Consider the following 72,089-nt stretch of genomic DNA (forward strand, 5'->3'; position numbering starts at 1 on the left):
GTGCCAAGGGATGGTGGATCTTGGTGTGATTGTTAACCACTCCATGACCACGGATTTCATCCGGGAAAACAAGGTAGACACCAAGAACATGGGGGGATTCTCTCTAAGCTTCAAGATTGGATTGATGGCCTCCAAGATCAAGTCTATGAACTCCAAGGTCAAAACTGTGAATTTGAATCAGGACTCCGGAGACAAAATTTTCTTTCTATGATGGGGAGTCTACACCCTGGAGTAATGAGGACACCCCTGCTACACCACCACCATCGTCTGAGAAGGACACTTGAGTACTTGGGTATGGGCACCACCCTTGGCTTGTTCCAAGCCTGGGGAGATTCCCCGGTATTGGATCACCATCACTTTCATCATCATTACTATCTATTTTAGTTTGATCCTAGTTGTTTCGTGATTTAGAGAAACAAATTTCAGATTTGCTTTGCTTAGGATTCTTCCTTTGAGTTCCACCTATCCTTGTAATCGAGTATGCGAGATATATAATAAAGATTAGTTGAGTTTTTATGGTTTACCAATGGGCACCCATCATCATGGCATGCCAATAAAAGGAAATATAGAGATCATATGCTCATCCCATGAGAAGTAATGACATCACACAAAAAGGGTATAAGTGATAAAATTCGTTGATAGTAAAAAAACATAGTATTATTCATTTTTGCAGTGTAAGCAAGATTATGATAGAGGAGAGTAGACTCACATATAAATACACTATCCTGGACATCTTCTATGATTGTGGGCCTTCATCAAATATTATATAATAATCAAATGTTGACGTTGGACATGGAAGACAACGTAATGATCATGGTAGTTTATAATAACATAGAAGTTATATGGTCTTGGATCCTTCAACATGTGGTACTCGCCTTAGATCCTTAGCTAGACCAAAAAAATGCGAACCAAGTACAGATACTACTTGTGCATCCATAACCCTAAAACTCAGTTTCTTGCTAAGAGAGTCCACAGTACCTAACTATGGATTCAGTAAGATCCTTCAAGTAAGTTTTCATCGATGCATCAAGCAATAAAAATTCCTCCTAAACATGTGTGATCTTTCATTGCAAGGGAAAATAAGCGTTGTACAATCTTGTGACGGCAAAGACATAAAAGCGATGGAGTGCATAATAAAAATTTCATAAGGGGAAATATAAAGTAACGTTCCCTTGCATTACGAGTTCACACATCCAATAATTTAAAACCGCATGATAACCTCTGATTCCCTCTGCGAAGGGCCTATCCTTTACTTTCAGGAGTTTAACTCTGTGCATGAGTCATTAAAGTTTTTCCTCTACCAACTCAATAATTCTATAGTGGCAAACATCATGTGTTGAGGAAAGATTCAGATTTATATATGCTAGTGGATGTAGATGATCATGAATTATTATTATTGACATTATCCTTGAGATAAATAAGTTGGGTGGAAAATCAGTTAAGCCCCTATCTTCCTATGTTTCCTATGGAAACATGAGCTCCAAAAATATGCCTTGAGTGTGAGCAATATAGAAGATTAAATGATAGTTGAGTATGTGAATTTGCCAAAAATAAAGCTCTTACATAGACTCCCCCTTGATCATGATGAATTATGATTACCCTAATGACTGAGGACATAGTTTGTTGATTTTTAATAAAGTTTATGCTTCATACTACAAGAGTTTTGAAAAGAATGTTACTTGATTTTTCTGGAATATTTAAAAACTTATGGGCCAAAATATACCGGAGAGGGGCAACCGGTTGGGCACAAGCTAATAGGGTGCCCCTGGCCGCACCCTGATAGCTTCTGGGGCCCCAACTGGCCTTCTGGCGACCATCTTATCCTATATGGTGTGTTTTACCCTAGAAAAATAATAAGTTATCTTTCTCGAAGAAGCATCGTTGTCTCGAGGCCGAAACCTGGGCAGAGGCCCTTTTGCTCTCCGGCGAAGAGATTCTACCGGGGGAATTCCTCTTCGGGAGGGGGAAGTCGAAGCCATCGTCATCACCAACACGTTCTCCTTCGTGGGAGGACCAATCTTCATAAACATTTTCTCCAGCACCATCTCACCTCCAACCCTAGTTCGTCACGTGTTTTCAATTTTTGTCTCAAAACCTCACATTTGTACCTCTGGGTTGCTAGTAGTGTTGATTACATCTTGTAGTTGGTGCTTGTTGGATTACTTGGTGGAAGATATTATGTTCAGATACTTAATTCTTATTATTACACCACTGATCTTGAATATGTTGATGATGTATGAGCATTAATTATTGTTCCAAAGGACATGGGTGAAGACTTATTATAAGTAATCTTGTAAAGTTGGTATTCGTTTGATATTTTGATGATGTGGATGTTGTTACTTCTCATAGCGGTGTCATGTGAACATAGACTACATGACACTTCACCATGGTATGGGCCTAAGGGAAGTCATCGTGGAATAACAGATAGATGATGGGTAGCGAGAGTGACAGAAGATTAAACCCTAGTTTATATCTTGCTTCATAAGGGGCTGATTTGGATCCACATGTTTCATTATATGATTAGATCCACATGTTTCATTATATGATTAGATTATTCTTAATTCTTCTTTCGTAGTTGTGGATTCTTGTGATAGGGGGTAATCATAAGTAGGTTGTTAGTTCAAGTAAGAACAACACCTTAGCACCGGTCCACCCACATATCAACTTAATACGATGAACATGACTAGAGATAAATTCCCATGTGTCCTCGGGAGCGCTTGCTTTATATAAGAGAACTTTCAGGCCTATCCTTTGCTATGAAAGGATCAGGCTACCTTGCTGCACCTTTTCTACTACTGTTACTTGTCACTTGTTATGAATTATCTTGCTACAAAACTATCTGTCACTGTTACTTAGAGCACTTCCAGAGAATTCTTTGATGAAAACTACTTATCATTTCCTTCTGCTCCTCGTTGGGTTTGACACTCTTACTTATTGAAAGGACTACGATTGATCCCCTGTACTTGTGGGTCATCACATAGCTTGCACGTCCACGTGCTCGGGGCAGGAATTCGGGGCGGAATCCGTGGCGGTGCGGCCGTCTTGCTGTGCAGAGGGGCGGAAAGAGGAGTCTTGTTGTTTGTGGCCGACGGGGCCGTCGGCGGTGTGAGACGCCTCGTTGATAGAGTGGCGGCAACCGTCGCTTTTGTGGCCAACCGATGCGGTCTGGGCAACGCGGGCTTCCCGACGCTCGACACGAACACGACGGGTGACAACCATTGTATGGGCGGAGGCGGAGGCGAAGATGGGACGAAGCCGAAGAGTCATAGTGCACCCTTACATGGCGCGCCAAATGTCGGAATCAGGGCTCCGGGGACCCAAGAGGTTCGAACTATGGGTGGCGTAGGATCTCCTGCCCTAATGTACAGCGCAGTGCCACGGCAACACTCCGATGTGTTCAAGCTAAGGAAGAAGAACTGGGGACATGGCAGTTACCCAGGTTCAGGCACCTCATAGTGTGAAATCCTACTCCTTGTCTAGGTTGCTTGAGAGCGATAGAGAGTACAAACATGTGTTCTTGCTAATTCTTGGAATTATCCCCCTCTATGGTCGCTGCCTGCCCTATCTTATACTGGCCCTGATCATCTACCCCGAAAACACACGGCGGTAAGGGTTGCCACAATGGCCGGTTTGAAGGGGGGCAGGATCGCTGTCTACCCTGGCAAAAGCAGTCGACACGTGCAAAAGCTTACTTCGTGACGTGTTGGTGGGCTCGGGGATGACCTTTGGCCCTGGCAATCCTCCCATCCTGGTCTCCTTGCACCAAAAACAAAAACCTCTTGGGATTGCATTGGGAACTAGCGGTGGCCCTGCTCCCTTAGCACAAAAGGGGAAAACCTTCTCACCTACGCCCACCTGTGCGCCTCCTGGCACTGCCTCGCGCAGTACACGTCAGCCATGTGACAACGCAAGGTGGTACGACCCGCCGGGCCACCTTTTTCTGATCCGCCCCGCGCGAGTCGTGAGGGCAGCTTCGGGGGTCCCCTCGGAGGCAGGGCTTGACGTGGCGTCCGACATCGTCTGCGGGGGTTCTCCTCGCGAGGTGGTGGTTCTCTCGGGGGTCTTGGTCACGAAGTCCAAAAACGGGTCATGATGGTCCCTCATGAGTTGTGCCTAGGCTTGTGGGCAGACGGACGTGGATACCCCCGGTCCGACGGGCCTGAGAAAAGGGGCTCGCGGTCGAGCATGGGCATGCGTCTGCAAGTGAGTAATGGCGTTTAGAGCACCGACCAGATGTAGGAATACCCGGAGGTTCGCTCCGTGGAAGAGCTTGTCACGAAAAAAACATGGCCATAGCCAGAGCACGGCGGATGCAAACTAGACATGGCGCGATAGAGGCCTACATGACGAGATAGACGGTGGAACGAGGCAAGGATAGGCGCATTCTCACGTAGGTGTTGTAGTACATGAGGAAAGTCGGGAAGTCGACGGAGAGGGTGAGGTGAGGCGTAGAACTACGGTGAAGTTCTGATCCGGATGTTGGGGAAGAAGATGGCACGATGATGAAGCTCTAGGGTCCGATGGGTTGCATGCGTGGATGAAGGAGACTGAAGGGACTCCTAAGCATAGATCCACGGTGTCAGGGAGATCATATACATCGCGGAGGGGTTACCCCAAGCACGAGATCGAGCTTGGCCGGAGCATGGCGGCCGCCGCGATGGCGAGAGCTTGGCGGGGACTTGTCGGCAGCGGCGAGGCAGGGAGAATGGAGGAATGGATGGAGTAGGGTTAGAGATAGTTGTTGGACGTTTTATTAGAGTTCTAGGGTTGCGTGCAACTAACAAATCGACAGGGGTGCCGACATGGCTCCCGTAGATGTTATGTCGTATAGGAGGTTGAGGACAAGCTTGTTGCTTGCTGCTATTGGGCTGTGTCGGGTGAGAAGAAGTGGGCTAGCATGGTCTCTCTCTCTCCCTGACCTTTCCTCTTATAATAAGTGGGCTAGCACGGGCTCTCTCTGTCCCGTGGGGCTCCCATGCTCCATCATGATCCCCTCCAAATCAATAAGTTTCCCCGTTGTTCTTCTATAGTTCTTCAGTAGTTCAACGGTGTTCATTGTCATTCCTTCATGGTAGCTTTGAATCCATTCAAACATTTTGAGTACACACGCCGGTCATTCGCAATGATGCCACTTTATAAAATCTAGGATCCTTGAAATGCTTGAATAGTCCCCCCCCCCTTAACAGAATAGCTCCTCCCTCTGCACCCTACTTATGGTTTTTATTTTCATTTTTAAGGCATTTTCTAGATCTATTAATGTAGTTTCTTTCCAAGATTTGTGTTTGTAACAAACTCTCTTTATCAGGACATTCAACACTTAGCAAAACTCTAGAATTTCCAGTAAACGTTGGCTCGATTTTGTCGGCTCATAGAATTACCTTAACACCACCGACAAGGTCCATTTTAGCCATGATAGTGAAGACTCACACACCTATGTCCAGCTTATTCTGTCTCTAGCTTATCAATCGCATGACCCAGACATCTTTCATGAGGATGCCGGCTTATCCCATATAAACATAGTTTGTCGGCTTATTTACTTTTATTTTCACCTTGCAGCCGACCCATGTAAGAACCTTGATGGGCCTAAAAACCAAGAAGGTCATTGGCTGAGTTAGATCCCAAGTAGAGATCTAGTGAGCCAAGGTCTTCTGTCAGCTCGAGCAGAGATCAACTAGCGAGCTCCTGAGGAAGAAGCTTCCCTCAAACCTGACCAGGGGGAAGTTGTTATACTTACGGATCATGTGCACATAGGTTTACGATCTCCCGGTTCAAAAAATTCAGAGATGTGCTCATTTTCTCTAATCTTAGGCCGCAAGATATCGGCCCCAACTGAATCACCATTCTTTGTCAATTCCAAGTTCTTTGTGAAGTATATCTCCACAAAGAACCAACTATCGGTCTCTTCTAGGAATTTTTCTATATCAACCATCAAACTGATTTCAAAGATGGACCCACCATAGAACTTGGTGGAATTTAAATCCCAAAACGGAAGAATAGTGCTTTTTTTGAAGCCAAACTGGCGAGTCATCCCAAAGGTTGGAACAACACCTGGTTTTACTGTTAGAACACTGCTCCACAAGATGAAAATCCCATGTCGATTTATAGATTGGAGAGGCTGGGCACTATTGTCGCCTTTTCGGTGGTGAGTCGGCTACTGGAGAAGAGTCAAAGGTAGAGCTCGACTAACTTGGTCGTCTTTTTATTGAACTTGCTAACGCTCCTTCTCAGGATAACACTAAGACGAGCCAAGCCGACAATGTTGAGGTAATTCCAATCTCATTCAACTCAGAAACATATCTCCCAAAAAGAACGAGGCTAGTCATCCGAAAGGTTCTGTTTTCAAATCCAGACGCTCATTTAGACCCAAAATTTCTTTTGAAGAAAACTCAACAAGCTGGTATGTCGAAGCATAAAACCTGGATCCTTTCTAGGGAGTTATGTATGGGCTTATCGCTTGAGTCAGCCGCCCGCAAGCAACGAGTTGAGGTGCCTTATAGTCCAACTCCATTTTGTCCGTGAGCTAGTATTTTTAGACAACCACTTAATCCTTCTGACTCAAATTATGAGGAAACGTCACCCTCTTCTGGAGAATCTACCGCAACTCAGCTCCCGGCTTCCATAATTAAGCGCAAGTAAGTATCTTTGAGCCACACTTTTACTTTATCATCATAGTTGCTTCTTTAATCTGATGTTACTTTCATGACTCCAGAGCCAAAGCCTTCACAAAGAAAAAGGTTGGAGGGTCATCTTCCGCCGCAGCAGACCCTAATGCTTAAGACCTGCCAGTGGTCAATCAAGAATCTCAAGTTGATCCTTCTAGCCAAGACAACCCGGACCTTGGGGTTGAGTCGGCTCATGAAAATGAGTCGGTTCAGGATGGAAAGTCGGTGAAGATGGAAGAAATGGTCGGTGTTGAAGAGAAAGTTAATATGGATGACTCGTCTCACCATGTTAACCCGCCAAGTCCTACTCACGCCTCTAGTCCGGTGGAGGAGTAGATAACATTGTCTCATCGCACGTCATGGGTGATGCAGAGGTGCACATTGTTGGAGAGACTCATAAGGCTCCAAGAACTTCGACTACCTTGGCCAAATTTATAGCCAAGGATGAGCCAGAAATGTTATCCAAAGGGAAAATATAGCTAGAGCTCCCTAAACTTGACAAACTTAGTGTCAACGATGTGCATCAAAATTCCTTGCCCGGCTGTCAATGAGCTAGGATGCGAAGAGAACAATGTAAACGTGCTCAAGCGCAAATATGAGGTATGAAAAACCTGTACTTTTACTTTTGTTGTGCATAATCCCGTAGCCCCCAAGGGCCAGCACAATAAAATAAGTACTGAGTTGGGTCTTAGAAATAATATGTAATTTTGAGAATGGATTGCAACCCCCATGGACTGGTTTGTTATGAAAATAATGAGCTGGTGCTTTGGCATCTCTAATCATCACAGATTTTAAAAAGAACATCTGTGGCCCCCAAGGGTTGGCTCATCTCCTTGAGATAGTCGAGTCTTCTTGGAAATCAAAAAAGTGACTTGCCCCAAATGACATATGGAGTGCGTGCAACATCATGGGACTTGGTCATATAGCAAATTTTGTCTATTGTAGCCCCAAGTTCCGGGTCATCTGCCAGCGGCGGCTTGGGCTTGTAATCTATCTCTAATGACTTATAATATGCAAGAAATGTTGGATGAGGCCGAATCGTCCATGGTCTGCTTACAAACGAAACCGAAGAAAGAAAAAGGGCTTAAGAAAAGAGTAGAAATCCTGGTGAGTGATCTGGAGAAATCCTAGCGCCAATCCACTGAGATCCTACACAAAATCAAGGCCAACTTTGAGGAAGAGGAACCTTTTTTGAAGAAGCATGCAGAAAAAGGAGAAAACCGATTTGGCCTCGTGAAGGAGTTGAAAACTCTAAAGCCCCATATCACCAACATGACTATGGCTATCTTGGGTATGTTCTAAAATCGCCATACTTCGAATCCAGGTCAAGTTATTAGTTGGCTTATTGATATGTATATCCTTTGCGCAGGTAGAAGAAGTGACAACGCTATTCAACTGCCCATGGTAAACCTGAGGTAGCATATAGATTCCTAGAGTAGTTGTACATAGGTTGTGTTTATGCAATAACGGTAGTGAAAAATAGCGCAACAAACCCTCCATGGATAAAAGATATGCTCGGTGATTTATCAATAGCTCCTCAACAGATCCATGAATTTAAGAAATTGGTGGCTGGTGCTGGGGCCAACTCGGCGCTTTCCCGTGTGAAGGCTTATTTGCCTGAGATGGAGGGCGGGTTTCCGGAATTTAATGTTGACGACTCAGATTTTTCCTAGGGAGACTTGCATGATGTGTAAAGGAGACCCTAAAGCTGGCATGACACACAATGTGTTTGTACTACTTTGCTATGACTATGAGTTCAAAAATTTGGACCAATTATAACTTTGTGTGCTTGTGATGTTTGAACTAATTGCTATTTGTTTTGAGTGCTTGTTGTCTTTTAATTCACAAAAACTCTCCCACTCTTAGAACTCATTCCCTTGATCCAAATTTTTGCCCAATGACCATACCATGTGCATAGCACCTAAAATTATTTTTACGAAATATTATTTTTGACCAAAAAGCATTTATTCAATTTAGGTTTTTAAAAATCCATTAATTGAGGTTTGTACTACAAGTCCTCAAATTAGGGAAAATGTTTTGCCTAAACGTGGATCCTATTATCAAAAAGACTTCCCAAACCCACAAAACTATTATTCTAAAAGTTATTTTTGTATTTTATTTAATACCTCTTTTCGATGCAATAAATGGAATTTAATGGGTGGAAATTATGTTTAACCTTCCAAAATATTTGAGAAAATTTAGATACACTCACTAGACATGTGTTTTCTATAAATAAGAGTTTCAACACATGGTTATATTCAAAATATTTGACAAAAACCTACAAAACCCTTTTTGCCTTGTTCCAAGTATTTGAAATGTTCCTTTTAGAAATATTCTCAAATAAATCTAGGAAAATTCTAGAAAGTCACACATGTTATATGTGATGATCTTGCCAAGTTTAATCTCAATTCAAATTATTATGGTTCACCAAAATATCCCAAAACCCTCTCTATTAATATAGAAATTGAGCCACTTTACATTTTCAAGTTTCTTCTTTTGATCCTAAACTTTATGGGCATGCTCTAATCCCTAAATAATGCCACCACACCAAGTGGTGCATTGAGGAGAATAGTTTTGCATAACTAGATCTAATGAAACCCATTTCTACCATTTTCTAGGGTTTAGAAAAATTGCATTATAATCTTTCCTCAAACGAGACCAAACTTGGTGATCAACCTCAACTCTATCTACCATTTGATCCTGATAAATCTCATGGCAAGGAGGGAATTCTATCTTGCCCAAACAATGATCAAACACTTTCTAGTGAAATGGTAAAACTGCTATTTTGAGCCCTTACACTCTTCTCCTTGACCCCATCTTTTTATCACAACTCCATCTAGTCACCTTCTACCTCAGTAACTCCCTTTCCTCAACAGGTCAATTATTTGTGGGGTAAAACCCCACATTTCTCCTCTGTTTACACCATGGCAACAACATTTCTACCTCTTCCCCATATTGCCTCTACTTCCCTTAGCCCCCAAGTATCCCGAGGGCATCTCCAGAACCCCCCCCCCCCAAATACTAGTGGACAATGTGGGACACGCCCAGAGCACGTGCAACATGCCATGGCATGCAAAACACGTGCTTTGGAGCGTGCTACTGTGCCAGCCCGCACTGTAGTCGCCCCCATCCTGAGCCACCCGACAACCTTGGGATAGGGGAGCATGTCCCCAGAGACCTCCTCGGCGTCCGGCACAAGCCTCCCTGTCGCCCCCTCGTCTCTCTCCCTATAATGGCCTCCTCCCACGTGCGCCATGGCCGCCCGGCTCGACAACCCATGGCCTCGCACGCGCAAGCGCCAGAGCACTCCCCACTCCTTCTCTTCCCTCCTCTGGTCATAGAACACCTCCACGAACGCCACTGAGCCAACCCAGCCTCCTCTCGCAACCTCTAGAGCACCTGCAGCGAACTCCAGCGGACTTCACTTATGATGGACTGCACCCCTCCTATAAAAGCCACCCGGAGCCTTCTCCTCCCCTCCGGTCCCTCTCTCGTGCACCCAATCACCCCTCGACAACCTCCATTTGAGAATAGGAGCTTCCCAGATCATGATCATTCTCGGGACTGCCGCATCGGGTCCGCCATCATCTGCCTGATGTAGGCTTCATCCGCCTCTTCTCTTGCTTGATCTGGAACCACAACAAGCCCTTGAACCATTCCCATCCTCCTACTTGTTTTGCAGCTTTGGACGGCCCCTGTGATCACCTCCCAAATTTTCACCGTCACAAAACCTCTTCGTCGGTGAACCAAAAGTCCCCTCCGACCATCTCCACCAACACCAGAAAGGCGACATCCTCTCGAGTCCATTTCCGCCTTCACCTCGATCGGCCGCCCCCTCTCTCACCGTTGGTGAGCCCCGACCTCTCTATGGTTGAGAGGTTAGGGATGACATGCGGGGCCTGCCTGTCATCCGCACCACTCTCTCCCACCCTCTCTTTCTAGCTCACGCTGGGACCCGCTTGTTGGGTTTAAAACGTGACCAACGCGTGCGCTTAGCTCAGCTAGACCAACTTGGTTTTGGGCCAGCCTAGCTGTGGTGAGATTTGGCCCAGGGCACAATGCCTTTTTCTTTTTCTTTTGTGTACAAGTCTCCAAAAATTCCTGTGACTTAAATATTTGTCCAAATCCAAATATTACAACTCCTAAAATCTTATAATAATCCAACATATTTGATTATGGTACTTGGGCACCCTTTTGAAAATATTGTTTGTAATATTTTTATTTAAAACCTTTTAAAAGCAATTTAAATCTCTCAGAAAAATGCTTTTCACTATTTTTGACACTTCAAAACGAGAAACTAATAATTTTGGTATTTTTTGTTTTCACCCTAGAATTTTACAAAATTAGTTTGACATTTTTAGGAGTGATTTAGTTTCCCTGTTTTTGTCCTGGTCTTATTTTGCCCGTTATTATTGAGATGATAGATTGCATTGTTGGCGAAGGAGTTGGGCGAGAAACTTTTGAAGACCTAGAAAGACTTTGTTGAGTCAGGCAAGCGGCCCTTTGACCATGTCTATGAAACCTTTTTGCATGGCATATAGCACTTACTTTGTTGCATCGAATCATGATGAAATGGTAACCACCCTTGTGGGTTGCCCCCGAAACTTTCCTTGTTGATACTTGCATTTACATGACTCTACTTTCTTCTTGGAGTTGTGTGGGTGGGAAGTAGATAGGGTACTAGTAGGTGCTACACAATGGGACGGGAATATGCATGGTGTTGGGAAGAAAATGATTTCAAAGGCTTTTTGAAAACCCCGTTGGGTGCCACTAATGCCAAGGGAGAAGATGTTGAGCTAGGTAACCACTTGAGAAAGAAATGATGTACCCAGGCAAGTGAGTGTGTTGTTTTCGAAAACGGATTGGTTTAAGTTGCGACCGTTACTCCAACCTTACATGTACAACCACGACTCCCCTTATGGGATGGGGATTTGTTAATTACTTTGGCCGATACTAGCAGAGATCCCGCATTACTAGTGATGGGAGTGTCGTGGTCACTCTTGATACACGGTCGTGCTAGAAAGGTCGACCATGGGTTGTTTGTACATACATCGGGCACACCATTGGTCCTCTCATGGATGGTACTCGTGATGTACATCATGTGGGTTGGGTACCAACGAGTGGACTCCTTATTAGTTTTGTCAGGGGAAAGGCATTGTTTGGGTACTTACCTCGGGTATAAAAATACCACAAGTCGTGGCTTGACACGAAAGTTTCCCGAGTCTTGTGGGTAAATTGTGCAACCTCTGCAGAGTGTAGAACTATCTGAATAGTCGTGTCCATAGTTAAGGACGGTTGGATGACCACTCTTGGGCTACGTACAGTGTTTACAAAACTTGGTGTTTGTGTCTGTGGGTGTGGGTGTGTGTGTGTGTGTGTGTGAAAGAAGATACTTGAGCTAAGTCACATGACTTGACCTGATGATTGAACATGAGATGTTCAACCCCGGCTTATATTGATATCTCTAACTTGTTCATATGGATATCTCCAACCTCATGATGCCTGCTTTTATAACTTGATTGAACATGTCACTGCACTCGAAATTAGCTTCCCATAACTTACCTACTTAGTGCTATATCATGCAACGTTATTGCCTTGTTCCAAACACGAGTTGCTTGCGAGTACATTCAAAGTACTCACTCGCTTGGCACTGGTTATATAATTGGGCATGCATGAAAGATCAGGAATATGGTGAATAATACTTGGTGATGAACATGCAAACTAGGATGTTTTCTAGTCAGAATGGTTGTAGGGTTAAGGTAGATGTCATGGGCTCACACTTCCATTCAAGATTTCCGCTCCTAGTTGTGTTTGGTGTTGGCCTTCATGTCCCTATCTATGTAAGACTTGACCATGATGGTCTTAAATTTGTGTAAGATAGTATGTAAGGATGTAAGACTCTTTTTATTCAGCTTGTGTGTGTTCAGTGAGCATTGATCATTGGGATCACTGTACACCTGCATTCCGTGATCATGACTTTTGAGTTGGGGTCCCCCACTTGGCGACTCAACTCTCTAAAGAACTTGACTTGTCAAAATACCAAGCTAGCAACACAAAAGAGAAAAAATGCATCAACCCGCCTAAGTACACGCCTTTGTATCGGCTCCTCCATGCAGTAAGCAAACATTTGCGCCTGACATAAATCGGTGTGTTATCATCCTTGAGGACTTAATTTTCCAAGCTTTGTCAACTACCCAGATGCCAAAGGACCTCTAGGCTGAGTAGTGACTCGGAAGCCTCTGGTGTAGAAGACCAGCAGGGGGACGTCAAACCGGAGGATTCGAGAATCGACGCGAATGAGCAGTCCACTTGCATAAAAATTGGATGATTTTGTGGCCCAAGTTGGGTTTGTAATAAGAGTAGCAAAACACTTTGTCATTGTTATGCCATCGTTCACTTAGTATGTTTGAACTGTCATCCTGTGAAGGCAATGGGCCAGCTCATTTTAAGTGACAAGTTGCTTGCTTATGCTTCTCTTCATTTGTTATTCATGAATGAGCTGGTTTTTGGAGCTTACCATAAGCCGGCGCAATAAGATGGTGTCGTTATTTCAGATATAGTGAATATTTACCAAGGATAACAACTGGACGTAGTGTGATCAGGTATGCCATCATCTTGAGAAGCTGAAAATAATAACCTAGATTTCTATGGTTGACTTGAAATGATGATATTAGAGTTATTCATGTAAAACAGAATATGAAGTGATCAAGGATGATAACTACCTGACTCATCCCAGTAGTAGCACTTGAACTTCCCCAGTAGTAGCACTTGAACTTCCCCGAGTGCTAGGTTGAACTTCCGCTAAAAGTGTCCAAATGGGGCTTGAGATATACCATTGGAAAGCTATGGACACCCTCGTAATAGCCTAGGTTGAATTTTTGTAAAAAATGTACACGGTTTAAGAGTAGTTTTGAAAACCATATTTCTTCATACAAAAAATTGTGAATCATATTATTTAGCCTATTTCTAAAAGTTTATCGGAATAAGGCAAGTGAGATGGCATTGGATATCTACTGCAAATCCGCTCATTTCATATGTTGAAAGCTTTTCCAATTTCCCTGTGGTTAAATAGGAATTTCAAAAATGGTGGAATTTCTGAAACCGAACAGCTGGGTGTGTATTTTGGGGTTAATTTGAAAACTGCTAGTCCGATCGACGCAAATTATTGGTGTTGAAAAGCTTATGAAAATGTGCATCTTTTAATATAAGAAGTTTCTTCGGACTATGAACGGTTTAAAAGTGATTTAGAAAAAGGCAGAAGTTGTACCAAGTTCGTATTTTTGCGTTAATTTCTCAATGGCTAGTCGGAATGGAGCAAATGATATGGCATTAAAAAGCTTGTATAAATGAAAAAAAATGTAGATTGTTTTTTCCAATTGTAAACGGTTTTAAGTCAATTTTAAAAATTGGTAAATATGTTTTTTGATCGTAATTTATACAAAGTTTATCGGAATAGGGCAAATAATATACCGTTGAAAAGCTACAAAAAATATGAAACTTTTTCATGTAGATAGTTTTCTCTGATCCATAGCCTTTTTCAAGGGATCTTGAAAACAGTGAGATCATGTGTTTTGCCTTTAGCACGAAACAGAGTGTTCGAAAATGCACCGCGTGAAGAACTTGAACTTCTCAGCTTGTCTACATGTACTTCACTCCATTTTCACGTGCTATTTTTTGCTCGTAACTCTCCATCCACTCACAGTAATTGAGCAAATGATGTACGGATGGAAAGCTGGTGTAAACAAGCAACTTTTCTGTGTTGATCTTTTTTATCATACTTGGGACGATTTACAAGATTTTCATCCGACATTCATGCACTATAGTAGTTGAACATCCTTGAGTGCTCGGCTGAACTTTGCTAACACTGTCCAAATAGGGCTTGTGATATATCGTTGGAAAGTTGTGGACACCATGGTCAGAACCTAGGTCCAATTTTTGGCCAAATCTACACGGTTTAAGAGCTGTTTTGAAAACTGTTTTTCTTCATACAAAAATCATGAATTGTATTTTCGAGGTTATTTCTAAGCCATTTGTCGGAATGGGGCAAATGATATGGCATTGGAAACCTGCTGTAAATCCGCTCATTTCACATGTTGTAAGTTTTCCAAAATTCCTTACGGGTAAAGAGGAATTTCACAAATGGCGGATTCATATTTCAGGGTTAATTTGAAACAGCTAGTCCGATTTATGCAAGTGATATTGCATTGGAAAGCTTATGAAAATGTGAATCTTTTCATATAAAACTTTTTCCCAATTTTGAACGGTTTAAAAGTCATTTAGAAAACGGCACAAGTTGTACCGAGTTTGTATTTTTGCGTTACTTTCACAATGGTTTGTCGGGATGGAGCAAACGATATGGCGTTGGAAAGCTTTAACAAATGTGAAACTTTTATATGTAGATTTTTTTCCAATTCTTTATGGTTTTAAGTCAATTTTGAAAATGGCTAAAAACATTTTTTGGCCATAATTTTTACAAACTTTACCAGAATGGGGCAAATAATATATCATTGAAAAGCTACAAAAAAATGCAAAAAATTTTCATAGTTTTCTCTAATTCCACGTCATTTTCGAGCAATTTGAAAAACATCAAGATCATGCGTTCTCCCTTTATCGCGAAACAAAACCTTCGAAAATGCACCGTGTGAAGAATTTGAATTTCTTGGCATGTCTACTTGAACTTCACACTGTTTTTCACGTGCTTCTTTTTGCTTGTAACTCTTCATCCACGTACCAGAATTGAGCAAATGATATACTGGTGGAAAGTTGTTGTAAACATGCAACTTTTTTGTGTTAATCCTTTTTCCATACTCGCGATGGTATAAAATATTTTCATCTGAAATTATTGTGTAGTAGTTGAATTTCCCGCTGTTTTCATGCTAAACTTCTATCGCGTATTTTCGTTTGTAATTTCTCACCCACCGGCCGTGTTACACAAATGATATTCCTTTTTAACAAACTTTCTCCAACCGTAGACTTGAACTTATAGCAACAAAAATTGGACCTTGCCTTTTTATTCATCTTTCTCATATTAAACACACACCATATAGTACGTGAACTTTCTCTGTTTTCATAATCTGCTTTTATAATTTACTTTTTAAAAATAAAATTGCTCCCAAATAATAATTGAACTTCTTTTTGGATTGAGAGAACTCTTTTAAAACCTTTTTGTACTTTTTGTACATGGAAAAAAACATCTTTTTGTACTTTTTGAACATGGAAATACAAGGTGAACCTCTCTCACAAGAATTATTAAACTTCCCTGGGCAGAGCACTTGAACTTCTTGAAAAAACATTTTTATTTTTTATTTTTCTATTCTTTTATTTTCACCTAAAACACATTCCTTCTAGTACTTAAACTTCTCGTTGTTTTCACTATGAACTTCTTCCATGTTTTTGTTTGAAGTTCTCACTTTTCATAATTTAGTAAATAAAAAAACTTAGTTGCTTTTACACGTCGAACAACTCCATTATTTTAATTTGACCTTCTGAGCTTTTTTATTTTGAACTTCTATGTACTTATTTGATAAACAGGGGAAATAAAACTCATTCGTTTTCCGTGTAATGAATTTCACGAGTTTAATTTGAACTTCTAAGCTTTTTTATTTGAACTTCTTCATTTTACTCATTAGTAACGAGAACAAATACGAGTTTTTCGTAAGCTTCTAACTTCTCAGCTATTTTAATTTGAACTTCTTAGTATTATTCTTAGGAAATAAATATCTTTCTAAATAAGCATCAAACTTTTTTTCAAATTGAACTCCATAGTTTTATTTTTCCTCGAAACAGAAATAATTTGAGTTTTTTATTTACATCAAACTACTCCTATATTTTAATTTGAAGTTCTTCATTATTATTCTATAGTAACAAGGAAAATCTAAGTTTTTTCATAAATATCGGACTTCTCCATTTTTGTAATGTGGACTTCTTGCTTTATTTCTTTTAGCATGAGAATATTCTAGTTTGGTACTAAATATTGGAATGTCTGTTATTTAAATTTGAAGTTATAGAGTTATTTGAATTTTAGAAACGATGACAACCCTTTTTAGGACTTTTAAACTTCTATTTTTAAATTTGAACTTCTTCTTTTTTTATTCTTGAACTTCCATATTTAACATTTTTGTGTGAGGCTTGTTTTCTTCTAGTTATATAAATGTCGAACTACTCTATTTTTTTAATTTGAACTTCATTTTTTTTATGAAAATGGTAAATTCACGAGAAATGACATCAATATTTTTTGTGCCCTTATTTTCTCACGGTTTCTCCACATAAAAACGGAAATAAAGGGGTTTTCTCCACCATAAAATGGCATGCGCCCATGCAACCTACAAGCTAGTATCATTTGAACTTCAAATTATATATTTATTTAGTACAATTTTTGTGGTGCCCATCTTTTTCTACGCTCTTTTATGTGAATCTAATGTTTTTGAACCTCTTGAAAAATGGTTCCAAACCATTTTTTAATGAATGATTTTTTTCTCTAAGCATTTTCACGAGTAAGATGCATTCTTCCTAAAATACAATGATTGAACTCTCTATACAATAATATTTGAACTTACAGATTAGTTTGAAAATACATACTTATTGAGTTGTATGTAAACTCAATGGTTTACAAAAACTTCCTTCCATCAAATCATGTGAAAGTGCATGCATGAACATAAAAGGGGGAAGGAGTTACAAGGTCCATAACACACTTTTTTGGTATCATTGTGAGGGTTCCACGGAATAAACTTAACAAGTTACAAAATCTAAGATACGAAATGACATATACAAATATGAGTGAGAGGCTATAGGAACATGGTGCACAGTAATTTTAGTAGAAGGGTGGCATAGCATATGGTTCATGTATACTTCTCAACAAGTAGAGAGGTGCTTGTGGAGGTGGACGATGACTAGCACTCCATCCATGTGTGCTTTGTTTTGTGGTGATAACAAGATTAGTAGGTGTCGCCGTTGGGGATGGCGACTAGCAGAATCGGTGCCATGAGCATCTTTGTGCGACCTACCATGAGATCTGTGTTTGACCTACTGATGAGTACAATCCGGATGACCCAAGAATATCAAGAGATGCAAATTTACAGCAAACTCATCAAATCCGCAAACACACATGCCTGCATTATTTTGGGTTTTTTTGTTGCTCCAATGCTCGCTCCACACGCCCCGTAGTCCAATTAGTAAAGACAGTTCAGTTCAGTTAACACAACTTTTTATACCAGCAACACTTGGATGCGGTGGCTGTGTGCAGGAGGAAATCGTAGGAGCAAATCGCGGGATGCATCTCTCGGACACGAGCGCCGTGAGGGAGGTCAGTAGAAATCAGTGGCACACAAACACAAACACTTTACGTACACAAAACTTCATGAACTACTTCTCATGCTACAATCACTGAACGTCACCAATAAAAATGAATGAGCTTAGAGATACATCAAGTAATTATAGCCAATTAAAAGAGTGTTTTTACCCAAACGGATGCGACTGCATGTGCACATGAGAGTAAAAATAGGTATACATATTCTTGTATAGTAATACATGAACCCACATGGCAATACTACATGCACTTCATACAGTTTGTTTCTTGTCAAGATGCACCAATTTTTCAAAACCAAATCCGAATGGTTTATAAAGAGAAATAGAGCATTAACAGAATTGGAAGGAAGGTGCTCTCCTAGTTGTAAACCTAAGCATGTTCAGACTTCAGACAGATAGTGTCATCCTTTCATGTCTGATCCTCGAGATAAGCTTTTGTTGTCCATCCCCAATGCAATACACTACAGAATTATGTTGATTATTCGGAGCTCCTGCAGCATGAAACCGACGGGAATGTCATGTTGCTGGTCCACGGCTAGGGAAATGCATGGTGCCAACGACCACCACAGCAGACCCGCCTGCCGCCGGCAAGCGGCTGAACCACCTACTCCAGTAGGGCCCGGTTGGGCTCGCGCTTTCTTGCTCCGATGGTCTGACTCGTCGGGACCTCTGCCTCTCGCCCTACAAGAAAGGCGATGACTGCGCCATTTTTGAGGCATCGCCGAAGCTAGTCAGGGGCTGGTGGACGGGAGGTGGGGGTCGGTGTACGGGAGGCGCACGGCGGCGGCGGCACGGTCGGATCCACGGCCCAATGGCGATGGTGGGATTCATGGCTGGCGGCGGTGCGCGGGATCCATGGCTGGCGGTGTGATGGGATCCAGGGTGGAACTGGTGCGTGAGGATCGAGCTTGGATCGAGGCCAGTGGTGCAGGAGAGGATCGTGGGCATGGGGTCATGGTGGTGGTGGGTTGTTTCTTTGTCACGGCGCACCAGTTCGGGATCATCTCGTCGCGGAAGCTCGGCATAAGACTAGCTTTCGACGTTCAGGACTTGCTTCAGTGAAGATGGCGTGATAGCCTATGCTTTATCCTTGCTTTCTATACGTCGGCCTTCACATGACTTAAGCCTATGTTTTAATCCTGACAAGTTCAGGATCAACATGGATTGACTTATCCAGAGTACACCCGTTCACCCTTTAGGAGTAGCATCAAGCAAGCATGTAGGTATAATCAAGTTTTTATAATGGCACATTGCTACTTGTGAGTTGCGTTGGGATTTTCCTCAAGAGGAGGGGATGTTGTAGTACAATAAAGATAAGTATTTCCTTCAGTTATGAAACAAACGTTATCAATTGATGACGAGTTGATGGATATACTTCTCGTCCCTCGTTGGTTATCCCAAGTGGAAGGTGGAGATGTAGTCAGCAACAGATTTCCTTATAGGAAGATTGTAAGGTTTATCGAACCAAGAGGACTCCTAGGCTCAACAACTAGGTGTCCCCCATCTTGACGCTAGCAGAAGACGTGGACCTGTGCACACAACAAATAACTTTGCTCCAAACGAGTACAGAGAGGTTTTCAATCTCTCCGGCCTTGTAGTTTGCAAAGGATCAAAATACAAGCATGAAGGTAATAGTGATTGCAACGGAAAAGTAAATGAAAGTGGTAAATGATGAAGGTGTAAGCAATGATGGTGCTATGGACCGGAGTCACATGATCTTCACTAGTGATGTATCTCTCCCAAAAGACGATAACCAACTATGCTAGGGTAAACAAATCACACTTGGGCAATTGACAGAATTATGATCGCACCGCAATGCTAATTATTCTCCTTGATAGTTAGAGGTTCAATAGTAATGGGCAGTACGCCAAGACAAGTAGACCATTTATTCATTAGCATCTACTTACTAATCATCCACCTTGAGATATCTATCCAGAACATTTCTCCGGTATTAAGTTGCAATCTACTACTTGGCCAAAGCAATAAAAAGCAACGGAGAACATGCATGAATCACTAAGGAACATAATATAAAAGGATAATCAAATATATAACTCATAACAATCTGAACATAATCTCATAATCCATCGGATCCCAATAAACCGAGCATAGCAATAGCAAGAGAATTACATAGATGCCTTGATCATGTAGGGCAGCTCACAAGGACTAACCATTGAAGCATAAGATTGGAGAGAAGACATCACATAGCTACTGGTCATGGACTCATGGTCCAAGGAGGACTACTCATGCCACGTCCGAGAAACGTCCATGGCGGTGGAGAAGCCCCCGGAGGTCAACCCTCCCTCCGGTAGGGTGCCGGGAAGAGATCTGCTTACACTCCCGATCTCGGAAACACTGCGGCGGCAGAACGATGGAGAAATTCGCGATTCCAGAAAGTCTGCAATGGTTTCCTCTCGGAACTCTAAATATAGGCCAAAGGAGGGCATCGGAGGAGGTGGGACCCACCCAGGCGGCTTCCTCGCGCAGCCTAGGGCCTGGCCGCACCAGCAGGTCGCTTGGGAGGCCCGTGGCCCCCCTCTGGCCCATCTTCGATGATCCGGAAGCCTCTATTTTGCTGATCTTTTATATATTTTTTCTGAATTTTTTGGGCTTCGAAAATTAGGTAAAAGCCCCTGCAAAATAGACATCAGCGGACAGAAACTGGCACTGGGTGCACTGAGTTAGTAGGTTAGTCCAAATATGTGTAAAATGATATAAAAGTGTAGATAAGCATATAACAATGTCACCCAAGAGATCACGAAACAAGCAGAAATTATATATACGTTTGGGACGTATCAACATCCCTGATGACCCACAAGTGTAGGGATCTATCATAGCCCTTTCGATAAGTAAGAGTGTCGAACCCAACGAGGAGCAGAAGGATCTGACAAGTGGTTTTCAGCAAGGTATTCTCTGCAAGCACTGAAATTATCGGTAACAGATAGTTGTGTGATAAGATGATTCGTAGCAAGTAGCACGTAACAATAGTAACAAAGGTGCAGCAAAGTGGCCCAATCCCTTTTGTAGCAAGGGACAAGCCTGGACAAACTCTTATAGGAGGTGAAGCGCTCCCGAGGACACATGGGAATTTTTGTCAAGCTAGTTTTCATCATGTTCATATGGTTCGCGTTCGCTACTCTGATAGTTTGATATGTGGGTGGACCGGTGCTTGGGTGCTGCCCTTACTTGGACAAACATCCCACTTATGATTAACTCCTCTCGCAAGCATCCGCAACTACGAAAGAAGAATTAAGACAAAGTATAACCATAGCATTAAACTAGTGGATCCAAATCAGCCCCTTACGAAGCAACGCATAAACTAGGGTTTGAGCTTCTGTCACTCTAGCAACCCATCATCTACTTACTACTTCCCAATGCCTTCCTCTAGGCCCAAATAATGGTGAAGTGTCATGTAGTCGACATTCACATAACACCACTAGAGGAGAGAAAACATACAACACATCAAAATATCGAACAAATACCAAATTCACATGACTACTTATAGCAAGACTTATCCCATGTCCTCAGGAACAAACGTGACTACTCACAAAGCATAATTATATTCATGACCAGAGAGGTATTGAATAGCATCAAGGATCTGAACATATAATCTTCCACCGATTAATCCAACTAGCATCAACTACAAAGAGTAATTAACACAACTAGCAACCTTACAAGTACCAATCGGAGTCGCGAGACGGAGATTGGTTACAATAGATGAACTAGGGTTTGAAGATGAGATGATGTTGATGAAGATGTTGATGGTGATGAGTCCCCTCCGATGAGAGGAGTGTTGGTGATGACGATGGCGACGATTTCCCCCACCGGGAGGGAAGTTTCCCCGGCGGGACGACCCTATCGGAGCTCTAGATTGGTTCTTCTCCAGTTCCGCCTCGTGGCGGCGACGATTTCTCCCGAAAGCCTCCTCTTGGTCTTTTTCTGGAACGAAACTCCTTATAGCAAAATATGGGAGCCAGAGGGCCAACAGGGAGCCCACAAGCCCCCTAGGCGCGGCCAGGGGGTAGGCCGCGCCTAGCAGGCTTGTGGCCTCCTGGTGGCTCCCCTCTGGTACTTCTTCCGCCCAATATTTTTTATAAATTCCAAAATAATTCCTCGTTGATTTTCACGGCTTTTGGAGTTGCGCGGAATAGGTATCTCAAACTTGCTCCTTTTTCAGGCCAGAATTCCAGCTGTCGGTATTCTCCCTCTTCATGTAAACCTTGTAAAATAAGAGAGAAAAGGCATAAGTATTGTACCGTGAAGTGTAATAACAGCCCATAAAGCGATAAATATCAACATAAAAGCATGATGCAAAATGGACGTATCAACTCCCCCAAGCTTAGACTTCGCTTGTCCTCAAGCGGAAACCGAGATTAATAGATATGCCCACATGTTTAGAGATAGAGGTGCCGACAAAACAAGATACGGACATGCAGGCATCATGATCATAATCAGAACAGCAATATCATCATATAATCTCTTATGCTAAAGTGATTCCTTCACAAAGTAAAGTATGGATCAAGAACCTTATTGAGAATTAACAACCAATAGCCTTTAGTCATTGAAGCAATTTCAATTTATCATAACATCGAAAAGAGTCAAATAAGAGCTTGTAAAGCAAATCCCCATACTCAATCATCCTTTCGTCTTCTACAATTGCTAAAACTCACGTGGTACTCATGAGATCAAAGTTTCAGTTGGACACACAGAAAGATAGGGGCTTATAGTTTCGCCTCCCAACAACTTACCTCAAGGGTAATGTCAACAATAATAATTCATGAGTACTTACTTCCAAGTTGATATATGAATATTGATCTTTCCCTAGCACATGAGGTTAGCCAAGATAATGGCGAAATAAAGAATTGGTGTCGATCACCACGACTCTTTTAAGGACAAAGAGTAAAGGTACAATATAGGCCATTCGCAGAGGGAAGCAGAGGTTGTCATGTACTTTTGAGGTTTGGATGTGTGACCTCTTAGTATGAAGGAACGTCACTTTATGTTGCCTCCTGTGATAAAGAACTTTATTATGCAGTATGTCGCTTTTATGTCTTCCTCATCACAGGTTCGTACAAAGCTTATTTTCCACACACTAATAGATCATACATATTTAGGGAGCAATTTTTTATTGCTTGCACCGATGACAACTTACTTGACGGATCTTATTCAATCCATAGGTAGGTATGTTGGACTCTCATGGAAAAACTGGGTTGAAGGTTTATGGATGCACAAGTAGTATTTCTACTTAGTGCGGAAGGTTTGGCTGATATGAGGTGGAAGCAAGCATCACATGCTAAGGGATCTCTAGTCATATAACATTGTTTGGAACCAAGCAAACATAATTCATTATGTTGTCTTCCTTGTCCAACATCTACTTCTAAGCATGTAATAGTTTAATGAGTGTTCACAATTATAGACGGTGCCCAATATGATATATTTATATGTGAACCTCTCCTTCCTTATCACTTCCTATTAATTGCAACAATGATCAAGGTCTACGTTTGTCCACCCACAACAAGTTTCAATCAACATTCTTTCTATATATGAGGTCATCACTTCCCATAAGATCATTACATGATCTTTCATGCTTTTGTTCTTTTATCATTCTTTTATTTAGATCATGGCATGAAGCAAGGCCCTTAACTAAAACACTCTTTATTATATGTCTCACGAACTCGAATACATCGGGGGTGACACAAAGCAAAACTCAAGCCTAGAACACTAAGAACTTTATTCTACTAGAGAAAGATAAAACCAAAAAGGAACGAACTAAGAAAAGGTAAAGGCAAAAGATGTGATGGTGATATGATACCGGGGCAACTCCCCCAAGCTTGGCACAAGCCAAGGGGATTGCCCAAACCCGTGCTTAGTTGTCTTCCTTTGAAGGTGATGGTGGTGGAGTTATTGCAGAGTTCTTGAACTTGTTTAATTTTCTCTTGAGCACAAAATTCTGCTCCTTCAGATCATTAATTTCCTCTTCGAGCCTCAACACCCTTGGGCATAATTCTTGCTTACTCTCCTGCAAAAGACGAGAAAGGGTAAACAAAATCTTAAGCTTCTTCCTTGAGTGAGGGAGGCTTGACTTCTTGAACTCCACATGTGTGCATCTAGATTGGGGTAAAGGAGACTCCTCTTCATCGGAACTTGTTCCTTCCTTCCTCTTAGGATCATAATCTTCTTCCTCATCAGTGGTCCAACCATAATGATCCGAGTCCCCATATACCTTGGGGTTAGCAAGGTAATCGTACACATAGCTCTCGCCTTCTGAATCTTGAGAAGACATCTTGCTCTAAATCTGCGGCAGAAACAGGCTCGAAACGAAAACACAGGAAATTTGCGTGACACGAGGGTTAGACCTTTCGGGAGAATATATAATGAATTTTTCCCGGCCAGAAGGAGTACTCCGCAAGAAAACGGAATCCGGGAGGCACACGAGGTTCCCACAAGCCCCCTAGGCGCGGCCAGGGGGTAGGCCGCGCCTAGCAGGCTTGTCGCCTCCTCGTGCGCTTTCCGGACTACTTCAAATTTTTCTATTTTTGTAAAAATTCCAAAACGGAGAAAAATTCCTACTCGAAAAGTGTTGGAGTCGGTTTACTTACCGAATCACATACCTCTTCGTTTTCGGAGTCTGAAACAGGCTGGTAAATATCCCTTATGTACTCCTCCAGAGTTATGGTATTAATAACATTGCTTTCAACATTTATGGGAGTACCTGAGATATAATGCTTGATTCTTTGCCCATTTACCACTCTCGGAAAATTACCTTCCGTGTTGTTGATCTTGATGGCACCGGAACGATATACTTCATCAACAATGGAAGGACCTTCCCATTTAGAGAGAAGCTTGCCTGCAAAAAATCTTAAACGAGAATTGTATAGCAAGACATAATCACCTACATTGAACTCACGTTTTTGTATCCTTTTATCATGCCACCTCTTAACTTTTTCTTTGAACAACTTGGCATTTTCATATGCCTGAGTTCTCCATTCATCAAGTGAGCTAATATCAAATAAACTCTTGTCACCAGCAAGTTTGAAATCAAAGTTGAGCTCTTTGATTGCCCAATAAGCCTTATGCCCTAGCTCAAGAGGTCAATGACATGCTTTACCGTAAACCATTTTGTACGGAGACATGCCCATGGGATTCTTATAAGCAGTTCTATAAGCCCACAGTGCATCATCAAGCTTCTTAGACCAATTCTTTCTAGACCTATTAACAGTCTTTTGCACAATTAGTTTAATCTCTCTATTACTTAGCTCTACTTGACCACTGGAATGAGGATGATAGGAAGATGCAACTCTATGGTTGACATCATACTTAGCAAGCGTTTTACGGAAAGCACCATGAATGAAATGTGAAGCACCATCGGTCATTAGATATCTAGGGACTCCAAATCTAGGGAAAATAACTTCTTTAAGCATCCTAATAGAGGTGTTGTGATCAACACTACTAGTTGGGATAGCTTCTACCAACTTAGTAACGTAATCAACAACAACTAGGATATGAGTATACCCGTTGGACTTTTGAAAAGGTCCCATATAATCAAAACCCCAAACATCAAATGGTTCAATGACAAGTGAATAATTCATAGGCATTTCCTGACGTTTACTGATATTACCTATTCTTTGACATTCATCACAAGACAAGACAAACTTACGGGAATCCTTGAAGAGAGGAGGCCAATAGAAACCTGATTGCAATACCTTGTGCGCAGTTCTATCTCCCGCATGGTGTCCTCCGTAAGCCTCGGAGTGACACTTCTGTAGGATCTGTCCATGTTCATGCTCAGGTACACAACGTCTAATAACACCATCTACTCCTTCTTTATAAAGGTGAGGATCATCCCAGAAGTAATGTCTCAAATCAAAGAAGAATTTCTTCTTTTACTGGTATGTGAAACTAGGTGGTATATATTTGGCAACGATATAATTTGCATAATCGGCATGCCACGGTGTACTACGTGAAGCATTGATGACATTCAACTGCTCATCAGGAAAGCTATCATCAATAGGTTGTGGGTCATCAAGAACATTCTCCAACCTAGACAAGTTATCTGCTACGGGGTTCTCAGCACCCTTCCTATCAACAACATGCAAATCAAATTCTTGTAGCAAGAGAACCCATCTGATAAGTCTAGGTTTAGCATCTTTCTTTTCCATGAGATACTTAATAGCAGCATGATCAGTGTGAATAGTGACTTTGGAATCAACTATGTAAGATCTGAACTTTTCACATGCAAACACGACTGCTAAAAATTCCTTTTTAGTAGTAGCATAGTTTTTTTGGGCACTGTCTAGAGTTTTACTAGCATAGTGAATAACATTTAGCTTCTTATCAACTCTTTGTCCTAGAACAGCACCAACAGCACAATCACTAGCATCACATATGATTTCAAAAGGTAAGTTCCAATCAGGTGGTTGAACAATAGGCGCAGTTATCAAGGCCTTTTTAAGTATTTCGAAGGCTTCCTCACAATCATCGTCAAAAACAAAAGGAATATCCTTTTGCAAGAGATTGGTAAGAGGCCTAGAAATCTTAGAAAGGTCCTTAACGAACCTTCTATAGAAACCAGCATGACCAAGGAAACTTCTTATACCTTTGATATATGTAGGGCATGGCATTTTCTCGATCGCATCAACCTTAGCCTTATCGACTTCAATACCTCTTTCAGAAATTTTATGTCCTAAGACGATGCCTTCATTAACCATAAAGTGTCACTTCTCCCAATTCAAGACAAGATTGGTATCTTTACATCTCTGCGGAACTCGATCAAGGTTGCTGAGGCAATCATCAAAAGAAGACCCATAAACGGAGAAGTCATCCATGAAAACCTCAACAATGTTTTCACAAAAGTCGGAGAATATAGCCATCATACATCTTTGAAAGGTAGCAGGTGCATTACATAAGACAAAAGGCATACCTTTGTAAGCAAAGGTACCGAAAGGTCAGGTGAAACTGGTTTTCTCCTGATCAGATTGTGCAATAGGTATTTGGGAGAAACCAGAATAACCATCTAGAAAGCAGAAGTGTGTGTGTTTAGACAGTCTTTCTAGCATTTGGTCGATAAAAGGCAAAGGGTAATGATCTTTCCTAGTGGCTTTATTCAATTTCCTAAAATCAATCACCATCCTATAGCCAATAATAATCCTCCGTGAGATCAATTCATCTTTATCATTAGGGACAACGGTAATACCTCCCTTCTTAGGGACGCAATGCACCGGACATACCCAATCACTATGAGCAACAGGATAGATAATACCTGCTTCCAGGAGCTTTAGTATTTCTTTTCTTACTACCTCTTTCATCTTAGGATTTAATCTCCGTTTATGATCATCAACTGGTTTGGAATCAGGATCGGTTTTAATTTTGTGTTGGCATAGAGTGGGACTAATGCCCTTAAGAGCGTCAAGAGTATATCCAATAGCAGCACGATGCTACCTCGGAGTTTTTAATAACTTATTTTCTTCATGCTCTGAAAGGCTAGCACTAATTATAACAGGATATATATCTTTTTCATCAAGATAAGAATACTTAAGAGTATCAGGTAACTGCTTAAGTTCAAACACAGGATCACCCTTTGGTGGGGGTGGATCTCCAAGCAGTTCAACATGCAAATTATTCTTAAGGATAGGATGTTTTCAAACATAACTCTATCTATCTCATTCCTTTCATCCATATGCATATCATTTTCATGTTCAAGCAAGTATTGCTCTGAACGATCAGTAGGAGGCACAACAACAGAAGCTAGGGCAATAATTTCATCTCTACTAGACAACTCTTTTTCATGAGGTTGTCCACCAAACTTGGAGAAATTGAACTCATGTGACACACCTTGAAAGCCAACAGTGACAGTTTGCTTCTCACAGTCAATATGAGCATTGACAGTATTGAGGAAAGGTCTGCCAAATATGATGGGACAAAAGCTATCTTGTGTGGTAGCAAGAACGAGGAAATCAGTAGGATACTTGTTTTACCACACAAGACTTCAACATCTCTAACAATTCCCAAAGGGCAGATAGTATCTCTATTGGCAAGCTGAATAGTGACATCAATAGGTTCCATCTCGACAGGTGCAATCTCGTCTTTAATTTCATCATATAAAGATTGAGGTATTGCACTAACACTAGCACCCACGTCACATAAACCATGATAACAATGATCTCCTATCTTAACAGAAACAACAGGCGTGCCAACAACAGGCCTATGTTTGTCTCTTGCATGAGGTTTAGCAATTCTAGCAGCATCTTCACAGAAGTGAATATCATGGCGATCAACATTGTCGGAGAGGAGATCTTTGATAATAGCGATGCTAGGTTCAACTCTAATTTGCTCAGGGGGTGTAGGTGTTCTAATGTAGCCCCTACGTACCACAGTTGAAGCTTTAGAATGATCCTTTACCCTAACAGGGAAAGGTGGTTTCTCAATGTAAGCACTAGGAACAATAGGATCATTATAAGGAACGACTTTCTCTTCAACTGGGTTGGGTATAACTACATTGACTTCTAAGGGGGTGATATTTAAACCACTTCTCTTTAGGGAAATTTATATGAGCAGCAAATGATTCAGATAATGAAGCTACTATCTCAGAGTCAAGTCCATATTTAGCGCTAAAATCACAAAAATTATTTGTTTCAACAAAGGATTTAACGCAATCGAACTGAAGATTCATACCTGACTCCTTACCTTCATCAAACTCCCAATCTTCAGAGTTGCTTTTAATTCTTTCCAATAAATTCCATTTGAAGTCAATATCTCTCTTCATAAAAGAACCAGTACAAGAAGTGACAAGCATGGTGCGATTATCATGAGAAAGCCGAGCATAGAACTTCTGAATAATAATTTCTCTCGAGAGCTCATGGTTGGGGCATGAATATAACATTGATTTAAGCCTCCCCCAAGATTGAGCGATACTTTCTCTATCACGAGGCCAAAAATTGTAGATATAATTCCGATCACAATGTACCAAATGCATAGGATAAAACTTTTGATGAAATTCCAATTTCAGTCATTTGTAGTTCCATGATCCAGTATCATCACATAGCCTATACCCTGTCAATGATGTCTCCCTCAAAGATAAGGGAAAGACCTTCTTCTTGACCTCACCCTCGGGAAAACCTACAAGCTTAAATAAACCACAAACTTCATCTACATAGATTAGATGCAAGTCGGGATGTGATGTTCCATCTCCTGTAAAAGGATTAGCCAGCAGTTTCTCAAGCATACCCGAAGGAATTTCATAACAAATATTTTCAGTAGGTACAACAGGTTGAGGAGAAAATCCTTGTGCTTCCATTCGAGGTGAAGATACCCCGAACAAGGTCCTCAAAGGATTAGTTTCCATAGTGACAAGTGACAATAAATTTCAGCACATTGTATAAATGTTTCCTTACCAAATTCCACTTACCAAAGGCGCTTCACTCCCCGGCAACGGCACCAGAAAAGAGTCCTCATGACCCACAAGTTTAGGGGGTCTATTGTAGTCTTCTCGATAAGTAAGAGTGTCGAACCCAACGAGGAGCAGAAAGATCTGACAAGTGGTTTTCAGCAAGGTATTCTCTGCAATCACTGAAATTATCGGTAACAGATAGTTGTGTGATAAGATGATTCGTAGCAAGTAGCACGTAACAATAGTAACAAAGGTGCAGAAAAGTGGCCCAATCCATTTTGTAGCAAGGGACAAGCCTGGGCAAACTCTTATAGGAGGTGAAGCGCTCCCGAGGACACATGGGAATTTCTGTCAAGCTAGTTTTCATCATGTTCATATGGTTCGCGTTCGCTACTTTGATAGTTTGATATGTGGGTGGACCGATGCTTGGGTGCTGCCCTTACTTGGACAAACATCCCACTTATGATTAACCCCTCTCGCAAGCATCCTCAACTATGAAAGAAGAATTAAGACAAAGTCTAACCATAGCATTAAACTAGTGGATCCAAATCAGCCCCTTACGAAGCAACGCATAAACTAGGGTTTAAGCTTCTCTCACTCTAGCAACCCATCATCTACTTACTACTTCCCAATGCCTTCCTCTAGGCTCAAATAATGGTGAAGTGTCATGTAGTCGACGTTCACATAACACCACTAGAGGAGAGACAACATACAACGCATCAAAATATCGAACGAATACCAAATTCACAGGACTACCTATAGCAAGACTTATCCCATTTCCTCAGAAACAAAAGTGACTACTCACAAAGCATAATTATATTCATGACCAGAGAGGTATTTAATAGCATCAAGGATCTGAATATATAATCTTCCACCAATTAATCCAACTAGCATCAACTACAAAGAGGAATTAACACTACTAGAAACCTTACAAGTACCAATCGGAGTCGCGAGACGGAGATTGGTTACAAGAGATGAACTAGGGTTTGGAGATGGGATGGTGCTGATGAAGATGTTGATGGTGATGAGTCCCCTCCGATGAGAGGAGTGTTGGTGATGACGATGGCAACGATTTCCCCCTCCGGGAGGGAAGTTTCTCCGGCAGGACGACCCTGCCGGAGCTCTAGATTGGTTCTGCTCAAGTTCCGCCTCGTGGCGGCGGCAATTCCTCCCGAAAGCCTCCTCTTGATTTTTTTCTGGAACGAAACCCTCCTTATAGCAAAAGATGGGAGCCAGAGGGCCAACAGGGAGCCCACAAGCCCCCTAGGCACGGCTAGGGGGTAGGCCGCGCCTAGCAGGCTTGTGGCCTCCTGGTGGCTCCCCTCTGGTACTTCTTCCGCCCAGTATTTTTTATAAATTCCAAAATAATTCCTCGTTGATTTTAACGGCTTTTGGAGTTGCGCAGAATAGGTATCTCAAACTTGCACCTTTTTCAGGCCAGAATTCCAGCTGTCGGCATTCTCCCTCTTCATGTAAACCTTGTAAAATAAGAGAGAAAAGGCATAAGTATTGTACCGTGAAGTGTAATAACATCCCATAAAGCGATAAATATCAACATAAAAGCATGATGAAAAATGGACGTATCAATCTCCAAGCTTAATTTCTGCTCGTCCTCGAGTAGATAACTGATAACACAATAATTTCTGTGGTGACATTCTAACACACATATAAGAACTTCAAAGTAAAGCAAGTAAGATATGCAATTCAAGTCAATACAATAACAAGCAAGAGTTTATATCTAGTATTGAGTTTAGCAAAGTAAGAACATAAAGGTGCAAAAGCTCTCGCTGTCCGTGACTCGAATGTCTCCAAATGATGTTTGCGTGCAAGAATTGGGAGATGAGTTGAGATCATAAAATTTTATTATTTTTAATTGAGAACTCAATCTACTAAACTTCACACTTAGTCTCCTTCGAAATTATATTTTGACTGATCCCGAGACCACTAGTCAGGCACAAGTCAAAATGATCCTCTCCCTTTCGACTTTGAGCAGTCATGCAATGGATGAGCGTAAGCAAGATATATTGGCACTTAGGATGGAAAATAGAATAATGATGGGGACGGAAGACAAAAAGGTGTGAAAGGCTCACATCAATGAGGACAACCATAGGCGAGAGAAAGCCAAATGATAAATATGATGTGAGGAGTAGGGATTGCCATGTAACGGATGCACATATGAGCTAAGGTAAGCTCTCCAATGGAACTAGTGGGGTTGCTTCCAACTTGTTTGCTCATGAAGACCTACAGCTCATTTTAGGAGGATCATCATTGGAATATGCAAACCAAGTTCTATAGTGTAAGGGTCCCCACATAGTTATGCATGAATGACAATATCTATGTGGTACCAATATAGCAATGGAGTACGAGTGTGGATCTTTCAAAAGGAATAGTAGTGTAGCCCACTTCTCTCTTTTTATTTCTTTTTCTCTCTTTTTTTGTGGCCTCTTTGGCTCTTTCTTTTTATCTCTCATTTGTCCTCTTTGGGATCTTTTGTTTTGTCCACTTTGGAATCTTTTCCTCACTTAAGGGCAACACTCTATATTTTACATGAATAAAAATAAAAATCATCACACTTTATAAGAAGTACTCAACATAAATACAAGTGAAAACTATCATGATGTATGCAAATGTATGCCTCTGCCAGTGTAGTTGGATATGCAATGATACTAGCGCGTCATGTAGCAGTAATAAGGGCAAGGCCCAACTAGCATGCGGCTCTACGATCAAGCAAAAGCATGTATGACATGAAGATCAAGTCATGAGATGGTGGATGTTGCATGGCAATGTATCTCGGAAAGGCTATGGAAATGCCTTAATAGGTAGGTATTGTGGCTGTTTTGAGGAAAGATATAATGAGGCTTATGTATGACAAAGCGTATCATGTCATGGGTTTGGATGCACCGGCGGAGTTTGCACCAACTCTCGATGTGAGAAAGGGCAATGCACGATACCGAAGAGGCTAACAAAATATTGATGGTGGAAGTGCCAACAATCCAATACTCACATTAGTCCGAAGAACTCATACACTTATTATCGGTAACTCTCTATCTAGTTAGGAAATTCACAAAGAGACAAGAACCCCGAGGAGGAGTGTTTGGGGGTTTGGTTATCCTTGTGCATCCTCGACTCATGGTAACGTGAGGGTACTCTATATATTCTAACCCCTCCAGAGGTTAGCGATCAATTTAGTAGCTAGAGTTCTCAACTAATTTTTAGCTTTTTAAAAACACATGGATTTACCAAAATACAACAGCTATCACTAATAGTCTCAAGCTCTTGGCACCAATAGTCCAAACATTACTCAAATCAATACCTCAAAACTATTGCAAGTTACTACTATACTTAAATAGCAACCTCAATTACCTACTCATGCAAGCCACACAACTTAGTGCAACGAGCCAACTCTCTAAAAAAGATAAGCATGATAACTCAAGAGAGTTCCAAATCAACCTAAATAATAGCTCTTAAAAAGGTAAGCATGAAAACTAAGAGCTAAGCATGACAGTAGCTATGAAAAGATGAAGAACACACAAAAAGGATAAGCATGAAAACCTATGTTGTGTTCTAGAGTGGAATGGAGTGTGTCTCTCTCCCAAACAAGGTAGGCTAGGTTTCGACTTGTTATGAACAACAAGAAAAACTAAAACAAACTAAAAAGAAAATAGTGGGAGGCTCCAAGCATAACACATATCATATGAAGTGATAAAAATATAGCATGGAGATGGACGAACTGATGATTGTTGATAGAGAAGGGGATGCACGGGGGCATCCCCAAGCTTAGACTCTTGAGTCTCCTTGAATATTTCTTGCGGTGCATGGGGGCATCCCCAAGCTTGAGCGCTTGACACTCATGTATCTTCTTTCATCATCTCTCCCATCGTATACTTGAAAACTCCCTTCATACGAAACTCATCATAAGCTGATTAAAGTGGTTCGTACCCTTAATAAAATAATTCATTACCAGCTGGAAATAAAGATTTCCATGAAAATCTACTTCTTCTTATGAATGTCAAAAGGTTTTTGCAAATAAAAAGCAAGCTTAGGATTCGCAAAACAAGGGAAACACAAAACATGGCAGAATCTGTGAAAAACACAACAACGGGTAGTAAATAATTGATTCGGGGCACTTCTGCAACTCAAATCAAAAAACTAATAACAGATGCCAGAACGGCAATTATATATAGCATGCTGTCAAAAAAATTCAGATGTGGTGATTTTTGGCGAATTTTTCCGTCATGCATACTGAATCTGTTTCTCGACAGCATGTCACATTTTTTTTAACTTTCTTGCAATCGGAGGCTATAACTTGGCACAAAGCTTGAAAATAAAGATAAAATGATGTTGGCACAAAGCTTGAAAATAAAGATAAAATGATGTTGGCACAAAGCTTGAAAATAAATATACAATGATGTTGCTACAGTAGTAACACACATCAAGACCACTAAAACAGAAAGTAAAAAACAAATTGGGTTGCCTCCCAACAAGCACTTTCTTTTATGCCTTTGAGCTAGGCATAATGCAAGAAGATCAAGTGTTATCAACTCCAAAAGAATAACTTGCCCGAGTAATGGACTCATAAGGTAACTTAATATTCTTTCTAGGGAAGTGTCCCATTCCCCTTTTAAGAGGAAATTGGAATTTAATAATTCCCTCTTTCATGTCAATGATAGCACCAACGGTGCGGAGAAAAGGACGTCCCAAAATAATTCGACATGAAGGATCACATTCAATGTCCATAATAAGAAAATCAACGGGCACATAATTATCATTGACAATAATAAGAACTTCATCAACTCTCCCTAAAGTTTTCTTTATGGAAGAATCAACAAGACGAACACCAAAAGAACATGGATCATAAGGTTTCCGATCAAGCATATCATACATTCTTTTGGGCATAACGGAGGCACTAGCTCCAACATCACACAAAGCAAAGCAAGAGATATTATTCAATTTAATTTTGAACATAGGATCCCAACCATGTTCTAGTTTCCTAGGAATAGAAGTCTCTCTTGAGCTTCTCCTCCCTAGCTTTGATAAGAGCATTGGTAATATGCTCGGTGAAGGAAATATTGAGTGTACTAATGTGTGGGTCTTTAGCCATTCTTTGCAAAAAGGTGATAACTTCGGAGAGACTACAATTGTCAAAATCAAGGTTGCTACCATTAATTAAAGGGGTAGTAATGTCATCTAAGCTCATTCTTGTGGTAGTCTCTAAATTCGTAGGACCTTCTTGTCCTATAGTTGAGGTATTAGCATCACCATTAATAGGTCCATTGGGACTAGGAGTGCGATGGGTGCTAAAAGTTTTTAGATCCTCAACAACTTGTATAGTAGCAATGGTAGTGTGTGCATGAAGGCTCTTAATTCTCTCTTCCACTTCCTTTTCTCTAGCCCATCTATCTTTAAGTTTGGATAGCATTCTTATGTTCTCATTAATTTGGACTTGGATAGCATTCATGGGTGTGGTGTTCCTTTCCTCAAGTGGAGAAGTTCTAATTTTAAGCATCTCTACATCATGAGCTATATTGTCCACCTTCAAAGAGAGACTATCTAATTTTTCTACTTTCTATTCTACACTCTTGTTGAAGACTTTTTGAGAAGTGATAAAATCCTTAAGCATGCTCTCTAATTCAAAAGTGGAGTTTTTGGTTCTAGGATAATTGTTATTGTTCCTATAGTTGTTGGATGGGAACGGTCTAGGATTGCTACCAAAATTACTCCTATAAGCATTGTTATTGAAGTTGTTCCTAGAAATAAAATTAACATCCACTTGCTCTCTTTCTTGAGCAACCAAAGAATTTAAAGGAACATCATGAGGATCAATAGGAGCTTGCTTAGTAAGTAGAGTCATGATCATGTAAACCTTATCATTAAGGGACGAGATCTCCTCAACGGAGTTTACCTTCCTACCTGTTGGAGCTCTCTCGGTGTGCCATTGAGAATAATTTGTCATCATCTCATCCAACAGCTTTGTGGCAGCACCAAGTGTAGTTGACATAAAGGTTCCTCCCGCGGCCGAGTCTAACACATTCCGCGAGGTAAAGTTCAATCATGCATAGAAAGTTTGGATAACCATCCAAGTAGTCAAATTGTGTGTAGGGCAATTCTTAACAAGAGATTGCATACGTTCCCAAGCTTGAGCAACATGTTCATTATCCAATTGCCTAAAATTCATAATGTTACTCCTCAACTGGATAATCTTAGCAGGCGGGTAATACTTCCCAATAAAAGCATGTTTGCATTATCCCAAGAATCTATGCTATTCATGGGCAAAGATTGAAACCACACTTTGGCTCCTCCTCTCAAGGAGAAAGGAAAAAACTTAAGTTTAACAATATCACCATCTACTTCTTTATATTTTTACACATCACAGAGCTCAACAAGGAGAAAGGTAGCATCATCTCGGACACCGGAGAATTGATCTTTCATAACAAGGTTCAGCAAAGCAGGTTTTATCTCATAGGACGTGGCTCCAGTGGCGGGAGCAGCAATAGGAGTGTAGATAAAGTCATTGTTGTTGTGACTAGTGAAGTCAGACAACTTGGTGTTCTCAGTGGAACCCACAGCTGCAACAACAAGCAAGAACAAGGCAACTAATTTTTTTGTGGTTTTTGGTATAAGACTCTAAAGAAAAACAAAAAAGCAAACAAGCAAGACTAAAATGCAAAGGTAAAGGATAGCGTGCAACTCCCCTATCTTCAAGAATGGAGTCCCCGGCAACGGCGCCGGAAATTCTCTTGATGACGAGTTGATGGATATAATTTCTCGCCCCTCGTTGGTTACCCCAAGTGGAAGGTGGAGATGTAGTCAGCAGCAGATTTCCCTTACATGGATATTATAAGGTTTATCGAACCAAGAGGACTCCTAGGCTCAACAAGTAAGTGTCTCTCACCCTAGCACTAGCAGAAGACGTGGACCTGCAAACACAACAAATAACTTTGCTCCCAACGAGTACAGAGAGGTTGTCCATCTCTCCGGCCTTGTAGTTTGCAAAGGATCAAAACACAAGCAGGAAGGTAATAATGATTGCAACGGAAAAGTAAATGAAAGTGGTAAATGATGGAGGTGTAAGCAATGATGGTGATATGGACCGGAGTCACATGATGTTCACTAGTGATGTCTCTCTCCCAAAAGACGATAAAAAACTATGCTAGGGTAAACAAATCACAGTTGGGCAATTGACAGAATTATGATTGCACCACAATGCTAATTATGCTCCTTGATAGTTAGAGGTTCAATAGTAATGGGCAGTACGCCAAGACAAGTAGACCGTTTATTCATCAGCATCTACTTACTAATCATCCACCTTGAGATATCTATCCAGAACATCTCACCGGTAGTAAGTTACGAGCCCCACCCAAAGTGTAAACTCAAAGCAACGGACAACTGCATTAACGAACTATGTGTAAGGTAAACAATCCTTGCAACCGTGGTCACAAGCACCGTTGTTTTCTCCCTGGTGGCAACAAGCACATCCCCTAGTCTCATGTTTCTGTCACTCAAGCTAGACATCGAGGGGCATGAACCCACAATCATGCATAATGCTCCCTCTTGGAGTTGCAATCTACTACTAGGCCAAAGAAATGAAAAGCAACGGAGAACATGCATGAATCGCTAAGGAACATAATATAAAAGGATAATCAAATACATAACTCATAACAATCTCAACATAATCTCATAATCCACCGGATCCCAACAAACTGAGCATATCAATAGCAAGAGAATTAGATATATGCCTTGATCATGTAGGGTAGCTCACAAGGACTAACCATTGAAGGACAAGATTGGAGAGAACACATCACATAGCTACTGGTCCTGGACTCATGATCCAAGGAGGACTATTCACGGCACTTCTAGGAAGCATCCATGGCGGTGAAGAAGCTCCCAGAGGTCAATCCTCCCTTCGGCAGGGTGTCGGGAAGAGGTCTCCTGACGCTCCCGATCTCGGAAGCGCTGCGGCGGTGGAACATTTGGAGAAATTCGCAATTCTAGAAAGTCTACAAGGGTTTCCTCTTGGGACTATAAATATAGGCCAAAGGAGGGCACCGGAGGAGGTGGGACCCACCTAGGCGGCCTCTTGGCGCGGCCTAGGGCCTGGCCGCGCCAGCAGGTCATCTAGGAGGACCCTGCCTCCCCTCTGGCCCATCTTCGGTGATCCAGAAGCTTCTATTTCGCTGATTTTTTTATATTTTTCTGGAATTTTTCGGGCTTCATAAAATTGGGTAAAAGCCCCTGCAAAATAGACATCAGCAGATAGAAACTGGCACTGGACGCACTGAGTTAGTAGGTTAGTCCAAATATGTGTAAAATGATATAAAAGTGTAGCAAAACATGTAACAATGTCATCCAAAAGATCGTGGAACAAGAATAAATTATAGATACGTTTTGGACGTATCATCAATCCACTTGGAGAATCAAGCAACACTATGTAAATAGCACCTGCACACAAACAACAAATACTTGTAACCCAAAGCGTAGAGGGGTTGTCAATCCCTCAATGGTATTAAGAGAGATTAAATTGCATAGGATTTTACAAATAGATCTAACTAAAACATAAAAAAATGCAGCAAGGTATTTTTGGTTTTAATATATGATAGAAAATAGACCTCGGGGCCATAGTTTTCACTAGCGGATTCTCTCAAGAAAATAGCATATGGTGGGTAAACACATTATTGTTGGGCAATTGATAGAAAATCAAATAATCATGATAATATCCAAGGCAATGATTATGTATATAGGCATCACGTCCAAGATTAGTAGACTAACTCCTACCTGCATCTACTACTATTACTCCACACATCGATCGCTATTTGATGTCTACTATGCAACTTTATTCTTGTAGACGTTGTTGGGCCTCCAAATGCAGAGTTTTGTATGACAACTCCAAATTTCCCTCAAGTAGATGACCTAAGGTTTATCAATCCGTGGGAGGTGTAGGATTAAGATGGTCTCTCTCAAACAACCCTACAATCTATACATACTAATAAAGTAAATAGGTATTATTAGTTCATCATGCTATTTTATAGAAAAAACCTCATGTTTCTGACATTAAACCCGTAGTACGTATTAAATGTGTTTTAAAATAATCATATCTTCTAAACCGTAACTCCAAATTTAATATGTTATACATGAAATTTGATTAGAAAAATATGTAGAATATGAATATGATGTTATTTTACCTATTAAATTTAAAAAAAATCTAGTATACAATCTTAATTAATAATGCATTATTCGTCTTTCTTTCATACCGGTATTGATCCGGATTGGGGATGAACATCTCAAAAAATCAGGATTGGAGATGAAATTGGAGGCCACTTTCCCGTATCTTTGTACTTGTTAAATATACATGCAAGCCATGTTGAAATAGAAGTCATGTGGAATCTTGAACTACACTTTTGTAGGGTAAGACCATGTTTGTTTGTGTCGTAACTACAAATTCTCAGATTATAGATCATTTTTATAAATTAAGAGTGTGTGGTAATCTGTTCTCCCATTGCAACGCACGGGCCCTTTTTCTAGTCAAATAAAAGAAATCTCTTGTGTCCTCAACACACCCAATACAATGGCAAAACCAGTTGCCACTCTAGTAAAGAAACCCAAGGTTGAACCAAAACCCGAGACTAAGTGCTTCTATTATGAGGGGAACAGTCAGTGAAGCAGAACTACCCTAGTTACTTGGTAGATGAGAAGGCTGGCAAAGTCGACAAAAGTATATTGGATATACATGATTTTGATGTGTACTTTACTAGTACTCCTAGTAGCATCGGGGTATTAGATACCGGTTCAGGTTGCTAAGTGTTAGTAACTCAAAATAAAAGCTACGGAATAAACAGATATTAGCTAAAGGCAAGGTGACGATGTGTTGGAAGTGTTTCCAAGGTTGATGTGATCAACATCGCACGCTCCTTCTACAATCATCATTAGTTTTGAAACTAAATAAATGTTATTTGGTGTTTGCGTTGAGCATGATTGTGTTTATTGCAATAGGTTATTCATTAAAGTTAGAGAATAAAAGTTATTCTGTTTACATGAATAATACCTTCAATGGTCATGCACCAATATGAATGGTTCATTGAATCTCGATCGTAGTGATACACATGTTCATATTATTGATGCCAAAAGATGCAAAGTAGTAATGATAGTACCACTTACTTGTGGCACTCACACTTGAGTGATATTGGTGTAAAACACATGAAGAAGCTCCATGCTGATGGATCTTTGGACTCACTCGTTTTTGAATCATTTGAGACATGTGAACCATCCCTATTGGTGTAAATGCATGAAGAAACTCCATGAAGATGATCGTTTGGACTCACTTGATTTTGAATCACTTGAGACATGCAAATCATGCCACATGGGCAAGATGACTGAAGGCCTCGTTTTCCATTGAGATGGAACAAGAAAGTAACTTTTTCGAAAGTAATGCATTTTGATGTATGCAGTCCAATGAGTGTTGAGGCATGCAGTGGATATCATTATGTTCTTACTTCACACATGATTTGAGTAGATAATGGTATATTTACTTGATGAAACACAAGTCTGAATTATTGAAAGGTTCAAGCAATTTCAGAGTGAAGTTGAAGATCATCATGACAAGAGGATAATATGTCTAAGATGTGATCGTGGAGGTAAATATCTGAGTTGCGAGTTTGGTATACATTTAAGACAATGTGAAAAATTGTTTCACAACTAATGCCACCTGGAACACCATAGTGTGATGGTGTGTCCAAATGTCGTAGCCACACCCTATTAGATATGGTGCATATTATGATGTCTCTTATCGAATTACCACTATCGCTTTGGGGTTATGCATTGGAGACAACAACATTCAGTTTAATAGGGCAACACATAGTTCCATTGAGATGACACCGTATGAACTATGGTTTGAAGAAACCTAAGCTGTCATTTCTTAAAAGTTTGGGGCTATGATGCTTATGTCCAAAGGCTTCGGCCTGATAAGATCGAACCCAAAGCGGATAAATGCATCTTCATAAGATACCCAAAATAGTTGGGTATACCTCCTATCTCAGATCCAAAAGCAAAGTGTTTGTTTCAGAAAACAGGTTCTTTATCGAGAAAGAGTTTCTCTCGAAAGAATTGAGTGGGAGGATGGAGGAACTTGATGAGGTTATTGAACCAACACTTCAACCAGAGAGTAGAAGGGCGTAGGAAGCTATTCTTGTGGCACCTACAGCAGTTGAAGTGGAAGCCAATGATGGTGATCATGAAGCTTCGGATCAAGTTACTACCAAACCTCGTAGGTTGACAAGGATACGCACTACTACAGAATTGTGCGGTAATCCTGTCTTGGAGGTCATGTTGCTGGACAACAATGAACCTACGAGCTATGGAGAAGCGATGGTGGGCCCGGATTCCGACAAATGGCTGGAGGCCATGAAATCCGAGAGAGGATCCATGTATGAAAACAAAGTGTGAACTTTGGAAGGACTACTTGATGGTCGTAAGACTATTAAGTACAGATGGATCTTTAAAAGAAGACACACAATGATGCTGAAAGTCACCATTTAAGAAAGCTCGACTTGTTGCAAAGAGGTTTCTGACAAGTTCAAGGAGTTGACTATGATGAGACTTTCTCACTCGTAGCGATGCTAAAAGTCTGTTGGAATTATGTTAGCAGTTGATGCATCTTGCAGATGGATGTCAAAATATTGTTTCCTCGATGGTTTCCTTGAGGAAAGGTTGTATGTGATACAACCAGAAGGTTTTGTCGGTCCTAAGGATCCTAACGAGTATGCAAGCTCTAGCGATCCTTCTAAGGACTGGAGTAAGCATCTCAGAGTTGGATATGCGCTTTGATGTGATGATCAAAGCTTTTTGGTTTATACAAAGTGTGTGAGAAACTTGTATTTCCAAGGAAGTGAGTGGGAGCACTATAGAATTTCTGATGAGTATATGTGGTTGACATATTGTTGATCGGAAATGATGTAGAATTTATGGAAAGCATATAGGGTTGTTTGAAAAGGTGTTTTCAGAGGAAAACCTGGATTGAGCTACTTGAACATTGAGCATCAAGATCTATATAGATAGATCAAGACGCTTGATAAAAATTTCAATGAAATGCATGCCTTGACAAGTTCTTTAAGGAGTTCAAAATAGATCGGCAAAGAAGGAGTTCTTGGTTGTTTATAAGGTGTGAATTTGAGTAAGACTCAAAGCCCGACCATGGCAGAAGAAAGAGAAAGGATGAAGTTCGTCCCCTATGCATTAGCCAGAGGCTCTACAGTATGTTGTGTTGTGTACCGCACCTGATGGGTGCCTTGCCATGAATTTGTCAAGGGGTACAACAGTGATCCACGAATGGATTACTGGACAACGGTGAAAAGTTATCCTTAGTAACTAGTGGACTAAGGAAAATTTTCTCGATTATGGAGGTGTTAAAAGAGTTCATCGTAAAGCGTTACGCTGATGCAAGCTTTGACACTAATCCGGAAAACTCTGAGTAGTAAACCGGATTCGTATAGTGGAGCAGTTATTTGGAATAGTTCCAAAATGGCACGTTGGTAGCAGCACCTACAGGATGACATAGAGATTTGTAAAGCACACTCAGATCTGAAAGGTTCAGACCCGTTGACTAAAACCTCTCTAACAAGCAAGACATGATCAAACCCCAGAATTGTATGGGTGTTAGATTCATCAAAATCACATAGTGATGTGAACTAGATTATTGACTCCAGTGCAAGTGGGAGACTGTAGGAAATATGCCCCAGGGAAATAATTAATTGGTTATTATTATATTTCCTTGTTCATGATAATCGCTTATTATCCGTGCTATAATTGTATTGATTGGAAACTCAAATACATGGGTGGATACATAGACAAAACACTGTCCCTAGTAAGCCTCTAGTTGACTAGCTCGTTGATCAAAGATGGTTAAGGTTTCCTAGCCATAGAAAAATGTTGTCACTTGATAACAGGATCACATCATTAGGAGAATGATGTGATGGACAAGACCCAAACAATAAACGTAGCATATGATCGTGTGAGTTTATTGCTACTATTTTCTGCATGTTAATGTATTTGTTCCTGTGACCATGAGATCATACAACTCCCGGACACCGGAGGAATACCTTGTGTGTATCAAACGTCGCAACATAATTACGTGACTATAAAGGTGCTTTACAGGTATCTCCGAAGGTGTTTGTTGGGTTGGCATGAATTGAGACTGGGATTTGTCACTCCGTATGACGGAGAGGTATCTCGGGGCCCACTCGGTAATACAACATCACAATAAGCCTTGCAAGCAATGTGACTAAGGAGTTAGCCGTGAGATCTTGTATTACAGAACGAGTAAAGAAACTTGCCGATAACGACATTGAACTAGGTATAGAGATACCGACGATCGAATCTCGGGCAAGTAACATGTCGAAGGACAAAGGGAACAACATACGGGATTAACTGAATCCTTGACATAGTGGATCAACCGATAAAGATCTTCTTAGAATATGTAGGAGACAATATGGGCATCTAGGTCCAGCTATTGGTTATTGAACTTAGAGGTGTCTCGGTCATGTCTGCATAGTTCTCAAACCCGCAGGGTCTGCCCACTTAAGGTTCGGTGACGTTTCGGTATAGTTGAGTTATAGGTGTTGGTAACTGATAGTTGTTCGGAGACCTAGATGAGATCCCGAACATCACAAGGAGCTCCGGAATGGTCCGGAGGTAAATATTGATATATATGAAGTCCTATTTTGGTCACCGGAAAAGTTTCGGGCTCATCGGTAGTGTACCGGGAGTGCCGGGACGGTACCGGGGAATATAGTGAGGGGTGTACGCCCTGAGGGGCCTTATGGGCTGTGGAAGGATATAAACCAGCTCCTAGTGGGCTGACATAAGCTCCCACTAAGGCCATGAGGTTTGAGAGGCAAAAAACCCAAAGGTGGAAAAGGTGGAAAGAGTTTCCAAGTGGAAAGGAGGAATCCTACTCCTAGTAGGATTGGAGTAGGACTCCTCCACCTCCAATTTCGGCCAATCCTTGAGGGTTTGAGCCTGCCTCCTCCCCTCCCTCCCTCCTATATATGCTAGAGGTATTGAGAGTTTTTGAGACACACAAAAACAGCCACGTGTTGCCCTCTCTCTCTAGATTTCTTTCTCCTCTAGTCTAGTTTCAGCGATGCTTAGGCGAAGCCCTACTGAAATAGCTCCACCACCACCACCACCATGCCACTGTGCTGGAGAACTCATCTACCTCTTCACCCCTCTTGCTGTATCAATAAGGCGGAGATCGTCATCGAGTTGTACATGTGCTGAGCGCGGAGGTGTCGTCCGTTCGGCACTAGATCGGGATGGATCGTGATGGGATCGCGGGACGGATCGTGATGAGATCGTCGGACGGGCTGCAATTTGGATCGTGAAGATGTTCCACTACATCAACCGCGTTATATACGCTTCTTCTTAGCGATCTACAAGCGTATGTAGATGCACTCTCCCTCTCTTAGATGATCATCACCATGGATAGGTATTGCGTGTGCGCAAGAAAAAATTTCTTTCCCATGTGACGTTCCCCAACAATCAAGGGTTTCCCTGATCGAGGCCATCCCCTCGCAGCGTGTGGTAGTTTGTGATGGACTAGTTGGAGCACCCTTGCAGGGTTAAATCTTTTGGAAAGTCATGCCCGCGGTTATGTGGCAAACTTGGAAACTTTGTTTAACACCCGGTTCTAGATAACTTAAAGTAAACTTAACTAAAACTTGCCAATTGAGTGTGTAACCGTGACTGACTCTTTTGTGAGCTCCTTCTTCGATCGAGGACATGGTGGGGTTATGTCTCGTATAAGTAGGGATTCAAGATCATTCATTTGATGATTGTTAGTTCACGTCCGATTATGCATAGATCATGCCCCTCTTATTCTTGTACTCGTAAGTTAGCCACCTCAAATAAATGCTTAGTCGCTTAATCCAGCCTCACCACTTAACCATACCTGACCCATTAAGCTTTGCTAGTCTTGATACCTTTGGAAATGAGATTGTTTAGTCCATGTGGCTCACAGATTACTACAACACTAGTTGCAGGTACAGGTAAAATGATATTATGACGTGAGCGTGATGATTTTATTTTGGAGTTTCTTCTTCTTGATCATCAATCTAGGATGGGTTCAGGCTGGCAGCCTGGGATAGCAAGGATGTACGTCGTTCTTTTATCGTTTGTTTTCGTCTGTAGTCGGACCCTATTCTTCTTCATGATGACTGATTATGTTGTTGTATTGATGTGACTCTGATGTAGCTTGTGGCGAGAGTAAGCCAATTCCATATACTCATCTATTATATACATGTACTTGTAACGATATCCATTCTTGCGAAACGACGAGATACGCTTATATCCCTGTCGAGGCCCTCGCACCAAAATAAGGATAGGATCGCATCTTGGATGTTACAAGTTGGTATCAGAGCAGTACCGACCTAGGAGCCCCCTTGATTGATCGAACTTGGCCGAGTCGAGTCTAGTGAAAAACTGCTTTGAGTCTAGCTATATATCGGAGAGTAGGATTCTATTTTCTGCTCTTCTATGCTTTGGCGAGGAATCTTGATGTAACAATTTGAATTATACTCCTCTTCTCACTCAAAAAAATTTAGGATCGCGCGAATATTTTTGGAATCTATATGATGTCGATGTGACCGTGTTCTGACTTGGTGCCTCCTGTCTCACTTGATTTCTTCTGGGGAGTTGAGCTCCAGGGGATTCTTGAGCACATCATTATCATTCAGATTTATTAGTATCTCGGGACAGAGGATGTTCGAAATTGCTTCAATACTAGTAGTGGCGAGAGGAGTCTGGCTTCCCCAATACTGGTGCAAATAGGTCCAGATGTATCGACATACTTAGTGTCATTGTCTTTACGAGGGTCTGAGATAGATGAGGTTTCGAGATTCTAGTTATGTGTTGACGGATGTGATACGTTGGACGGTTTAGATGCTAGGAGTTGAGTGATGAATTTCTCCTTGTATCTGTGGACCCGATTGCATGATCAGAAAATTTCGGGAGTTCTTAGGTGGGAATTCAAGTAGTTACTTATAGGTCAATCTTCCAACAAATGCATGATGTGAGGTTGGGGTTCGACATCTAGTGGATTCGTTTGTTCACGGTCGTCTTACAACGGTTGTTGTTGTGTCTTAAAGAGTCCTTGTAGCTTGCTACGACTTGGGTACGCTTCGTGTGTCATGTGCACTGCCTTGTACATGAGGGCTACTATAGGATAGAGCCTGTGCGATCCTATCCATGAAAATATCGGACGAAATATGTGTCATGAATTTGTTCCGGCTTGTTTAGTAAGCTTCATCCTTTGTTTTGTTGGAGTATGGTAATTCGAGTTGCTTCGATGTCAAGTGGTGAATTCATATATTTCCAAGTGGTGTTCTCATATTTTTTGGAAATGCTAATTCTTTTGCCCAATCAAGTTATCTTATCAATTCTTTGCAACGGAGTCATCCTGTCAATTCTTTCAATCGGTGTGCTTCTCTTCAAGTGAATTCAATCCTCTCTAATATTTGCAAGATCAATCTCTCATTTCATTTCGGAGTTCGTCTCATTCGTCCGTAGTTGTCTTTGTTTTTTACCGCCCTCCCAGCCTTTTCTTTAGTGATTCAATTATCATCCAAGTGTCTTCTTTTTAGTGTTGCTTCCGATATCTTCTCTTCTATCTGGTATCCGGTGTTTCATGGTGAAGATTCTCACGAGTTCTAGTTCATCATTTCTTCATTCTTGTTCTCTTTTCTGGTGGATTCAATTCAATCTCTCGGTGTTCATCATATCATTTTGATCCGTTCAATGATTGTTGCGTGGAAATTCTTATCCCAGTCTCTCTTGTTTATTCATCAATCCCTTTTCTATCCGAAGTGTTGAAGATATCTCAGAAGTTTCTGTTTTCAATCCTTTCAATTATTTTGAGGTTCCCAACCCCATCAAGTTTTCTTTATACTAGTGCAATATCTCTCCTTTCTAATCAATTGTTTCAACGGTGGTTTTCTTCTCAGTGGGCCAATAACCCACATGTTTTCCCAGGTTCTTACCTTGCTTTTCTAATCTTTTCCAGAAATCTCTAGTTCTTTTTAAATATGACGTAAGAATGGATTCCATCAGTCATATTCCTTCTCAAGGTCAATCTGAATTATTTCATCATTGGCTTAACTTTTAAGTCTTCATTATTCCGGAGTGTCTCAGTATTCTTAGTGGTGTTCTCCGCATCATTTTCAGCTTGGAAGACCGAAGGAGCGTTTCTCTCAAATCTTAGTCCATTCTTTTGAAGATTTCCATCTCAACTTCGTGCTATCTTCTCAATTGTTTCCAATCATGAGTAATTCCTTCCATATCTAACCGGTGCATTTTAGAGTTGTTTTCATTTCTCCATCCTACGAAGGCCATCATTTCAGAAGATTTCTTCGTTCTTAGCTTTCAGCTTTCATTCTCAAATTCTTCTCAATTGTTGTCTCTTCGTTCGTCTCTCAATTATTTCGGTGCCTTGTTCAAGTTTCTTCTAGGTGTATCATGATCTATTCATTCTCAAGGTGTTCTTCAAGATTCTTGTTAGAGAACCTCAAGTATTCTTTCTCTTGCATTTCAAAGAGCAATTCTTCCTCCTTGATCATTTGAGGTGGTCTTATAGCGTTCTTGTTAGTGGAGGAGTCTCCAAGAGAGTTTGTTTCAAGAATGAGATATTTAAATCCACCAATCCTTTGATCATGAGATATTTTTAACCCATGGTTTCTTCAATGAGCTATCTTGGATTAGATTCCACCTAAAGCTTTGCCTATGGATTGTTGCTATTATGGTGATTATTGTTGATCCAAGCTTTCGATGTTTCCTCTTCATGTAAGAAGTTTTCATATCTTGTTGCTCTAAATCAATCCTTGTTTCTGTTAGTGGCTGGTTGTCAACTCATTATTTGAGATGGTCTCTAAAAGCCCACTACAAGCTTGTTCTTTTCATTGTTGATTTTCAAACAACTCCATTCAATCCTCCTTTGTAGGATTCTCTTCAAGTTCAAATGTGCTGGAAGTTGTCATTTTCTTATCCATTATTTCCTTTCCAATGATCTAGTTCCTATTCTCTTGTTCCGGAGTTGTTGTGATGTTGCTCTCTTTTATCCATTATCTAGTTTTGTCAAGATAATGTTCTTTCCTTTCTTATTGATTTAACTGGAGTGTTGTGTCTTCTTTCCTGTTCTTTCCTTGCTTAGAAATTTAGTTGGTTTGTTGTGAATCTTGTCAAGGTCTTTCCTTCATATCAAATTTTGTTCCCTTTTCCAACCGAAGTGCTGTCAAAATTTTGTTTGAATTCTTGCTTGTTGCTCATATCATTATTCATCTCTTTGCAACCTTCAAGATTCATTGGTTTCACTCGTTTTTCAAAGAAGCAACTAAGGTTACCTCTTCCTTCCACCCTTTCATTCTTAGATCTCGGGGCGAGATCTCTTGTTAGTGTAGGAGAGTTGTAACAGCCCAAGACCAACGCTCCAGAAGATTCCCCTTTTATTTCGTTGTCGCCGTGCGACTCGACAGTTTGTCGCATTCATCATCGCATCATTCACATCAACTGCATTGCATCAGCACTCCATTGCCGCCATTTTTCAAAACTTTCATCTGTTATTAGTTGCCAGTTCTCTCCGTTATCGACGTTGACCGTTTCTAGACCAACCACACACACACGTGCCCGCGACATCGTTAAAATATTGTTTTTAAAAGTGTGTGTAAAATATTCTCGGATTGGGTTTAAACTTGGCGTGCGGTCTTATTTTAATGTAGGTAGGCCGCCTGCCAAATTTCGTCGCAATCGGAGTCCGTTTGATACCTGAACGGTCGACCGTAGCAGCACCATCATCGGTTTATCGGGAGACGTTTTTTTGTGTTTAAAATCTTGTGTCGGGCCGAAAACTTTCTTCTCTTCTCATTCCAACACCCCCTCTACACAGCCACTAAGCCCACCTTGCCTCAGCTCGCGATCAGAGTCGTCCGATCGCGATCGCATGGTCAAAAATGGATGTAAAGTCCCCCTAAACCTAGCCCTTGTTATAAATAGATGTCTTCCCTGCCATTTTCGGAGCCCTAGCCTACCCTGCCTCAAAATCTGCACAGCCATCTCCTCAGCCACTGCAGCCTCTAGGCCTCCTCTCTCCTCGAGCGGGTCGCGAGGCCCAGATCCGGCCCTCCGCGGGCCCGGATCGGACCTCGCCCTCGCCACGAGATCCTCCTGTGCTCCTCCCATGGCAGTCGAAGCCCCAGCTGCTGCTTGTCGCCGTCCCTGCCGGCCTACGCGCCACCACATTGCTAGAACCTCCACTGCCATGTCGCCGCCTCTCCACCGGGCCAAGGCAGCAGCCCTGCGCCGGCTTCCCCGGCTGCTGCCCCAGCTCCCGAGGAGCCCCGAGCCGGATCTTTGTGTCGCCGCCCTGCAGCCCGCCGGGCGGCCAGATCCGACGGGGCACTGTGGATCTTCCCCGATCCCCCGTTCCTGGCCTCCTCCACATCCATTGTCGCACCACAACACTTCTCCCGCCAGCGACCCCGTCACCAGCCGCTGCACCGTGGCCTGCTCGTGTCGGGTAGGCAGACGTGCCGCTCACCTCCCGTAGCACTCGTGTGGGACAGCCTCGCCATGACCTAGTCGAGCCCGTCCCTGGCCCAGCCAGATCCCGCATGGCCTAGCCACATCTGTCATCGACCCGGGCCAAGGCCCGAGGTGAGCCCCCATGCCCCCTCTATTGTGTGCCCTAGGTGACATTTAGTTATCCTGCGCCCATGCTCCGATTCAGCCCATTACCAGATTCAGCCCGATGCCATTTTGCCATGTCCAACGAATTTAGTTAATTACCACGGATTTCAGAATTTTAGAAAATTGCATATTTTTAAAACATGTGTAACTTCTCAACCGTGCGTCGGATCGGATTAGTTATATATGTCAAACATGTAGAATTTCGCGAAGATTAATATTTTCCAACTCTCATGCATAATTAAAACTGTTAACCTTGTTGTTTGCCTCGTTTTGTGTGATGTCATGCTAAAATGGTTTAATTCATAGCTACTTAACCATAGCTCTTTTGGAGATGAGCTATATATGTAAACCCACTAGAATGACATGAAGTCTCACGTGAACTACTTTGTTTTGCCGTTTAACAAACATAAAATATGTTTAGGTTAGATCTAGAAAGATTTCAAAGCTAACGTGTGGGGTCAGTTCGGAGATGCTATATGTTGTTTCCAACCTCATTTAAAATTTCTGGATAGGTAGTTTAATTACGCTTCACATCCTGCCATGTTTAACAATATTTAATATTGTCGTGTACGTAAACCGGAGTGAACTACATATTTGAATGTGGAGTTTCGTCAATATGCAACTCATTGCATATTGAGCTTCACTTAATGTGTAGTGTTTGATTGTTGTGAGTTGTCATGCCATGCCTTGCATAATTGAACCAACCATGCATCATATTAGGTTGTACATCATATCGTGCATGTGCTGTGGTGAATATCGTGTGTTGATTCTTGTTTCCTGTTTGCTTCGTCTCGATAGAGTTCCGCAAGTGTGTGGGAATGTGAGGATCCGTTCGACTACGTCGGTTCGTCTTCTTGATGGAGTCATTCTTCTTCCAAGTGGGATCACAGGCAAGATGATCATTTCCCTAGATACCATTACTATCATTGCCATGCTAGTTGTCTCGTTTCTTTTGCTATGTCTCGCTGCCTACCACCTGTTAAATATCAGCCTCCCAACATTGCCATGAAAACCTCTAATCTTTCCACAACCCAACAAACCATGTTTGGCTATGTTACCGCTTGCTCAGCCTATTGATACCGTTGCTAGTTGCAGGTGCAGTTGCTTCAATGTGAAAATATGGGTTCCTTGTTATATCACCACATTAATGATATTTAATTTAATGCACCTATATACTTGGTAAAAGGTGGAAGGCTTGGCCTTCTAGCCTGGTGTTTTGTTCCACCTTTGCCACCTTATTTTCGACTACCGGTGTTATGTTCCATAAATGAGTGCCCCTGACATGCTTGGGGTTGTGGTGGGGACCCCCTTGACTTTCGTTTTGGGATAAAGCTCGTCTCGCAAGGCCCAACATTGGTACTATATTCGCCCCAACATAATAATTCTATTAATAATGAAAACATAGGGCGTCACGAACCCGATGAATAATTTAACATAATACAGGGGGCAGTGCTGCTGGTGCTGGTCCAAACTAGAGTCATGTGCGGGGCCAACCCGGGGCAACTCGGGACATTTCTATCAGGCCACTGTACGTTGTGCTTATCCATCGTGTCCTGAGAACGAGATACGCGGCTCCTATCGGGATCATCGACACGCCGGGCGGCCTTGCTGGACTTGTTTTACCTTTCTCGAGCGTCTTGTGCGAGGGATTCTGAGGATACTTTGGGCTATCTCGAGGTTGAGTTTTTCCAATAGGAATCCAAGGAGATCAAGGGTTTCCTTGATCGAGGTCATTCCGTCACATCGTGTGGTAGTTTATGATGGACTAGTTGAATTACCCCTGCAGGGTTATGTGCCTGCGGTTATGTCGAAAACTTGGAAACTTTGTTTAACATCCGGTTCTAGATAACTTAAAGTAAACTTAACTAAAAATTGCCAACTGAGTGCGTAACCGTGACTGTCTCTTTCGTGAGCTCCTTCTCCGATCGAGAACACGGTGGGGTTATGTGTGACGTAAGTAGGGATTCAGGACCATTCATTTGATCATTGTTAGTTCATGTCCGATTATGCGTAGATCATCCCCCTCTTATTCCTGTACTCGTAAGTTAGCCACCTCAAATAAATGCTTAGTCGTTTGTTGCAGCCTCACCATTTAATCATACCTCACCCATTAAGCTTCGTTAGTCTTGATACCTTTGGAAATGAGATTGTTGAGTCCCTGTGGCTCACACATTACTACAACACCAGTTGCACGTACATGTAAGGTGATATTATGATGTGAGCGCGACGATTGTGCTTTTGGAGTTTCTTATTCTTCATCATCGATCTAGGATGGGTTCCAAGCCGGCAGCCTGGGATAGCAAGGATGGACGTCATTCTTTTATCATTTGTTTTCGTCTGTAGTCGGACCCTTCTTCATGATATCTGATTGTGTTGTTGTATTGATGTGACTCTGATGTAGCTTGTGACGAGTGTAAGCCAATTCCAAATACTCATCTATTATATACATGTACTTGTAACGATATCCATTCTTGCAAAACGACGAGATGCGCTTCTATCCCTGTCGAGGCCCTCGTGTCAAAATAAGGATAGGACCGCATCTTGGACGTTACACCCTGTGAGCTGTCGTCGTCGCCCGCGAGCTGCTGTCGTTGCAGCCGACGAAGTTGGACCCGGTGTGTACCCTAGCGACGCCGTGGGCGAGCCCCGTGGAGCGCGGCGTGGCCCACTGGCTAGTTGGTGGCGACCGACCATGCTGGTATACCTGCTCTACACCGAGTCTGAAAGTGTGTTATATCGACTAGAGGGGGGTGAATAGGCGATTTTTAGAATCTCATCGGTAAGGAAATTCCTTGTGAAGAAATTCCTTAATGATGAATTAAATGCAGTGGAAATAGCGCAGGATCAGAAATGCAAAGACTACTACAGCAGATTACTTGGTGAAGATTATGAGAATTGGTTTGCACAGTACGCTGTTACAAAGAACGCAAGTGAAGATTAACTCGAGTGAAGAATTTGAGGTTGAGGAAATTCAGAGAAAGTCTTCAAACAAATTCTTCAAGCAGCACAGATGAAAGTCTTCAACATACAATTTTGAGGAAATGAAAGAGTTGAAGAAATAGAACCCGTATCACGATGAAGACAGTTGTTGATGACCCAGTTCCAACTGCCGTGACAGTTGTACGTCTGGTTTGGAGCAGCTTGGTATTGAAACCAAAGGACACACAGTCCCGGGACACGTAGTCCCTACCGTATTCTCCTTGAGCTAAGGACACACAGTCCTCGCCCAAAACTCGTGGTAAGTCTTCAGGGCAGACTTTCAAACCCTCACAAACTCGGTCACCCGACGATCCACAATTGACTGCTTGATGCTCTAGACCATGACGCCTAACCGTATGGAGGATGCACAATACTCAAAAGTAAAAGGCTTCAGTTCCACACATGAAGAAATTCTTCAGTGATGCTCAATCACTTGGTTTTTGGTTTGGTGTTCGGTGTTTGGGGTATTTCCTCACTTGATGATTTTCTCTCGAAGACTCTAAGGAATTTGGGTTGCTCTAAATGACAAGTGTTAGTTCTCTTGGCGCGGCCAACCAGCAAGTGGTTGTGGGGCGGCTATTTATAGCCTGGGAGCATCCCGACATGATTTGACATAAATGCCCTTAAATATTGTGACCGTTGGGTGGATAAGATGAGTGAGGTGGCGCGTGGCGCGGCAACTATCGGAACCTTCAACTGTGAAAGTCCTCATGTCTCCTATATTCCTCACTTTGAGGATTTGGTAGGTTTAGGCTTGGGTTGAGCATCATGAGGAAATTCATTCAATAGTATTACCTCGACCCCCTCTAACAGTACGGTGTTCCTATGACTCAAGAGTAAAGAAAATGAAACAAAAAGAGTTAATCTTCACGATTCAAAGTCTTCAGACTGTTTTTCTTCAGGACACACCGAATTCCTCATCTTCAATATCTTCATGAGGAATATCAATTTCATCGCAATTTCTTTGCGATCAAAATCTTCAAGGTAAGACCAATGTCTTCAACCGAAGACATACTTTTTTAGGGGTCGATATTCATCGTATAACTCAAACTCCTGAGCGACTTATAGAGCATGTGTACACTTCCAAGCACATTAGTCTCTTAACCTATAAGTCTTCAAACCACCAAAATCACTAAGGGTACTAGATGCACTTACAATCCCCCCCCCCATTTTGGTGGTTGATGACAATTAGCTTAAGTTTTCAATGGTTGATTTGTAAGTACTGAGTTTGAGGAATTTGAAATCAAGAAACCGAGAGACTCCCCCTGAAGATGTGCATATTTTGAGGAATTTGCTTTGCACAGCAGAAGCACATTGATGATTTATATCATGGAGATCTCCCCCTGTATCTTGTAAATCATGCATACATTTGACATATAATATGAGGAATTGAAAATGCATGACGAAAAATGGTGTCTGGCGAATTTCAGCATGTCTGCATTAATAGACTTTGAGGAATAAGCATGCGAAGAAAAAACGTTCAAAAGAGTCACAGCACCATCAGGCTTAAGTTACAACTCATTACATCAAACACTTCAGAAGAGCCAAGAGGTTGTAACTTAATAAAGTTTATAAGCCCCAAAATAGATCCTGCTTGAAGACTAACTCTCAGATTTCTCCCCCTTTGTCATCAAGTGACGAAAAAGGGACAAAACTGAGTACTAATGCCCTTGAATAAATTCACTTCTTGGTTGATGTACAGGCGTGAGGACTCTTGGAGACAGGATTCTTCCTTGGACGAGTTGCAGTGTCTTCTGGTTCTTCATCTGATTCAGCAGTGCGGAATGAAGAAAATGAACTATCCTCCAAGTCAGGAACTGGAATTGGCTTGAATTTCTTCTTTGGAGGCCACGACCAGTCAAAGTCTTGAGTGAACTCCAATTCCTGAAGTTCCTCTTGAGTCTTCAGATGAGCCAAGGTGGCCCAAGTTCGATCAAACACCTCATGAAGATAATAGTGGTTTTTCTTCACTGCATTCTGAGTTTCATTGAGGGTTTTCACAATGGCACCAAACTGGCATTTCACCCACTTGTGATCGCGATCGACCTTTTGATGAAGACTGAGGAGTAGCTCTCTTTTATTCATCACTCTGGGGGCAGCTGGGCTTGGAGGATCTTGAGTAGCAGTGTCATCATATGAATAATAGGAATCCGCCTTGCAAAATTGGCCATCACGGGGCCAATTTCCTTCATCAATTACAGACTTCCCTTTGGCTTCAACAGGTTCAAATGATTTCTTGATGAGTTTGATAGGCGGCAGATATCCGAGGCGATTCGGAAAATCAGCTTGATAGTTGATGCCTGACCTGTTTCTGATGAATCTCATGATCCAAGGCATATAAATCTTCAGCTCATATGGTGACATAGCATTGTCAGCCAAAGTCCTCAAGAAGAAATCGTGAAGATTCATAGGTATGCCATGAATGACATTGAACATGATATTCTTCATGATGCCTACGACATCTTCATCATCATCATGCCCTTTGGTAGGAGCAATGGCATAAGACAAGATTTTGTACATTGTTCTGGGTTCATACTTCAAGTCTTGTACCAGAACTCGAGTCCTTGGGGGTTGGTCCTTGGCCAAAGGCTTCATGAGGACTTCCATCATCTTGTTGGGTAGTTCTCGTTTACCATACATCAGAACTGCATCCTCTAAGGGAATTGAAATTGGGAGAGCTCGAAGCAATTCAGTGGCACGAGCTTTGTAGTGTGTGTGCTGAGTCATGCAATCCAATACCCAAGTGTTGACGTCCTTTGGGTCGCCAGAGATATGCAGTGTGGCGTAAAATTGAAGGATGATATTTGTGTTCCAATCTCCGATGTCAATACAGAAAGGCGGTAACCTAGCTTCGTGAAGAACATTGAGGACTAGAGCAAAGCAAGGTATTTCCTCCATATCACAGTGAGGAATATGGGTATGTTGAAATATCTTTTTTCTCCCATGCAGCACAGAAGCATAGTAGTTGAGCTGATTTCTTGTCCAGAACTTCCTATGTCTGATGCAAAGCTTGTCATATGAATTTTCGCGAGTGAAGTACATGCATTCTTCATAGAATGCCTCTTTCTGAAACTTTGGCCTTTTGGAGAAAGGCTGATTTTGCTGAGGTTGAAGATCGTGTTGCTGTTCTTGCGGAGTAGCCACCACCATTGATGTTTCTGTGTTCACCACAACAATAGTGGTTTCAGTGTTGGGTGAAGGAGCATTTTCTTCAGTTTGAGCATTTTCCTCAGTTGGAGGATTCTCTTCAGCTTGAGGAATTTTCTTATTTGAGGAGGTAGATGCGGTATTTGATGTTGCATTGTCTTCAGATCATGCAGCTGATTCTTGAGCAGATTCCTCACGAATGCTCTTTCAATCACAACCGGTGAGAATCTGAGTAGCAGCAGGAGTTGGAGGGATTTGAGTTGACCTTGGTGAGCGGGGATGAGTTTCTCCCCAGAAATCATCATGAATTACAGGTGTGTTGCATCCAATGTCATCATCAGCCACTTGTTCTTCAGTGGTCTTTGGAGGAGTGGTGGACTGAGGAATATCATCTATTTGTATTTCCTCGTCCATTACTTCATCCTCTTCGGCGTCATTAATTTATTTATCTTCTTCAGGAATGACATAGTCAACTCTGAAGGGAATGATCATGTGTGATGGTGCTACATTCAGAGAAGTAGCATCCACCGAGGCTGATAAAGATTCTGACTGAGTGATCTTCAGACGCTTGGCCTCTGAAGATTGTGAGGCCATTGAAGCTTTTCTCTTTTTGGCTTCTTTCTCAGTCGCTTTGGTTTTCTTCACGTCTGATGCAGACGGGGTCAGTTCTTCACCTTTGAGGGTTGCGGCGAAGGGACAATTTCATCAGGCACTGGTTCAGTGTCAGGCCTGGCAGTTTCTTCAGCTAGAGCAGTTTCTTTAGCTAGACTATTTTGAGGAATTTCCTCAGTAATTGGTTCATCAATTTCATCTTCCTCGGGTAGCTGAACACTATAGCTTGGCTGAGGTGGTGTTTGCTGCTTTGGAAGGGCAGTTCTCTTTTTGTATTCATCAACAAGAGTTGTTGCAACCTTGATGAATTTCACTTTGATGCCTTGACGATCAGATTGAAGACTTGTATACTTGTCTGTGAGGGTTTTGAGTTCAGCTTGAGTTGATATAGGTGCTTCAGGCGTCACGTTGAGGAGATTCTACTTGAGGAATTTCTCCTTTTTGATTTTGGCAGCCCTTGCTTGCTTGCCTTGCTTATCTTTCCACTTTGCTTCATTGATAAAAGTAGCCACCATATAGTGACACCAGGGGGAAGCTTTAAATCATCAACCGGTGTGTTTGGATCTTCATACTAGAGGTCGATGAAATCCAGCAATACATTTGGATCCATAGCTAGAGGAATGGAGCTGTCGGAGGCTTGTGCAACACGTTCCTGTTTGTTTCTGATGATTTCGTGGAGTGTTTCATCATCAAATTCTTCACTTCCTTCTGATGCAGAAGGAACGTTGATGACTTTGCTAGGACTTGGCCAATGCCTCTACCAGCAGTCATTTTAGTCTTCAACAGAGTGGGTGAAGACTTTGTAGCAGAGCTAGTGGCAGATGGCACTGAGGAACTTTATTGTGTAGGTTCAAACTTACTGAGCTGCTTGGTGTTGTTGAAGATTTTGCTGCCGTTGGAGCCTTCTGAGGCAATTGCTCTTTTGGAGTTGTAGTTGAAGCTTTGGGTTTCTTCAGCAAAGTCTTGTTCTGAGGATTTGCTGTAGCACAGGCCTCAGCAGCTGAAGAAGTGGCAACAGTGGCTGCAACAGCAGAATCCTCACTCAATTTCTTCACAGCTGCTTCCGCCTTCTTCTATAACTTAGACAAATATTTGTCCTTCTCATCTGGATAATCCTCAATAGTTTCTACACTTGAGGGATGAGCGACTTGTTGATCACCCTGTGGAGGCCTTTTGCAAGGTGGCTTGAGGGCGAATTTCTTCGCATATTTTGGAGTCGCATATCTGTACTTCCACTCCTTAGCCCACCTGCGCTCAATCTTTTGAAGCCTTATCTTGCACTTCGACATGGTCTCTTTACCATCTATTTCCTCATCAGGAGTACAATAATCAGCATATATGTCTTCAGGTATTTCAAATATTGTATTCTGTTCCAGCTTATTTCCTCCTTTCTGCTTCCGATCATCCTCCATTTTCTTCAACTGAGGCTTTTTCGGAGGAATCTGAAGTCTTGATGATTCTAAAGACACAGGTAAGGTTTCTTCGAGAAATGCTGCAAATGAGTTAAGTTGATGAGAACATGGAGATTCATCAACTAACATTTTTTTGTACCTGTGAACAGAGTATAGGTGCGAAGATTTTGGGGAGGTCATATGCGTTCTCTGATTTGAAGAAATTGAAAACATTTAAAGTTGAGGATTTTGACGAGTGAGTTGAGGAATTTGACTAAGCATTCTGATCTTGGGTTCCAGAGTTGTGCAGATTCGAGAATTTACACAACTGAGGAATCTCATGAAGTATTTTAGTGGCTTAGTAAAATTCATCAAGTGTTTGAGGAATGAGTGTGCATTGCTGACAAACTCTGTGAGGAAAAACAGATTTCGCGAGTCTAAAGTGAATTAAAAGATCAACAAAGGCAGTAAAATAGGATTTTATTTACCCTGTGCGAAGAACACAAAGAATTGGACCAGTAAAAGAGAGAAGTTCCTCGGTTTAGATCTTCCGCGCCCCTACGATGGTGGCGAAATACAATTTTCTGCGGTCAGCGTGAGTCCGGCAACGGCGAGGGCGAGGCAGCAAAGCTTTTCCTCACCGGCGACGAGGATGCTAGCGGTGGCGCTAGGGTTGAGCTCGAGCGGAGAAGACGAGAGGACGAAGAGTTTTGATCGAGGGGGGTAAGGTCCTATTTATAGCTCAGGTGAAAAACTGTTCGGCCGAAACTTTCGGACCAAACTGCCCTTGCCCCTTCGTCTCCTCATGACACGTGGTGCCCACGACTGAAGCGGTGGAGTTCGTGGTTATCCGATTGTGAGAAGTGGGTCCGGTAACTGTGTAACGTTATAAAAACAATTTTTGAATTTCTGAGGATTTTGTTGCAAAGTCCTCAGCTGACAAGGGCACAATGAGGATTTTGAACAAGTGTTAATTAGAACGCATATGAAGAATTGAGAATAGACTGGGTTGATAGCATAGAGGGGAGTCGGGTCCGATCACATTCACTTAGATGAAATATCAAATTGAAGGCTGAGCTATAAGTGAATGTTGTTGAGGACTTTGAAAGTTCATTATATATATATATATATATATATGTGTGTGTGTGTGTGTGTGTGTGTGTGTGTGTGTGTGTGTGTGTGTGTGTGTAAATTAAAATCATCAAACGTTTTGAAGAATTTGAAGATTTTAAAAAAAATTGAGGATTTTGTGACAAAGTGTCCCATTGATGAATTTCAACTTTGAAGAAAAACCACCTTGAAGAATTTCAAAGTTGGGTGGTGGCGTGACCCATCGTATAAGAATTATGATTTCAGGCGCCGCATACAATTGTCGTAGGGCCCTGAGAACCAAATTCTTCATTAATTTCTTCACACTAAGAGTGATATTCTTCATTGATTGAAGAAAATCGATTCTTTGTGTGTTGCACATCTAAGTCATCAATTTTGCAGAAGTGTTAGGATATGTGCATGTTTTCACAAAACATTTGAAGAATCTAGGATATTTAGCTCACACCGCAACTTGAAAAACCTTCTCTCATCTAAGGGCTTAGTGAAAATATCTGCTAGTTGATCGTCGGTCTTCACATGGTAGATGATGATATTGCCCTTGATGACATGGTCCCGAAGAAAATGATGATGAATCTGGATGTGCTTAGTCTTCGAGTGTTGTACTAGGTTGTAGGCGATCTTGATTGCACTCTCATTGTCGCAGTAGAGGGGCACATTCTTCATGTTGATGCCGTAGTCTCTGAGGGTTTGCTTCATCCACAACAATTGAGCACAGCAGGATCCAACAGCAATGTACTCAGCTTCGGAAGTGGAGAGAGAAACATAGTTCTGCTTCTTTGAGGACCAACAAACTAATGATCTTCCAAGGAAATGGCAAATGCCTCATGTTGACTTGCGATCCACACGGTCACCAGCATAATCAAAACCAGAATATCCAACAGGTGAAGATTTGAGCCCTTGGGGTACCACAATCCTAGTGTTGGTGTGTGAGCTAAGTATCAAAGAATATGTTTCACAGCCTTATGGTGTGATTCCTTTGGTTTTGCTTGAAAACGAGCACACATGCAAACACTAAGCATTATATCTGGCCTAGATGCACATAGGTACAATAAAGAGCCAATCATCGAACGATATACCTGTTGATCGAAATCTTTACCATTTTCGTCAGTGCACAGGTGGTCGTTGGTAGGCATAGGAATCTTGGCGCCTTTGCATTCATGCACGTTAAATTTCCTCAGAACATCCTTGAGGTATTTCTCCTGTGATATGAAGATGTCATTGCGTTGTTGACGAATTTGAAGGCCTAAGAAGAATTTCAGCTCTCCCATCATAGACATCTGATATTATTCACTCATCATGTAAGAAAATTCATTAGTGTAACGTTTGTTAGTACAACCAAAGATAATGTCGTCGACATATATTTGGCATGCAACTAGTTCATTGTCATAAGATTTTGTGAAAAGAGTTGGATCTAGTGAACCAGGTTTGAAGCCTTTCTTCATGAGAAATTCCTTCAAAGTGTCATACCACGCCCGAGGGGCTTGCTTGAGGCCATAGAGTGCCTTTTTGAGTCTGAAGACTTTGTCGGGATGCTTTGGATCTTCAAAACCTAGGGGCTAAGCAACATATACGTCTTCCTCAAGCTTACCATTGAGGAATGCACTTTTCACATCCATTTGATATAGAGTAATATTATGATGATTAGCATAAGCAAGCAGTATTCGAATAGCTTCAAGTCTAGCAACAGGTGAAAAAGTTCCATCGGAATCAATTCCTTCAACCTATGTGTAGCCTTGGGCTAGAAGTCGTGCCTTATTCCTCACCACATGAACATCCTCATCTTGCTTGTTTCGGAAAATCCACTTGGTGCCGATGATATTGTGCTTGCGAGGATCTCGTCGTTTGACGAGTTCCCACACGTCATTTAGCTTGAATTGAAGAAGTTCATCTTGCATGGTTTGAATCCACTCAGGTTCCATGAAGCCTTCAGGAAGCTTTGAGGGTCCTGTGATAGACACAAAAGAGGAATGCCCACAAAAGTTAACTGAATGTGAAGCTTTTGAGCGAGTGAGAGGACCTGGCGCATTGATGTTATCGAGGATTTTGTCAAGTTACACTTCATTTGCAATTCTTGGATGATCTGGTTGAAGATTTTGTATGGTCTGAGGAATTTGATCTGGAGTAATTTCCTCAAGTGCACCTGCTCGTATTTCATCAGTGTCGGGGACGATTTATTCAGCAATTTCCTCAGTAGGAACTGTGTCTTCAGTAGCTTTGAAGTTGATAGCTTCCTCGGGAGATAATTTGTCTGGCACAGGAGGCAATTGCTCTCTTTGTGAGCCATTAGTTTCATCGAACCACACATCTAAAGTTTCAACAACCTTGTTGTGATAGGTGTTGAAGACTCTATAGGTGTGCGAGTCCTTTCAATAACCAATCATAAAACCCTCATGTGCCTTAGGTGCAAATTTTGAGCTATGGTGAGGATCTCTAATCCAGCATTTTGCACCGAAGACTTTGAAATAACTTACATTGGGTTTCTTGTCAGTGAGGAGTTCATATGAGGTTTTTTTGAGGAATTTGTGCACATATACCCTGTTGATGATGTGGCAAGAAGTCTTGATTGCTTTAGTCTAGAAACAACGAGGAGTCTGATATTCTTCAAGCATGGTCCGTGCCATTTCGACCAGACTCATGTTCTTGCGTTCAACGACGCCATTCAGTTGAGGAGTATAAGGAGGAGATAATTCATGAGTAATATCAAGTTCATCAACATAATCATCAAGACCAGTGTTTTTGAATTCTGTCCCATTGTCACTTCTGATGTGTTTGATCTTGACGTCGAAGTTCGTCGAGGCCCTTGAGGAAAATCGTTTGAAGACTTCCTGCACTTCGGTTTTATATAGAATGATATGTACCCAAGTATATCGAGAATAGTCATCAACGATGACAAAGCCATATAAAGATGTTGTATTGGCTAGAGTAGCATAATGAGTAGGTCCAAATAGATCCATGTGAAGCAATTCAAACGGACAAGTTGTTAGGGCATATTTGAAAGTGCGTTATATCGACTAGAGGGGGGTGAATAGGAGATTTTAGAATTTCATCACTGAGGAAATTCCTTTTGAGGAAATTCCTCGCTGATGACTAACTTGCAGCGGAAACAGCAAAGGATTAGGGGTGCAAAGTATCACTACAGCAGTTTTCAAGATAAGGAATGAAAAATAGTTTGCACAGTACGCAGGCACAAAGAAAGTAGGTGAGGATTAACTCGCATGAAGAATTTGAGGTTGAGGAATTTAAGAGAAAGTCTTCAGCAAATTCTTAAAACAGTGACAATGAAAATCTTCAACATACAATATTGAGGAATTGAAAGAGTTGAAGAAATAGAACCAGTATCACAGTGAAGACATTGGTTGATGACCCAGATCCAACTGTTGTGATAGTTGTACGTCTGGTTTGGAGCGGCTTGGTATTGAAACCAAAGGACACACAGTCCCGAGACACATAGTCCCTACCGTATTCTCCTTGAGCTAAGGACACACAATCCTCGCCCAACACTCGTGGTAAGTCTTCAGGGCAGACTTCCAAACCCTCACAAACTTGGTCACCCGACGATCCACAATTGACTGCTGGATTGCTCTAGACCATGACGCCTAACCGTCTGGAGGATGCACAATCCTCAAAGGTAAAAGGCTTTAGTCCCACACAGGAACAAATTCTTCAATGATGCTCACTCACTTGGTTTTTGGTTTGTGGTTTGGTGTTTGGGGTATTTCCTCACTGATAATTTACTTTCGAAGACTCTGAGGAATTTGGGTTCCTCTTATGACAAGTGTCAGTTTATAACGGAGCAGTGATGACCCACAAGTATAGGGGATCAATTGTAGTCCTTTCGATAAGTAAGAGTGTCGAACCCAACGAGGAGCAGAAGGATCTGACAAGTGGTTTTCAGCAAGGTAAAATCTGCACGCACAAAAATTGTCGGTAACAAGTGATTGTGTGGTGAGATGATTCCTAGCAAGCAACAAGTAACAAAAGTAGCAACGGTGCAGCAAAGTGGAGCAATCCCTTTTGTAGCAAGGGACAAGCCTGGACAAAGTCTTATAGGAGGAAAAACGTTCCTGAGGACACACGGGAATTTCTGTCATGCTAGTTTTCATCATGTTCATATGATTCGCGTTCGTTACTTTGATAGTTTGATATGTGGGTGGACCCGCGCTTGGGTACTACCCTTACTTGGACAAGCATCCCACTTATGATTAACCCCTCTCGCAAGCATCCGCAACTACGAAAGAAGAATTAAGACAAAGTCTAACCATAGCATTAAACTAGTGGATCCAAATCAGCCCCTTACGAAGTAACGCATAAACTAGGGTTTAAGCTACTGTCACTCTAGCAACCCATCATCTACTTACTACTTCCCAATGCCTTCCTCTAGGCCCAAATAATGGTGAAGTGTTATGTAGTCGACATTCACATAACACCACTAGAGGAAAAAACAACATACAACATATCAAAATACCGAACGAGTACCAAATTCACATGACTATTATTAGCATGACTTATCCCATGTCCTCAGGAACAAAAGTAACTACTCAAAAAGCATAATCGTAATCATGATCAGAGAGGTAATGAGTAGCATCAAGGATCAGAACATAAACTCTTCCACCAAGTAATCCAACTAGCATCAACTACAAAGAGTAATCAACACAACTAGCAACCTTACAAGTACCAATCGGAGTCGCGAGACGGAGATTGGTTACAAGTGATGAACTAGGGTTTGGAGATGAGATGGTGCTGATGAAGATGTTGATGGTGACGAGTCCCCTCCGATGAGAGGAGTGTTGGTGATGACGATGGCGGTGATTTCCCCCTCCGGGAGGGAAGTTTCCCCGGCAGGATCATCCTGCCGGAGCTCTAGATTGGTTCTGCTCAAGTTCCGCCTCGTGGCGGCGGCGAAACCACGAAAAATCTCCTCTCTAATTTTTTTTTCCTGGACGAAACCCTCCATATAGCAAAAGAGGGGGGACAGTGGGCCAGTGGGCTGCCCACAAGCCCCCATGGCGCGGCCTGGGGGTGGCCGTGCCGTGCAGGCTTGTGGGCACCCCCTAGTGCCCCTGTGGCACTTCTTCGGCCCAGTATTTTTGATAAATTGGGAAAAATCTCCGTTGATTTTCACGGCGTTTGGAGTTGCGCAGAATAGGTATCTCAACTTTGCTCCACTTTCAGGACAGAATTCCAATTGCTGGTAATCTCCCTCTTCATGTAAACCTTTCAAAATAAGAGAGAAAAGGCATAAGAATTGTACCGTGAAGTGAAATAACAGCCCAAGAAGCGATAAATATCAACATGAAAACATGATGCAAAATGGACGTATCAACTCCCCCAAGCTTAGACCTCGCTTCTCCTCAAGCAAAAGGCGAGCTCAATAAATATGTCTACATGTTTAGGGAGAGAGGTGCCGACAAAACAAGATACGAACATGCATGCATCATGATCAAGATGACAACAACAATACCAGCATATAATCTCTCATGCTAAAGTGATAATTCCTTCACAAAGTAAAGCATGGATCAAGAACCTTACCGAGAAGTAACAACCGATAGCCTTTAGTCGTTGAAGCAATTGCAATTTATCACAACATCATAAAGAGTCAATAAGAGCTTGTAAAGCAAATCCACATACTCAATCATTCTTTCGTTCTCTACAATTGCTACAACTCACGTGGTACTCATGAGATCAAAGTTTCAGCTGGACACAGAGAAATATAGGGGCTTATAGTTTTGCCTCCCAACTGCTTACCTCATGGGTAATGTCAACAATAATAATTCATGAGTGCCTACCTCCAAGTTGACATATGAATATAGATCTTTCCCAAGCATATCACGGTTGCCAAGACAAAGGCAAAATAAGGAATTGGTGAAGATCACCATGACTCTTTCAGGGCAAAAAGTAAAGTTACAAGATAGGCCCTTCGCAGACGGAAGCAGAGGTTGTCATGCGCTTTTGAGGTTTGGATGCGTGTCCTCTTAGGGCGGAGGAACGTCACTTTATATTGCCCACTGTGATAAAGAACTTTATTATGCAGTCTGTTGCTTTTATGTCTTCCTCATCACAGGTTCGTATAAAGCTTATTTTCCACACACTAATAGATCATACATATTAGAGAGCAATTTTTATTGCTTTCACCGATGACAACTTACTTGAGGGATCTTATTCAATCCATAGGTAGGTATGGTGGACACTCAAGGAAAAACTGGTTTGAAGGTTTATGGATGCACAAGTAGTATCTCTACTTGGTGCGGGAGTTTTGTCTATTGTGAGGTGGAAGCAATTGTCACATGCTAAGGGATCTCTAATCATATAACATTGTTCGGAACCAAGCAAACACAATCCATTACGTTGTCTTCCTTGTCCAACATCTACTTCTAGGCATGTAATAGTTTAGTGAGTGTTCACAATCATAGATGGTGTGAGAGATGATATATTTATATGTGAACCTCTCCTTCTTTATCACTTCCTATTAATTGCAACAATGACCAAGGTCTACGTTTGCCTACCCTCAACAAGTTTCAATCCTCATTCTTCTTATATGTGAAGCCATCACTTCCCATAAGATCAATACATGATATTTCATGATTTGTTCTATTCTCACTCTTTTTATCATGGCAATAGGCAAAGCCCTTCAACTAAGACACTCTTTATTATATGGCTCACGAGCAAGAATACATCGGGGTGACACAAAGCAAAACTCAAGACTAAAACACTAAGACTTTTAAACTACTAGAGAAAAAGAAAACTGAAAAGGAAAACTAAAACAAAGGTAAAGGCAAAAGATGTGATGGTGATACGATACCGGGGCAACTCCCCCAAGCTTGGCAAAAGCCAAGGGGATTGCCCATACCAATGCTCAGTTGTCTTCCTTTGGTGGTGGTGGAGGAGTTGTTGCAGAGGTCTTGAGCTTGTCTAATTTCCACTTGAGCATAAAGTTCTGCTCCCTCAGATCATCATTTTCCTCCTCAAGCTTCAACACCCTTTTGCATAAATCCTGCTTACTCTCCTGCAAGAAACGAGAAGGGATAAACAAGGTCTTAGGCTTCTTCCTTGAGTCAGGGAGGCTCGACTTCTTGAACTCCACATGAGTGCGTCCAGGTTGAGGTAGAGGAGCCTCCTCTTCATCGGAACTCGTTTGTTCCTTCCCCTTGGGATCATAGTCTTCTTCCTCATTAGTGGTCCAGCCATATGGTTCCAAGTCCCCATAGACCTTGGGGTTAGCAAGGTAATCAGCCACATAGCTCTCCCCCTCTGAATCCTGAGAAGACATCTTGACCTAGATCTGCGGCAGAAAACAGGCTCGAAACAAAAAACAGATGAAATGTGCGTGATGCAGGGGTCAGACCAAACGGAAGTATATATAATGATTTTTTCTAGACCAGAAGGAGTCCCCTGCACGAAAACAGAGTCCGGGAGGCGCACGAGGTGGCCACAAGCCCTCACGGTGCGGTCAGGGGGTGGGCCCGCGTCGTGCAGGCTTGTCGCCTCCTCGCGCACTTTCCGGACTACTTCCAATTTTTGTATTTTTTCAAATATTCCAAAACGGATAAAATTTCCTACTGGAAAAGTTTTGGACTCTGTTTTCTTACCAATCACATACCTCTTCGTTTTCTGAGTCTGAAACAGGCTGGAAAATATCCCTTAGGTATTCTTCCGGAGTTATGGTGTTGATGATATTGCTTTCAACATTTATGGGAGTACCTGAGATATAATGCTTGATTCTCAGCCCATTTACCACTCTCGGACAATTACCTTATGTGTTGTTGATCTTGATAGCACCGGAACGATATACTTCCTCAACCACATAGGGACCTTCCCATTTGGAGAGAAGCTTGCCTGCAAAGAATCTTAAACGAGAGTTATATAGCAAGACATAATCACCTACATTGAACTCACGCTTTTGTAACCTCTTATCATGCCATCTCTTAACCTTCTCTTTGAAGAGCTTGGCATTCTCATATGCCTGAGTTCTCCACTCATCAAGCGAGCTAATATCAAATAAACTCTTCTCATCGGCAAGTTTGAAATCAAAGTTGAGCTCTTTGATTGCCCAATAAGCTTTATGCTCTAGCTCAAGAGGTAAATGACATGCTTTACCGTACACCATTTTGTATGGAGACATGCCCATGGGATTCTTATATGCAGTTCTAGAAGCCCACAGTGCATCATCGAGCTTCTTAGACCAATTCTTTCTAGACCTGTTGACAGTGTTTTGCAGAATCAATTTAATCTCTCTATTACTTAGCTCTACTTGACCACTGGACTGAGGGTGGTAGGGAGACGCAATTCTATGGTTGACATCGTACTTAGCAAGCGTTTTACGGAAAGCACCATGAATGAAGTGTGAACCACTGTCGGTCATTAGATATCTAGGGACTCCAAATCTAGGGAAGATAACTTCTTTCAGCATCTTGATAGAGGTGTTGTGATCAGCACTACTAGTGGGGATAGCTTCTACCCACTTAGTGACGTAATCAACAGCAACTAAGATGTGAGTATACCCATTGGATTTTGGAAAAGGTCCCATATAATCAAAGCCCTAGACGTCAAATGGTTCAATGACAAGTGAATAGTTCATAGGCATTTCCTGACGTTTATCGATATTACCTATTCTTTGACATTCGTCACAAGACAAGACAAACTTACGGGCATCCTCGAAGAGAGTGGTCCAATAGAAACCTGATTGCAATACCTTCTGTGCAGTTCTATCTCCCGCATGGTGTCCTTCGTAGGTCTCGGAGTGACACTTCTGAAGGATCTGTCCCTGTTCATGTTCATGTACACAACGTCTAATAACACCATCTACTCCTTCCTTATAAACGTGAGGATCATCCCAAAAGTAGTGTCTCAAGTCAAAGAAGAATTTCTTCTTTTTCTGGTATGTGAAACTAGGTGGTATGTATTTGGCAACGATATAGTTTGCATAATCAGCATACCACGGTGCACTACATGAAGCATTGATGACACTCAGTTGCTCATAGGGAAAGCTATCATCAATAGGTTGTGGGTCATCAAGAACGTTCTCCAACCTAGACAAGTTATCTGCTACTGGGTTATCAGCACCCTTTCTGTCAACGACGTGCAAATCAAATTCTTGTAGCAAGAGAACCCATCTGATAAGCCTAGGTTTAGCGTCCTTCTTCTCCATGAGGTACTTAATAGCAGCATGATCAGTGTGAATAGTGACTTTGGAATCAACTATGTAAGACCTGAACTCTTCACATGCAAACACGACTGCTAAAAACTCCTTCTCCGTAGTGGCATAGTTTCTCTGGGCACTGTCTAGAGTTTTACTAGTGTAGTGAATAACATTCAACTTCTTATCAACTCTTTGCCCTAGAACAGCACCAACAGCATAATCGCTAGCGTCACACATGATCTCAAAAGGTAAGTTCCAATCAAGTGGTTGAACAATATGTGCGGTTATCAAAGCCCTCTTAAGTATTTCGAAGGCTTCCTCACAATCATCGTCAAAAACAAAAGGAATATCCTTTTGTAAGAGATTGGTAAGAGGCCTAGAAATCTTAGAGAAGTCTTTAATGAACCTTCTATAGAAAGCAGCATGACCAAGGAAACTTCGTATACCTTTGATATCTGTGGGGTAAGGCATTTTCTCGATTGCATCAACCTTAGCCTTATCGACTTCAATACCTCTTTCAGAAATTTTATGTCCTAAGACGATGCCTTCATTAACCATAAAGTGACACTTCTCCCAATTCAAGAAAAGATTGGTGTCTTTACATCTCTGTAAGACTCGATCAAGGTTGTTGAGGCAATCATCAAAGGAAGACCCGTAAACGGAGAAGTCATCCATGAAAACCTCGACAATCTTTTCACAAAGGTCAGAGAATATAGCCATCATACATCTTTGAAAGGTGGCAGGTGCATTACATAATCCAAAAGGCATACGTATATAAGCAAAGGTACCTAAAGGGCAGGTGAAAGTGGTTTTCTCCTGATCAGATTGTGCAACTGGTATTTGGGAGAAACCAGAATAACCGTCTAGAAAGCAGAAGTGTGTGTGTTTGGATAGTCTTTCTAGCATTTGGTCGATAAAAGGCAAAGGGTAATGATCTTTCCTAGTGGCCTTATTCAACTTCCTAAAGTCAATCACCATCCTATAGCCAGTAATAATCCTTTGTGGGATCAACTCATCCTTATCATTAGGGACAAAGGTAATGCCTCCCTTCTTAGGAACGCAATGCACCGGACTCACCCAATCGCTATGAACAACAGGATAGATAATACCCGCTTCCAGGAGCTTTAGTATTTCTTTTCTTACTACTTCTTTCATCTTAGGATTCAATCTCCTTTGATGATCAGCAACTAGTTTGAAATCAGGATCAGTTTTGATCTTGTGCTGGCATAGAGTGGGACTAATGCCCTTAAGATCATCAAGGGTGTATCCTATAGTAGCACGGTGCTTCCTCAGAGTTTTTAGTAACTTCTTTTCTTCATGCTCCGAGAGACTAGCACTAATAATAACAGGATATATCTCCTTTTCATCAAGATAGGCATACTTAAGAGTATCAGGCAACTGTTTAAGCTCGAACACAGGATCGCCCTTTCGTGGGGGTGGATCCCCAAGCAGTTCAACAAGAAAGTTATTCTTAAGGACAGGATATTGTTCTAAAACAACTCCATCTATTTCATCCCTTTCATCCATATGCATATCATTTTCATGCTCAAGCAATTATTGCTCTAAGGGATCAACAGGAGGCACGGCAATAGAAGCTAAGGCAATAGTTTCATCCCTACTTGGCAACTCCTTTTCATGAGGTTGTCTACCAAACATAGAGAAATTGAACTCATGTGACACACCTTCAAAGCCAACAGTGATAGTTTGCTTCTCACAATCAATATGAGCATTGACGGTATTGAGGAAGGGTCTACCAAATATGATGGGACAAAATCTATCTTGAGCTGTAGCAAGAACGAGGAAATCAGCAGGATACTTCGTTTTACCACACAAGACTTCAACATCCCTAACAATTCCTACATGGCAGATAGTATCTCTATTGGCAAGTTGAATAGTGACATCAATAGGCTCTATCTCAACAGGTGCAATCTCATCTTTGATTTCATCATATAAGGATTGAGGTATTGCACTAACACTAGCACCCACGTCACATAATCCATGATAACAATGATCTCATATCTTAACAGAAACCACAGGCATGCCAACAACAGGCCTATGTTTGCCTCTAGCGTGAGGTTTAGCAATTCTAGCAGCATCTTCACAGAAGTGAATATTATGTCCCTCAACTTCTTCAGACAGAAGATCTTTGAAGATAGCAATGCTAGGTTCAACTCTAATTTGCTCAGAGGGTGTAGGTGTTCTAATATAGCCTCTACGTATCACAGTTGAATCTTTAGAATGATCCTTTATCCTAACAAGGAAAGGTGGTTTCTCAATGTAAGCACTAGGAACCACAGGATCATTATAGGCAATGACTTTCTCTTCAACTCGAGTGGGCTTAACTACATTGACTTCTAAAGGAGGATGATATTTAAACCACTTCTCTTTGGGGAGATCAATATGAGCAGCGAATGATTCACACAATGAAGCTACTATCTCAGAGTCAAGTCCATACTTAGCGCTAAAGTCACAAAAAGTACTTGTCTCAACAAAGGATTTAACGCAATCAAAAGTGAAATTCATACCTGACTCCTTACCTTCTTCAAGCTCCCAATCTTCAGAGTTGCGTTTAATTCTCTCCAATAAATTCCATTTGAAGTCAATATCTCTCTTCATAAAAGAACCGGTACAAGAAGTGTCAAGCATGGTGCGATCATCATGAGAAAGCCGAGCATAGAAGTACTGAATGATAATTTCTCTTGAGAGCTCATGATTGGGGCATGAATATAGCATTGATTTAAGCCTCCCCCAAGCTTGAGCGATGCTTTCTCTGTCACGAGGCCAAAAATTATAAATATAATTCCGCTCACGATGTACTAAATGCATAGGATAAAACTTTTGATGAAATTCCAATTTCAACCGATTGTAGTCCCATGAGTCAGTATCATCACATAGCCTATACCATGTCAATGCCTCATCCTTCAAAGATAAAGGAAAGACCTTCTTCTTGACCTCATCCTCGGGCACACCTGCAAGCTTAAATAAACCACAAACCTCATCTACATAGATTAGATGCAAGTCTGGATGTGATATTCCATCTCCTGTAAAAGGATTAGCCAGCAGTTTCTCAAGCATACCCGAAGGAAATTCAAAGCAAATATTTTCAGTAGGTGCAGCAGGTTGAGGAGCAACTCTTTGTGCTTCCGTTCGAGGTGAAGATACCCCGAACAAGCCCCTCAAAGGATTAGTATCCATAGTGACAAGTGACAACAAATTTCAGCACACTATATGAATGTTTCCTTACCAAGTTCCACTTACCAAAGGCGCTTCACTCCCCGGCAACGGTGCCAGAAAAAAGTCTTGATGACCCACAAGTATAGGGGATCAATCATAGTCCATTCGATAAGTAAGAGTGTCGAACCCAACGAGGAGCAGAAGGATCTGACAAGTGGTTTTCAGCAAGGTAAAATCTGCATGCACTGAAATTGTCGGTAACAAGTGATTGTGTAGTGAGATGATTCGTAGCAAGCAACAAGTAACAAAAGTAGCAACGGTGCAGCAAAGTGGCCCAATCCCTTATGTAGCAAGGTACAAGCCTGGACAAAGTCTTATAGGAGGAAAAACGCTCCCGAGGACACACGGGAATTTCTATCATGCTAGTTTTCATCATATTCGTATGATTCACGTTCGTTACTTTAATAGTTTGATATGTGGGTGGACCCGCGCTTGGGTACTTCCCTTACTTGGACAAGAATCCCACTTATGATTAACCCATCTCGCAAGCATCCGCAACTATGAAAGAAGAATTAAGACAAAGTCTAACCATAGCATTAAACTAGTGGATCCAAATCAGCCCCTTACGAAGTAACGCATAAACTAGGGTTTAAGCTTCTGTCACTCTAGCAACCCATCATCTACTTACTACTTCCCAATGCCTTCCTCTAGGCCCAGATAATGGTGAAGTGTTATGTAGTCGACGTTCACGTAACACCACTAGAGGAAAAACAACAGACAACATATCAAAATACCAGACGAATACCAAATTCACATGACTATTATTAGCATGACTTATCCCATGCCCTCAGGAACAAAAGTAACTACTCACAAAGCATAATCATAATCATGATTAGTGAGGTAATGAGTAGCATCAAGGATCTGAACATAAACTCTTCCACCAAGTAATCCAACTAGCATCAACTACAAAGAGTAATCAACACTACTAGCAACCTTACAAGTACCAATCGGAGTCGCGAGACGGAGATTGGTTACAAGTGATGAACTAGGGTTTGGAGATGAGATGGTGCTGATGAAGGTGTTGATGGTGACGAGTCTCCTTCGATGAGAGGAGTGTTGGTGATGACCATGACGACGATTTCCCCCTCCGGGAGGGAAGTTTCCCCGGCAGGATCGTCCTGCCGGAGCTCTAGATTGGTTCTGCTGAAGTTCCGCCTCGTGGCGGTGGCGAAACCATGAAAAAGCTCCTCTCTGATTTTTTTTCCCTGGACGAAACCCTCCATATAGCAAAAGAGGGGGCCAGTGGGCCAGTGGGATGCCCACAAGCCCGCATGGCGCGGCCTGGGGGTGGCCGCGCCGTGCAGGCTTGTGGGCACCCCCTGGTGCCCCTTGATGTCCGTTATGCTACTGCACAAAAGACCTTCCAGTGGCGCCAGAAATGGGCACGTTGACGACACCAGGAATCCTTC

The sequence above is a fragment of the Hordeum vulgare genome, chromosome 4H, assembly GCF_904849725.1.
Source record: "Hordeum vulgare subsp. vulgare chromosome 4H, MorexV3_pseudomolecules_assembly, whole genome shotgun sequence".
Taxonomy (NCBI): Eukaryota; Viridiplantae; Streptophyta; class Magnoliopsida; order Poales; family Poaceae; genus Hordeum; species Hordeum vulgare.